Raw genomic sequence first — 72,089 nt, 5'->3', positions numbered from 1 at the left:
CCTCTGTATAGTGAAAGAAGAGGGGAAGACACCTGCAAAGGGTAGTTGAGAACAGGAGTGGGATTGGCTAGTCCTTTATTTAGCATTTGGCATTTGCTTTATATAGCATTTGTTGAAAGAGTTTGAAATAAACAACAGCGATGACAAATGGTGGTTATTTTAACATCTTTTATGAAGCTAATGATTAAGAGGTCATTTGATATAGGTTATATTATTAGCTAATATCTTATTCTATCCTGGATATGTCATTGGCATCAGCTTCTAAAATTTTAAGTGGTTACATGGAATTGAAATAACCCAGAAAAACTGACTTGCTTTTTGCCTTAAAAAGAATGTTGATGTGGCCGGCTTTGGGAGAAGAGTAGGTTCTTCCATCTTCACCAAACAAATTGATTGAAATGATCATTAATGTAGAACACTAAATAATCTGCAAACTGTACTTGTGTGATCTCTGCAAAGGAAATTCACCAAGCTTTTAAAGTGATCTGAATGTAAAAAAATCAGGTAAAGGAGAACTTGTTGAAAAATCTTAGACCAGGTCATTAGCAAAAGACTTCTGAATGAAAGTGAACTCCTCATGTCTCAGAAAATTTAGCATTTCTAGACCTTCTTTTATTCTGGGTTTAAAGAAAATGGAAGGAGGTAATTTGCCATAGAATAGCCATTTCTGGAAAGCATTCTTGAAAGTATGAGAGAACTGATTTTTTTAAAATAATGCCAGATAGGGAATTGAACTAGTGCAACAGCAGGGAGCCACAAACCTGAGGAGCTGAGAAGCCTTCTGAGCAGCACACTGGTTGAATGGCCAGTGTGATGACTCTCTGCCAAATAAGCAAGTGAGCCCTTTCCATCAGGAAAGATTTCAGTCAGTTCTGCTACTGAAGAGTGGTTCAGGTGAAGCGTCAGTGTTATTATGGACCAAAAACTGTCTAGGAAACAGAAAAGAGCAAGAGAAGTGGTGAATTTTCAAACCTCAAACAAAGGTAGCTCAAAGATCTCTGGCTGTGGAACTCACTTAGCCTGGTGTAAATATGGCCACAGGAGTGGCCACTCAAGTGGAAGTTGTTTTAGGACTAAGGTACTACTCAGTGTTGTATCAAAGAGATAGAATTTGGCTGTCAGTATTTTTTCTTACCTATAATGCTGTGGTTCTTCCAAATTTGCCTGTAGTTTTATATATTTTTATGCACACTATTCATTGTCCTTAGCCAAAATGTGGCAGAAAAAGAATAGAGTGAACTTCACATCATGGTCCTGTAGGCTGCAGAATAAGATCACTGCAGGGCAGGCGCACATTGTAACATACATCTATTAGGGCTTTCCAGGTTTTTCTCAACACCATCTTAAACAATTTCAAGGTCTCGGAGAAACGTGAGAATGACTTTGGAAAAAAAAAGTTTGATTGTAACGGTACCAAGCTGATTATATGGCTCATTGAGTAACTTGGCCCTATTAGGAAACATTGATTTCCCTCCCCCCCTTCCTACACACTTCAATCTGCGACATGCAATTGCAAGACAATTTAGCAGGAGCAGTTCAGCTATTTCAATGCAGTACAGCAACTGTTTCGTTTCATACATTTTATGACTCTAGATTAAGGAGAGCCATTTCAAAGCAGTATTTAACTTAGAGGCACTGTAAATACAGTGTATGTTGTGTCTGGAGCTGAGACTGACATCAAGCCAGATCATTCTTTTCAGCTGTCGCTAGTACGTTCTTCTAGCGTGGACCTGATTCTGCAAGGTCTTTTCAAGCTGAATTACATAGTTCCCATTCAGGGTGTTTCCACTGAAGTCCCCATGGCACTCATTGTGATCAAATATTTCTCATGAGGAGCACAAATTGCAAAACATCGTCATCTGTAAGCAACAAGTTAGAATTGGTTTAATATTTGTCAGATAAGAAAAGATTGTCATTGCAGAGCCCTTGAGGAGTATAGCTCAATTGTCTGTCACAGACAGGCACACCAAGGTCTCTGCGAACAATGAAAGGGCTGATTTACTCTGCTGAAAAGACATACTGATGCAGTTATACTGCTTCCTCTGCTGTTTTCCAAACACATTCCTGTCAATATCTCAGCTAGAGCTTCACCTTGCAATGCAAATAGTTCCAGAGTGAGCATCTGAATCTGACTCCAAGGAAAAGAAACACCAGCTGGTTTCTGAGGAGCTCTCTCCTTTGCCCCCAGCTCTCTCCTTTGCCCCTCTCACTCTTCTCAGCACATAAATTTCAGACATCCCCCCAGCTCGTCTCACACACCCTCCAAGCAAGAGGTAGTTCGCACAGTGACAGGCTTGAACTTATACAAATGCAGGTTGTCCAACCAAAACTATATGGGTGTGTGGCTGGTGACCATGGGGATGCTTACTGCGCTGCATGCCAGAAATGCAACGACTGCAAAATTTTGCCCTCCTTTCCCACACCGACATCACTAATTTGAATCTCTCTTCTCAAGCCAGATGACAGCTTTCATGAAATTTGTAAGAATCTACCACACTAGAGACTTCTCTGTCTTGGTCAAGTGTGGCTGAAATCAGTCTCTGAGTTCAAAAGACTTTATACAGGCAGGCTCTCAGGTGAACAACAGACAGACAGGCAATATAATTCTCTGCTAAACCTTGTTTCCTTTAGAAATCAAGTGGAAAAACAGACTGTCTTGGGGGGCAGGCATATTTTGTTTTGGTTTTGTTTTGAATAAATTGAGGGATTTGGTTTAGAAGAAAGATATGGAACAGATTCTAGACAAGAACAATTGAGAAGGGCATGACTTTTCAGCCAGAAAAAGAGATGACTTTAAGAAGGATGTAGTAAAGACCTACCCATTCATACAGTTGTTACCCTGTTATTGTTGCTTGAGCCTGTGTTTGCTCATAGTACAATGACTTTTAATTTACTGGTCAATCAATTACAAATTTCCAGGGAATGTTTGAAGGTGCTAATGAGCTGAACCCTTCTAGCCCAGGGAAAATTGAAAACAAAAACAAAAGGAACACTCCCAGCCATAGAGTTAACCACTTAGTAGTTATCCACATCCCCCCTCCCTGTTTTTCTTCTGCCATCTAAGTGCTGCCAAATCTCACTCTTCAATTTTCATAGACCAGTGCCCTGCCAAATAGAGAAGAGAAAAAGAATGAGGGAGAATAAAGGAAATGGTATAACATCTAGGCTGTACAAAATAGGGATGAAAAGAACTCCATTGCACAGAGAAGGAGGTAAAAAAGTTCCTGGTTCCTTGCAGGACAGTCAGTGGTATGAGGGCTTACAGAAAACAGGGAAATGGGGAGAACAATATGGAAAAAACATGGAGAACCCGCAATGGAAGAAAAGAGAAGAAAGAAAAGCAGAGAAAAAATGGCTCAGGTGTGTAGGATTAGAATAGGTTTTGCAAGAAATCCCTAAATACCTCAGGACTGTACAGCAGCACTAAGGAAAAATGAACCTGGAAGAAGCCCGTGATGTACACTGAACCTAGGAAAGCAACAAAGTGTTTATTTATCACAAAATTTATTCAGCTTGTAAAGCCCAGACCAAACAAGCTATCTGCATGCTACCTGCACACTCTCTGCCTGCCGTATGCACACACTGACAGCCCTGGCAGAAAGTCAGATGTGTCTCAGAGGAATTTGGTTCTTCCTGGAAACTCCTCCTGGGGCTCCGGGTGAGAGTGATTTGTGATTCTCTGAGCGGGAATATATTGATCTTCTCTCTGATTACTGAGAACTGTTATAATTTGAAAGTGAATTCTTTAGGAGTGATTCGACCTTTCCCACAATGCCACATCCACACGCTCCTTGAATACCTCCAGGGAGGGTGACTCCACCACCTCCCTGGGCAGCCTGTTCCAGTGTTTCACCACTCTCTCAGTAAAGAAATTTTTCCTAATATCCAGTCTGAACCTCCCCTGGCACAATTTGAGGCCATTTCCTCTTGTCCTGTCACTCATCACTTGGGAGAAGAGGCCAACACCCACCTCTCTGCAACCCCCTTTCAGGTAATCATAGAGAGCGATGAGGTCTCCCCTCAGCCTCCTCTTCTCCAGACTGAACAACCCCAGTTCCCTCAGCCGCTCCTCATAAGACTTGTGCTCCAGACCCCTCACCAGCTTCGTCGCCCTTCTCTGGACACGCTCCAGCACCTCAATGTCCTTCTTGTAGTGAGGGGCCCAAAACTGAACACAGTATTCGAGGTGCGGCCTCACCAGCGTCGAGTACAGGGGCACGATCACTTCCCTAGTCGTGCTGACCACACTATTTCTGATACAGGCCAGGATGCTGTTGGCCTTCTTGGCCACCTGGGCACACTGCTGCTTAATACTCAGCTGACTGTTGACCAAAGCCCCCAGGTCCTTCTCTGCCGGGCAGCTTTCCAGACACTTGTCCCCAAGCCTGTAGCATTGCATGGAGTTGTTGTGGCCAAAGTGCAGGACCCGGCACTTGGCCTTGTTGAACCTCATACAATTGGCCTCGGCCCATGGATCCAGCCTGTCCCGATCCCTCTGCAGAGCCTTCCTACCCTCAAGCAGATCAACACTCCTGCCCAACTTGGTGTCATCTGCAAACTTACTGATCCCCTCATCCAGATCATTGATAAAGATATTAAACAAGACCGGTCCCAGTACTGAGCCCTGGGGAACACCACTTGTGACCGGCCGCCAACTGGTTTTAATTTCATTCACCACGACTCTCTGGGCTCGGCCGTCCAGCCAGTTTTTTACGTCGTGGAGAGTATACAATCGTAGAATAGTTTGGGTTGGAAGGGACCTTTAAAGGTCATGCAATCCAACCCCTCCTGCAACAAGCAGGGACATCTTCAACTAGATCAGGTTGCTCAGAGCCCCATCCAACCTGACCCTGAAAGTTTCAAGGGATGGGGCACCTACCACCTCTTTGGGCAACCTGTTCCAGTGTTTCACCACCCTCATTGTAAAAATTTTTTTCCTTATATCTAGTCTAAATCTACCCTCTTTTAGTTTAAAACAATTACCCTTGTCTTATTGCAACAGGCCCTGCTAAAAAGTCTGTCCCCATGTTTCTTATAAGCCCCCTTTAAGTATTGAAAGGCCACAATAAGGTCTCCCTGGAGCCTTCTCTTCTTCAGGCTGAACAATCCCAATTCTCTCAGCCTTTCTTCATAGGAGAGGTGTTCCAGCCCTCTGATCATTTTTGTGACCCTTCTCTGGACCCATTCCAATAGGTCCATGTCTTTCCTGAGGACTCCAGAGCTGACTGCAGTACTCCAGGTGGGGTCTCGCCAGAGCAGAACAGAGGGGGGGAATCACTTCCGTTGACCTGCTGGCCATGCTTCTCTATATGTAGCCCAGGATATGGTTGGCTTTCTGGGCTGGAAGCTTACATTGTTGGCTCATGTCTAGTTTTTCATCCACCAGTACCGCCAAGTCCTTCTCCTCAGGGCTGCTCTCAATCCCTTCATCCCCCAGTCTGTATTGGTACCAGGGGTTGCCCTGACCAAGGTGCAGGACCTTGCAAAGAGACCTTATGAGAGACTTATTTCATTCACAGCATGATTTACTCCAAATTTCAGCAAGCAAGGGGGACTGAGCAACCAATCACACAGAGTTGCTTCAGTCATACCACCTCTGACTGGGAGATGCTTACTTTTTTGAGGTAACTTAAGACAAATCCAGTAAATAATTAGACATGAGACCTCCAAGGGACACTTGGATATGACGGGAAGAGGTACTGGTAACTCAAACAAGCAGTGTTTTTTCCTAGTGTGAGAGTGCTCAAGCTCAAAATTACATTGCACAATGCCTTCTTTTTGGAGACAGAAAACAGTAACCTTACACTTTGCCATCATTGTAACTGTGGGAAAGGAAGGTGTTGGGGCTGGTACACCAGTCCTTTGTTGTGTTTCTGGCTTGCTGGGGCCATTTGTGACTGGCAGGAGATGGAGCAGCCTTGGGGCTGCTCTCCACCAGCACACGTGGAGAGGGCTGTCTGGTGGCCACAGTGGGAAGCTGTGACTTAGCTTCTGCAATCTGCACCATTCAGAAGGCACAGAGCCATACAATCAACCTCTACAAGACTGTCTGAAGAAATTATGCTTTAAAAGTCGCCTTTCATGTTATCTGAACAGTTGAAGGACTAACCAAACTTCTCTGAAGCTTTAATCACTTGAACTCAGTCAACTAAAACAATGACATTGCCCAGTAGCACAGCCATCTTTGGTTTACAGTCTGCAAACTTCCAAGGGTCCATGGGCTACTTCTGAGGGGTCGGTGGAAGGTTACAAAGAAAAGGCATCTTTTGCGTTACAAGCATATTTACTTCCACTGGGAAATTTTTAGGTGACCACAAGTGGAAAAAGGGTTGTAAAACAATTTTGTATCACATTCTTTAAGACCTCAAAACCATTGTATGTTATCAGCATTTCTTCACTGCAGGCACTGCTTGAATCCTAAGTCTTCCCCACCATTACAACAAAAGAGAAGCTGTATCTCAGAGATTTAATGCTGAGTCATTATAATCCCGATAAGAATATCAATGAAGGTATTCGTAATTTTTCAGATGTTTGTCACCACATTGTCTGATTTTTCAACAAATATTTTCATTTCTAGAAGAAATACAAGGCGTTAGCTTAACAGAACAGCTTATTTCATACCATGACAAATCCTTTTCTCTAAGTGAAGACTTAAAACAAAACTAATGTTTGGGTTTTTTGGTTTTTTTTTTAATGGACTGTATGAAATGAGACTAGAAAAGACCACATCATAGGACCTATTAAAATGAAACTATTTGACTGTTTCCCCATGCAGATTTGAATCTCCTTCATGTGCAGAGTGCGTGTGTGTGTGTGTGTGTGTGTACGTACACGAACATGTGGGGAGCAGCTAGCATAGATGAGCTCTAGCTGTGACGATTTTAGTCTCCAACCTCTTGGGGCTACAGTAGTAGAAGTGATAAGTCAAAACCCAAACAATAGACCAAAGGTGAGAGAGACATAAAAAACATATGATCCTTTTCTTTTTTTCATAGGTACCACCTGAAGCCACTCATCACTTAGCCATATTAGCTAGCTGATGTTTTTCAGATACCTTGGTTCAAGCAGGGCTTGAAAGACTGGAGTGAAGACAGGGCAGTGGTCAGGGACATCAGTTTTCAGGAGGCTGTTCGTCAACTAGGAAACACCATGGGCATGAGGCAGGGACAACATATGTTTATTATTATACATAATACTTCAATTTATTCAGGCTGCAACGGTGCTGAAAACAAACCTGATATTTTCCATATGCAGACAAAGACATGGTCTCTTTTCCTGAGAGCTTATGGTCTAGGAGAAGATTTAGTGGATGGAAAGCAGCAAGTCCTGGCTAACTGAACTGGAAACTGCAGTCAGCACCTCTCCACAACAGACCTCCATGTTCCTCCTGGAGCAGAGGTGCCATTGCACCCATACCCCTGCTTCCCCCAGCTACTGGACGCTGTGTGCCAAAGCTTGGCCTTGCCAGCCAGCGATGGCTGAAACATGGGCCTCCAAATGTCATGTGGCAGCTTTCATGTGTGTCTCCGGGGAGGACCAGACATCAGGAGCCCCGCTGGAAGGCTCTCCTCTCCTCCTTTGTGGCGCTGCATGCCTTCTCCCTTCTGCATGAGCTGGTGCTTAAGGTGCACCCAATGCCGGGACCAATGGCTGCTTCTCATGTCTGGGCAGAGGAGTTTTCCAAGGTGTGCTAACTAGAGTTTTACCTTGCATTTTTCCTAAATGAAAAAGCTCTGGCAGTATCAACTAATAATTGTGAAGTCAATAATTCATGGTATTTTTTCCCCTATGCTCGGTTGTTGAAATATTTTTTCAGAAATAGATTTTTTTTTAATGTGACCAGCTCTGATTAGAAAAACCTTTTCCTAGTTCTTCAGCTGCTCAGCTCACAGCCTCTTACAGATTTTCCTTTCTGAAGCCCATTCCTTCCCCCCGTAGTCTAGCAATTTCTTACTGTTATTTTGCATGCATCAATTAGACCTGACGCTGTGATGAAAAGAACAAGAAGAAACAGATACCTTTAATTTAGTATTTCAGAACCAAAGACATGGGAGAGGCAGCTCCATTTTTCCATATGAGGACACCAAGTCCCACTGCTCTGACTCAGAAACCCTTTGAGCAGGGGAAGTTTGAAGAGCCTTTAGGATAGGAGCCCTCCCACACTGCTTGCACAGATACACATCTGATCTTACCTTTCATCTGAAAAGATCTCCAAGGCAAAAGGAAACAGAAATATGATTTCATAGTTAAATCAGTAACACATTACAAGTTGAATTGCAGTCTCATCCCACTAGAGGGTGGTCTGGTCACCTTCATGTTACAGCTGAGGTGTGTAGGCAAAGAAAGCCTGTGTCCCCTTTATTTAGACTGAGCAACATCAAAGTATTCCTGTTCTGAGTTTTTCCAAGTGCCTCATGTCCCATCATCAACATTGAACCTACCCTCTCATTTAAAAAAACAAACATATTGCACCTTTCACTGAAGATCCGATACTCTACAAATATTAGCATGCTCTGAAGTCTTCTACCAATGCTACAACTGTATATATATGAAACAGAAAAGTGAGGCTCACTGTTAAAGAGCAACATGCTTCGTTTGATGCCGCTTTGAAATCTTTAAAATCTGTTTATGTGGTTGATATTTTCTTCACATCATTTTCCAGGAAGCTGGATTATTACAAGTAAAACAAGGCAAATTCTTTTTTACGAGCTAGCCTGTGCTTTGACTGCCTGTTACAGTGAACCAGAAAGGGCTGTACCACAAGAGGTGAACTGGAGGCTCTTCCATCAGGTTTGGGAGAGCTGTCAGTTAATCTCGCAGACAGATCGTGCACCAGCTGCATGAGATTCACCAAAAACACCTTCCTCTGCCAAGCTGTCCCTCTCCCTGGAGAGCCATGTCACCTCTGCTCCCCTTCCCAGGACAGACTGCTCATCTCCCTCTTTCTCCTCCTTCATCCACTCAGACTCAAGCACACACTTCCCCACCTCCATGCTTTGTGGCCCAACCTTCAAAATTCATTGTCTTTTTCCTCCTTCTGAGGTGCACATTATGATCATGAAGAAAAGGTAATTTCAACCTGCTTTCTGGTTCACATCACTTCTGATGATCAGAAATCTTTCAGGACGCTTTCAAGGAAAATAAAGGTACAGCCTTACATCATGGAACAGAGCTGCAGCAAGTGTCAACCCAAATGCCATAGGGTTCAATCTGAATTTCAGAGACATTTCAGAGAATATCATCCAACATCTTAGCTCCTGCTTCAATGTCTACCCACATGGGAATCCTCCCTTTTAGTCTCATGAGAGTTAGAGCAAAGACACAACACCACAAGGGATAAACTGTGTTTGTGCACCTATGCAAAACTTTCTCTGTTAGGGGTTTTTGTCCAAAAATGAATTAGGCTTTGGATCATCTTGCTCTGATCAGGTTTCTTTATTGCCTTATATTCCTAAGTGTTGTTTTCAGACCTAGTAGTGGATAAATTAAAGACTTTATCTCAAATATATGTGGTTGCAGGTATTTTCAGCCACAAAAAACTGGCCATGTCTAAGGATGTTCCAATACGGATGCAAGCTCACTGGAAAAATGTGAAGGACCTGTAAGCAAAGCAGGGCACCACTTGCCATTACATTAAATATATATATACACACTCATATTTTGGACGATACAGAAACAAATGTAAATAGATTGGGTAAAAAAATGTTTAATTTGCATGAGTTCACTTTCTCATCCCTTTTAGGAGATGTTATTTGCCTATTTGGTTTTGTCTGTTTCACATAGTCCAGACAGCAAAAATGTTAAAAGATTAAAGAATTCATTATTAACCTCATGGCATTTGAATCATGTCAACAGATATGACCCAGCTGCCAATGATAATCAAGAGTACCTTCAGCTGTGAGTTTGGATGCAAATCACAACAAAACAGGACGATCTGTTCTGATGCAATAAAATGAATTATTACATCATTCATCTGGTCTGTATAAACACAACATGGCAAAGAAATAAACTCCTTTCTCTTCATAAATTCTTTACACTTCAGTATCTTGAAAGTTATATAGGATGTGGCATATTGTTTGGCTCCTGTAGTAGGGAAGGCAGTGATATGGATGGGAAACGTGACACTCAGGTCTTACAAAAAGCTTTTGCGTACCTGTGTTCCTTTTTGGTGGCAGCAAAGTTTTGGATGGGTGGTGTTGTCTCTAATAAGTAAGTGTTATATACTTAACTATTAGGATACATACATAGAGCTGTCTTCCATAATTGATTCCAACATCTGGATCCCACTGTTAAATAGGTTTGGGGAGGAACATGTGGTCCTCATTTAAAACACTGCAAACACTATCATGATGTAGCCTGTGAAATTTTAAGTAAGACTACTGCTCTTTTGATTATACCCTGAGATAAAAAAGAAAAGTGAACAGCACTCTAAATGATGTAAAACTACAAGAACACCAGCATCCTTTAACAGGCATCTCTACAGCGGATAAGGCAGCATCTTTTCTTTTATAACAGAACTTATCAAAGCATGGAATTGATGTCTTTGTTTTCTGTTTCCCATGTGAACTTATAACAGGAGGAAAGGAGAAGGGGAAGGGGAAGGGGAAGGGAAGGGAAGGGAAGGGAAGGGAAGGGAAGGGAAGGGAAGGGAAGGGAAGGGAAGGGAAGGGAAGGGAAGGGAAGGGAAGGGGAAGGGAAGGGAAGGGGAAGGGAAAGGGGAAAAAAAATCACAAATAAATTCCAAACGTAGCTAAAATTAGCAAGGCTCTCCTTTGAATGCTGTGTTTCAGAATCCAGGGCTCTGCATTGCCATTCTTCTGTAACCCCAATTAATTAGGTATTGACTTGTTTTTTCATTCAATTAAAGTATAATTAAATGGCAGTGGTCTGTCTCTGAAAAACAGATGAAAAGGTTCTGGTAAGAATCTCTAGGTTAATCCAGCTGCTTAAAATGTGTGTTGTATTTGACCATTTGCCAAGAGAGTCTGTGAATACATGAGCCAGCTGGCATGGGGAGGGCTGGTGGGAACCTGTCAGCTGTTTAGGACAATGGCTGAAGCTTTTTTAACCATATCAGTTTTAAAAATACCTAAAAATGAGACACCCTACCTTGGCAGCTCAGGAATTATGGCAGCAATGAAATCTTAAGTATTTTTTTCCTCTTAAAATATGAGTTTTGACTCACATCCTGAGAACCTCTGAACCAAGCTGTTTATTTAGATTACTGTTAAATGTCTGGCAAAGAGGCACAATGCATCAAAGCCTTATTTTTACAATGATGGAGCCCAAGTTTGCTATTTTGACAAATATGGCTATTCAGAAGGAAATAACTATGTTAATGTGCTGAATGGAGTTGCATCACCAGTTGCTCTTTGGACCAGGCAGGACTCCAGCCTTGGGTCCAGCTTTCAGGGCATCACCCCTCACTCCACAGGACCTCAGGAGGATGCACAGGTGCTCGTTTTGCCAAACTATGAGCCACAAGCACACCCGGGTGAGCAGTTGCTCCTACACACCCTGCCTTTGGCTCCAGCTGTGCTTTTCATGGGAATAACTGCTTATCAGCCTAAGTGAGAGCTTCACGAGCAAACCTTTAATGCTCTGTTTCCACTACGTATTTTAGACAGAAAAATTAGCCAATGACCCTGGCATTTAAAAAAACCTCTTTTGCTCCCTGTGTTTTTGCTGTTGAATGAAACAAAATAATTACAGACAGGAGTGGTTTCTGGAGCGCGGAGGCGATGGTGAATAGCCGAATAGCTCTTTAAAAGCTGGGCTGGATGCGTGCGTGTGGAGGCTGGGGTGTCTGCACGCCAGGTGTCGATATGAAACTTGCCATGCTAACAAGAGCCTTGCAACAGGCTGTTACTTTGATTTTTTCCACCTGGTGCTTGCTGCAGCAACATGTCTGCCTCACCATGTGAGTTATCTGAGAAGCTGTCAAAAGGCAGGGAAGATATGGGAAGTTTTGAAAAACCTGGCTGAGCCTGCCTTCTCAACGGTAACACTTTATGACACTTTTATTTTCAATCCCAAACTTCAGATGCTTCATTTTCTTTCCACCGAGGGAGACAAGCTAACAACGAAAGCCTTCCAGCCCCCAGAGATGCTCCGGCTGTGTGCTCCATGGGGTGTCCTGGTGCTTTCTCCAGGGCTTCTCCTTAGCTTCCAGGCTCCTGTCCACAAGTACAGAGTACAGAGTGACCTTTCTGTTTGTGCAGAAAAAGAAAAATGTAAAATGTAAATATCTCCATAAGCATTTGGAAGATGAGAAAAAGCAGATCTCCTTAATCCATTTCTGAAAGTTTCAGGTGCGTATTTGAATCATTCCATACCCACCGCTTTTGCTGAGCTGTGGCCTGTGGTCTTCCCAGAAAACAGGAAAACCTGAAGTGCAAATACTAGGTAGGGAATAAACAATCCTGACAATCCTGAAGCCACAAAGGCAATGAAGGAAAGCCGGGAAAAGCCAGAATTTGCATTTCAGCATCTTTTGCACTTGCAGAAGGACTCGCATGCCTGAAATCCTGGCTGCTCATCCAAACTGAACCAGCAAGTGTGTGTAAGAAAAGGTTATTTCCCTACTGTACCAGCCTCACTTTCTTTATTTCCATTGACCAGCAGAACTGTACAGCGTTACTATTGTGTATGTCAGAGCCTGTTCCTGATGACGCAGACACTGGGTTGCTCTCCTTTTCTTAATACGCAGGATTTTTTTTTTTCTATCAGAGGATTCCATTTCTAAAATACAATTTCCTTATTCAGGACAGAGGCTGGAAGATATTCTGGGAAGGAGGAAGCAGTTTAATATTTCTTTTTCTCCCCATTATCCAAATCTGCATTATTGGCTGTATGTTGTATTCTAATTGCAGAACTACTTGCTGGTTTCAATGATCCTTAGCAAAAGTTATGTGGGAGTCCCAGAAACGCTGAGGACATTTATTTTTTTCTTCCTAGCAGCACTGTCAGCTGTCAGTGAGAGCACTTCTTTTGGACGCACTTTCGAGCAGCCAGGCTTGACCAGAGATGTGTGGGCACCCGGTCGCCTCTGAAGTTGCCTACAGCTCAGTTCAGCTCCTTTAGCATCGTCATGTCTCCCTGCTCCTGCAGCCAGGAGCACGGGACTGTGCAGCTCCTGGCCCCTCTCACCACCCCACGCTGCTCACAGTGCAGGACTTGTGGACAGGATGGGAACGTGAGGGTACCCCATCCATTTGGCAAATGTCTTCAAGCCAATAAGCAATAACATGATGACAGGGCAGGGGTCCCACACCCAGATCCATCTGGGAGGCTTTGGGACTCCAGAAATTCAGGACCCTTTTTTGTGGACTTGGGAACCTGCATTTAGGTCACCAGGTCTCATCTCCTGCTTCTACAGCAGGAACCATAAACCCAGAGCTTTCGCTGGAGTTATGGTCCAGAGAGCTCTGTCTCAGGAGAGCTGTGAGAGAATGCAACAGAGAGAGAGAGAGAGAAAGAGGAAAGAAAAAGTGGTTTTTGTTCCAGTTTGGACAAACCTTTTTTTTTTTAAATTAAATTTCCCATGAGTCAGAAACCTGTTTTTTTTGCAGCACAACTTTCTGCAAAACAAATTTATTAGTTCAGCTGATGCGATGATACCTTATAACAAACAACTTAAAATACATTAATACTTGAAAAAACATAATGCTGTCAGATAAAGATATTCCCCAAATTAGCATTTATTTTAAATGGTTTATCATTCTTGTAAGACACCAGATCAATTGCATTCCATTTGTATTATTTTTTAAAATATTTTTATGACAGCAGTATCAAGCCCAAATGAAAAGCAAGGAAAAAAGCAAGGAGCAAAAACCATCCCTGCTCCAAAGAGTTTAAAAAGTAATCTAGGACAGAGGAAAGAGGAGTAGCTGAAATACCTGATGAAGGAGTTGGAGGATGTAGAAAGGTTAATGGCAATAGTAGTATGGGATGGTATAGATGAGGTGGGAGTAAAGTCGTAACAGATTTATTCCCCCTGTATCTCTGGTGCTGTGCTTGTTACAGTGTTCTGTGAGGTCAGTCCCTTTTCTCAGTGCCCATGCTCCTGGGGACTGGGGCTTTGCTGCTGAGCTCGATATCGAGGTGATTCAGGGGCTGGTTTAAGGGCATGTTTCTTACTGAGACCTCCTTCCCAAGACCAGTGATTCACTTCAGACTGGCCACCACCATGAAAGTTATTTACAATGTGGTTACAGGAGGACATTCCTTTTACCTCTGAGTCTCAGAAGTTGAGTGAAACCCACCAAACTTGAACAATAGTCAGGGCCTGACCTTACAGAGAACCAGCAGAGGAAAATATTTGGAGTCACTGCAGTAATGAATGGACAGCCATTAATTTAAAACAAACCACATTGTTTCTTTTACTCAGGATAGGTAATGAAATAATGAAAGGAACCCACAAGCTTTCAAAACGGCAGCATTAGCCAGTTTTCCACTGCCATAAGATCAAAGCAAGGGGATTTGTTAGTTATAGTCAGACAGTATCAGACATGGAAAGTCTCTGCCAGCCTAGCAGAACTGAGTCAGTCCCTCACCCCAGCTCCACCTCCACACACCTTCCCTCCAGCACGCTCAGGCACACACACACTCACACACAGGGTCTGTATTTACATCATCTTCCTCTCTTGCTCCATCATCTGATCCGTCAGGCAGAGTAAACTCTGTGGCACCCCTTTTTATTTCCAGGAATCAGCACTTTTCCCTCCTTATTTGATCAACGCATAAAGAAGCAGCGGTGAATTTTCTGGCAATATCTGCACGCCCCACTTCCACAGTTCATTCAGGTGCCATCTGAATCTGTGTTTCTGGAAGCACCTATAGCTTGTGCTGCACTGTTTCTATCTTCAGCTAGAATTTATGTCTGATGGCCAATATTCTTCCATAGCAGGTCACGAAAAGAGATGATTTGGAAAAATTCAGAGCTTGCTTTCTTACAGTCAAGGTCCTTTGGGAATTTACATCTGAAACACACATAAAATAGATGACACCCAATTGATTATTTTCAATTTTGACAGTCAGGCCCTGTCACACTATTGATTTCCATGTACAAGTGACCCTCAGCCACAGCTCTCAAAGTGTTTCTTGCTTTCAGGTTTCAAGCAGAAAAACGAAAGTGCCGGTTTTGGACTATTATGGAAACAGATGATTTACATTGGACTTGGGTCTGCCCATGGCTCCTTTTAGTTTCAGTCTTACATAGCCGCTTCGATTTTCTTCTTCCCACCTTCCACCTTCTCTTCAGATTAGCTTCCTTTCTGATGTTTTCTGCTTTGTTATTTTGTCTCTGAAGTGCCATCCCACTTATCTGCCCATATTCCATGAACAAACCTATGGCATATGGCCTTGTGTATTGGGGTAGAGGATACACACAGTGAGTGTGTCAGAAAGTTTGTATGTCACAGTTTCCCCATAATGGAGACACAGGATGGTGGAATTCAGTCACTATTTCATAATTAGCTTTTGAAATATAAAATTAAGCCTGAGTGACATCACCTTCAGAAGGCCACAAGAGACAATCCTTCACTTCCCAGGAACCTGAAGCGCAATATCAGAAAAAAGGAAGGGAACACTTTCAGTTTTGCAACTATTATGAACATTACATGTTGTCCTCAAAAGAGCAGCAAAACCTCAAAGCACCATACATTTTAAGTAAATTTTAAGCCAGGAAGATGAATGCATGCTTTTATCATCATTTTACAGAACAATTCACACTGAAGCCATTAGGTTCATGCCACCTTAATTTTTCCCACTGTAGGCAAACACAAACTGCAGATTCTGAGTCAGTGCTAGTCTGAGCCCCACCGGGCCAGAGCCCAGCAGGGTCAAAGTACCTGTGAGAAAGGCGAAACGGAACAACACCTTCCTTGTCAAGCGCTCACTAGGAATCCTTCTAGGGTATCACCTGGTAAATGCAGTAAAAGCTAAACCAGGCAGCCAAAAAAAGATGCACATTTACAGTCAAAATATCTCACCGCTGAGGTGGAACTTACAAAGGCAAGAAGAAATGGAAGATTTACGATTCATTTCATAGGGTCATGGAAGACAGTATGAAAAGTGCTAGTTTTGAGACTCCAAAGACCGAGCAAATATTTATGTGGCAAATAAGATACAGAGAGAGGAGAGGGAAGTACAGGTGTCCAGAAACTGTCCATATTGCTGCAGCATTGTAGTTGATTATGAAATTTTGGTATGAAAACCTTAAAAGACAGTGTAAAAAGTAGAGAGAACTGTGTTATACCACAACACATAGCCAACTTAAGCAAAGAGAAACTATAAACCTTAAGTTTTTATTGAAAATACATGTTAGTCTGCCCAGTGTTTTAGTTCCCTGAAAACCTACATTGGAGAATAATGTATTTATTTGCAACTAATTAGTGAACTACTGCTACACTTGGTTTTGACCCTGGGAACTGAAGAATATTGAGTGGGAACCATAGACCAGTGGAAGGCAAGTTTGTTGTTGCGTGTTACAGCGAGGAGCCGTTGCTGGTTTGTTTCTTTGGTTATTTTTGCAGTTGTGTTCCTTTTCTTTAACAGGGGTCTCTGTAAAAAGGGATTGCACACTCACACGCATTGTCTGGGAAGGTGCTGCAAATTCCCAGAATGAATTTACAGTTACTGTAACAAATGTAACATCTGCCACGCGTGGATCCATTAAACCAGTTCCTTCAAAACCAGTGCTGCCAGATGAATGCATTTTATGATTACAAAGCGGAAGAGCAAACTATTTTACATGGCCACTAATTGTCAGTGGTTTCCTTATGTTTCCCAGACATTCTTAAAGATAGTGGGAAATGGTTTCTTCACATATGGATGTCTTTGAGTTTTTCATTCATGGTTCCTTTCACTGTGGGAAGAATAACCATGATCTCAAAAAACTTCACGAACAGGAACTTTGCAAAGACTACTCAAAGAAACTTTATAAACTGTTTCTAGGTTTGGTATTTTCTTCAGTAATTTCACAATATTTCAATTTTTTTGTTGAGACCATTTAACAAGCAGTACGCATAGCTATCACTATAGGTAACACTTTGAAATAAAAGGTTGTTTCAAATACAAGAATGGTCTTTTTTGCTTTAAAATGTCAAAATGAAACATTTAGAGCATTTTTAAAAAAAACAACGTAAAATTCATTCTGCTATAAAACATCACAGCCATTTCCCATGTATTGTTTTAGTTTTGATTAATTGGCATTTTCAGATAAAGAATGCTTAGTTTCAGAATTCCCAGTCATCCTTAAACTAAATTTATCATATCATTGCACCACTGCCAGGAGAACAGTACAAGGTGCACAGCTGTCAGCATCCTTCGGTCCCAGGGTGCCATATAAGTACATTCATTTTCTCTTATTCTCCATCTTGCAAATCTTTTTATAATCACATTGCTATTTCTGTGCAGAAGAGATCTCTTGGGACTTCCAAGAACCATGCAGATGGCTTTAAGGTAAAGGCAGAAAAATCAAACAACAAGCACTGAATCAGATTTGCTTGTATCTGCAAATCATTTGTTTTAAAGGACATCATGCCTTTGCATCACAGATGCAGGGGCTGTGAATAAGTGTAGAGGTCAAGCATGGTCATTGACGCAATCTTCTGCTACGCCTCCAACATCAGCATGAAGCGGGTGAGCTGTTGTACCATTATATCACTAGAGAAATACCCAAACCCTGCCTTATGAAATCTGTGCCAAAATACTATACCTGCAAAAAACCCTTTTCAGACAGCACCAGTTCCCAGTGGTCTCTCATGATCTCTCCTCTTTGCTTCCTTCCCTCTCCCTTTCTTCTAAAACCACAGCATCCCCAGCTGCTGAGCCAGAGGGGCTGCGTTGCTGCTGCAGCGGGGCGAGCCAGAGCCATGACCCAGGAAGCCAGGAAAGGCCTGATGGGCTGAAGTTTGAATGCTGAACCAAAGTCTCTCACTATGATCTCCTGCCCTGCTCTGCTTTAGCCTTGTGGTTGAGTGTGTCGCTGCACCACAGGTGTGAGGCTGCTGTGTCAGTCTCGCTGCTGCAAGTCGTCCTTTGCAGGTTCCGTAAAACGTGGCTGAGGCCGTGGCATTCACTGAAAACAGTCATGAGACCCCGATGAGCTTTGATTTTAAATTCTGTGAGAAGGAGGAGGGCTGAGCTGACATGCTGGTGCCAGCCAGGGTTGCCCAGAGGAGGTGTGCCTGGACTTCGCTAAGCATCAATATCTTCCTGACTGTTGTTGCAGCCCATCGAAGAAGGTACAAATATCTGAAATCTCAGCACTCAGCAAGTTGGGATGAGGTCTTCCAGCAAAGCAGAGATTTAAGCTGTATTAGTGCTGCATTGAAAGAGCTTAACACCTGAGAGGAAACGCAAATTATTCCAGTTTTATAGACGGGAAGGGAAATGTGTTTTCACCAGGCCTGCTGTGTGGTTTTCGTTCCCCTTCAGCTTCATTTTTGTGCTGCTTCAGTCTCAGGCAGTTGTAGTCCATTTGTCACTAGTTGATTTCCCCCATACTCACTGGCAAGGTCTGCATCATCTTGGTGGTAACAGTGATGGGGAGGAGTGACCGGTGGGTCTTCAGCTCACTGTTTCAGTCCACATTGTCTGACCAGCTCATCTCACGACTTCCTGCAGGTGTTGAGCAGGTTATGAGGGGTAGAAGCGGTGGTGCTCCCTGTCACTACATGCTGTACGTGCTCCACTCTTACACACTCAAATAGCTGTACTGAAACAGCAGTATTTTGTGCCGAGCCTTTTTCTCACCTTCCTCCCTGCCTGTGGCCAGGCAGCCTTCCTGCCACCTTCCTCCACCACTTCCCAGCTCATCCTCCCACAGCCTTATGCACTTCCCAGGTCAGTAGCTTGTTGTATTTCTTTCTCCTACCTGCAAAACCATGTTCTTCTACCTCTTATTCAGCTAAGTCATTGATGCACCGAAGCCTGGAGTCAGCAAAAGGTCAGTTTATTTTTATGAATGTTTACATTAAATACAACCTGCCCAAACACAGCCTCTTCTTAGTGAGGCTAACAAAACAAATCATATTCAGCGCTTGTGGGCCAAGTAATTTTGAAGGTATGACAAGACAAAAAAAGTTAGGAAAGCGTTCCAGAAGTGAATGGTGGAATGTTTTGACACACCGTGCATTCAGCTCCAATCGATCAGGCGTCCGGGGGAAAAGCTCTGCCATAGCATAAGACAAAGCAGACAAAACTTCAGAAGATAGGGCTTATTTGGGGCGATTGTTTGAGGCATAGAGGTGAAACCGGGGATCCTGCCTGGAAGCCTGGTTCAAGTCCAACTATGGACCAGCTACTGCTGTTTCATAAAACCGTAGGTTTTGGCATCAAAAGCTATCAGAGGAGAGGGACTAAATGGATCTCCACATGGAGTAACTAAGAAAACATGTGTTTTTATTTTCAAAGAACAGCTGAGATTGCGTCAGCTGGTTGTGATAAAGAAGGCTTCAGTGTTTCTGAACTGATATATAGGGAAGGATTATGGGGTGCTCCAAAAGTCAATGGAAAAGCAATTCCAAAATAACTTAGCAATTCTAAGTTCCTTTGGTATTTGTTGTAATAATATTTGTTACTGGAAATTTATTTGGTACAAAACATAAATGTTATCTAGCATGCTTCCTTTGGTATTAAGCATTGTAAAATTAATGTGCTGGGGGTTTTTTGCACTGTAAACTGCAATGCTTTTGAGCAGTGAGAACACCGTGAAACAGAAGGATTAAGAGCTCACTGGGGACACATCAAGTGTTGTGCTGTCACAGTTATATCTCCAGGCTATCATGACTATATTAATATATTATAGCACAGGAGGGCTGTCAGAGTGAGCTCAGAAGGAACCAAGCCCACTCTTACCAGCCTGTTCAGATGCTAATTTACAGCCCAAACCTAGGGAGTGTGTAGTTCTGTGTGATAACGTGTAGGTTATGTTCTAGTGTGATAGTCACTCTCAGGGGGGGAAAAATTTCTTTCTTGACCTGGGGTAAATCTATTTCATTACCCCATAGTTACCCATTTAAATTGTATCCTGCATTCTCTCTTTCCTGCTTTCTTCCTAAATTCCCTCACTCTTCTGCTTCTTTTCCCTCCACTGTTGTCCTCTTTTGCACACTAAATTCCTGAACAATAACCCACTTTTCAGAGTAGTAGCCTAGAAATCAGAGATGTGTACTGGGATGTGAAATGAATGCATTGCAGGTACCTCCACTTAAAAATTTCAGGAATTTTTGCTCTGGTGCAGCTTTCCAAAAACACTGCCTGGTTGTGCTTTCTAGTGCACAGGGGAAACCTCCCTTGTGACAAGGTCCTGGCACCACATAGGACTGTGCAGCTTGATTTCATGCCACATCTTCCAAGAATCACTTTTTTTTTTTTTTTTAAGCAAAGAATAGGGCAATCCTTTTCAGAGGCAACCTTTTTCTTTGCCTCTGACTCTGCCTTCCACCGGCTCTGAGGTAGAATCTGTCCCTGCTCAACAGGTAAATCAGCAGACTGAAAGTGTTTCTCTGTAATACAGGATCTTTCTTTCCTTTTTTTTGCTGTTTTGAACACCCAATCCATAAAGAGGGCAGCTCTCAGGCATTCCTTCAGGACTCATCTTTAGACATGGCCACGGATCTTACCAGCTCTTTGCTTCTCAGGACCCCTGTATCGCTGTGTCCCCTCTGTATGTGCTTTCCTGAGCCTGCAGGTTTCAGTGGGTCTCCACCAATGTGCAAAGGGCACAGAGCAATCCAAAGGCTCTGACTAGAAAGACCAGCCTCTGAAAAAGGCCCAGCAAAATCCCAAAGTAAACAAAAAAAAGAACAAACAGCCACACACTTCTGTATTACTTTCAGAGACAGAGGCTTTGCCCATTTTATTCTAATGCTCTTATAATGCAAAATGATTTAATTATGTGTTATATCACCCTAGCAAAATTCTTTTTACTTTATCCTTTTCTATGATGCTGGGCTTCACCATGGAGTTTATAAGAGCCAGCTGCCAGTGCCACCTGTTTTGTTGTAGGTGATTTGTGCTGTATTTCTACTAAGATTAAATGCCTCATTTACTTCTTATTCATCCCAATCTATCTTTTCTCAACTAGTATAGAAGTCAGGAAGGTGATATCAAAGCACAAAAGACAATCTTAAAGCAGGGCAAGAGAATAAGTAAATAAGCTGTGTTGATGGAGCCTTTTTGTCAGTGGGATTCTGACTGACCTTGAGAAAACACCCCAAAGTTTGAAATTATTGGAGTCTGATCCTGCACAAAGCATTCTCCATCCCCATGATTAGGTCAGTGTAAGACCAAGTAGTCTAATGCTCTCTGTGCTTCATACCCAATGGATGAGAACCAAAAATCTGAGAGTACCAGGGAAAATGGAAGGTGAAGATGAATTTTTAAACCACATGCAAACGCAACTAAAAACCTCAGAAAATGTAATTATCTTAATTTTATATACATGTAATATATCTATATCAATTATATATATATTAATAAAGTGCCCTATTGTGACATTAGAAATGAGGCTCTATTCACCCAGAGGCATTAATTTTCAAACTGCAGAAAAGAAAAAAAAAAAAAAAGAGAAAAAAATTTAGAAGTAATAATCTTTGTTGCTTTATCAGTGAAACCCAGGTGAAGAACACACTGTTTGTAGTAGCTAAATATTTGGATTTTACATGAGCTACAGGAAATGAAACAAGTCACCTGAAAAGATTAACTATCCATTTTCTAGGCTTGATGAGTTGACAGCTCCACAGTGTTTCCCAGATCAGGTTAGAGGCAGCACAATAGTACCTTATTGAGGAGGAAGTACCACCAGCTAATGAGAGAAAATTGAAAAGTTGCTATAGTCTGTCACAAAGGAGGATTCTTTTAGACGTTCCTCTTAATACAAACAAATGCACCTGCAACCTGCCCAGGAATTTAAGCAGAATTCCCCCTCCTCCTCCATTTTCTTAACAGCAACTGGAATGGGTTGAAAAGGTGCATTTACAGGAATCAGAAAATGAGGATTGTTTGTAATTTAATAACAGTTCAATTTTTAAAGGAAGAAATATGAGTTAGGCTATGAGACAAGTAAAATGTATCTTAAAGCAGTTCCTTAAAATGCTATCCTAAAAAGGTATGTTTTTTAGAAATAAAAACAAACTTGAGAACAACAGCCGTATCCAGGCATGTAAATTGATCTACTGCTGTTTGTTTTGAGCCACCCTTTAAGTTATGGTGTGGTGCAGAGTGGGAATCAGCTTACAACACCAAGACTTTAGTGGATAGAAAGGTAAAATAAAGGTTCCCAGAAATGCCATTCTGAATTCCCAGAAAGGTGACAACCATTCTGTAAGAATGAGTGTTTGAAAAGCTTAAGCATATGAAATTATATTTAAAAACTTATTTCTATCTCTAAGCATTTATTTGCCAGCAGATAAGGAAAATCCGTGGTTTCCAAGATCATTGTTGTTGTATCTGTAATTTGTGCATTTGTGTTTTCCTTGCTTAGGATGCTGACTCTGTAGCTGATGGTCAGCAAGCAGCCCCAGAGGTCAGGCAGTGATTTAATGCACAAACATGGGCTTTTGTGGAATTAGTTCTAAGGCTGCAGCCTTTCCTAAGGCTTTTTTCTTCCCTGTTTGCCAACAGAGAAACAGCAAGAACCAACAAAACCGTGCTTGTTTTTTTAAGTGTTCATAGCTCTGAACCTGGAAGGTGTAAAAAAATCTCAAGTGTTTCATCTCAAGAGAAGAAATCAGCAAGAGGGAGAAAACCAGAGTCTCCCTCTCTCCAGAAGATTTCTACCAGCAGCTAATTCTCAATCCAATATGGTGTTTGTGAGGAAATTTGCCTAAACCTAGACTAATTCATGGTGCCACTAACTTTCCAAATGTTTGTCATTTTTCAAATAGCTTCTCATTTTGGGTCCCAGCCCAGCTGTGAACAGCAGGTGAGCAGGTCTTCAGTGTGACGCAGACTTTCTGCAACAAGGAGGGCTTCACAACAGAAACCGGGCCATGAATGAAAGCTGCGAGGGGGTTAAAACAGTGACCACAGCAGCACTTGTGTGCAGAACATCTTCCTGTGGGCCACGTCGCTGCTAAAATTTGGCTACACAAATACAAGTGGAAGGCAACAGTAAAAGAGCACAGTGATGTACCACTGATAGTTGTTAATCCCCTTGGTCAGCATTTGCTGTTGGTTGTGTAGGAAATGTGACATGTAAACAGCTTTGAACCAAACAGGACATTCAGATTCAAGTGTGTGAGTCTCTTCCCGGTCTTTTTCCAGTCACAGTGAAAAACCACTGCTGCAAACTGCAAGTGTGGCACCACTTCCCACCACCCAGCAATGACTGGCCACAATGTGTGAGAAATCACTCTGATGTTTATGCAGGGAAGAAAAGTATGAACACAGCATCTTCAGCCACAGGGATACAGTTGAACGCAAACCTCTGAAATTATTCCTCTGTTGTCCATTCACCTTCACTGACATCTGTCTCCCATAGCAGGTGGGAAATCCAGTGAATGTTGGCATGACATCCTCAGTGCACAGCTACAGTGTAATGATAGCTGGCCATTTTAATGATTTATCTCTGAATGTGTTTCTGAGACATGTGTGACATGTCACAGCAAATTACTTTGGTGTGAAGGAGGCTTCAAAATACAGTTCCTTAAATGTCATGGCACTGGTCCAATTTTACTTCATTAAGTTACTGCAGTGTAAAACAGAAGTAAAGTAGTTCTTCTGAGGACTATAATTGCTCCACAGTTTAGCAATGACCTTCCAGCTACAGTGCAGTGACTGTCAAAAAGACCCTTTAAAATTATCCAGGCTCAATTTTCATGTGCAATGCACCATTTCTTTTTTGTTTCAAATTCACCATTGCTAACCATGAAAGATAGTTTCTTTTTAGAGCTGAGGAAGTATGTACAAACTTGTTCCAAGAAATGTAAGGATTAAAACCAAATATTGTCATTTCAAGAGCAAGTTCTCCTGTAGTACATATTAACACACCTTTTTTAACGGAGAAGAAAAGGTTTTAAATTGCAGTAAATGACATAACAGATTAAAAATGCAATTTTTGAATGCAAGTGGTAATAGACTTACTACTAAAGTTAAGGTCTGCTAGATGTCTTTACTATAGAAACTTGAATATATATTTTTCTTCGCCCTCTGGCTATGAAGTCAAATTCAGCTGCCAAAATCCAGGGACATATTTCACAATGGCCTCAACGTGCCCTGCAGATTTGTGCCTCTAACTCTTTGCATGCTCCCTTTCTGGTGCCAAAGTATTTGTACTTTTAAAATTCAGAGTCAGAAATGTCATTTTTATGCAGTATGGCACCAATTCAGCAAAACGTGTACATGCATGTTTAAACCTCAGTGGCCTAATTGTGGTTTAATGCACCAAAGCTAGACTAGCTATTCCCCATGACTATGGCCACTGGAGCATCTACCATAGGTCATTGCCATGCTTTTCTATTTTTCAGATTATGATGCAGATATTTTCTGTGAAGACTCTTGGATAGCTCATGGATGTTGTCCAGTGGCTGCAAAGTGGAATATTAACAGGAGAGGGATCTGGTCCATCAGCAGGCACCTAGATTTTCTACGCTTAATGAAGCAGCCTTCCTGATTTTGGAGCTTTCACCTATTTCAATTGTAATGCACCCAAAAGCTCAAGGGCTGAAAGAGATGAAAACATTTGGAAGCTGCCTCTGAAAATTTGGCTCTAAACCTATCTCCCTGTGATTTCTCCACCAGGGAAGCAGGAGAACATTTAGGCTCAGTACTTTAGGGCAGAACTGCTGTGGTGATAAATCAGATACTGATCTGATGGTATGAGGTAAGCCCAATTACAACAGCAACGGAGCTGCCTCCCACTGGAGGCTTTAGGTCAACATTTTGGGCTAATCACCTTAGCTGGGTAAGTGCTCGTAAATCAAGAGCTGCTTGGAAACTGTCTGTTTTTCTCTTGCGTGGCTGAGATGCTCAGGGCAGCCCAGCTGCTCTTCAGCGGAGCCTCCCACTGCAGGGTGGAAAGTGCTGTGGGGAGGACGGGAGGGTGGAAAGTGCTGTGGGGAGGACGGGAACTAGGGACTCCGCACAGGGAAAAAGCACAAGTTAGCAGCTGTAACAATACTTTGAAACGGAGGCCACGGGAAACAGTATTGCATGTAACTGCAGCCGGACTCCGAAGCCAGGACTTCTCCCTCACCCTTCCCTCGCAGGGCAGTGAAAGGTCTTTACGCAGACAGAGGAAAGAAGTGGGGGAAGAGCTTGTCCTGTTGGAAAACGCTTCACACCCTTCTGCTGTGATGGCTTGTCACAGGCAGATTAGTGCAGTCCAATCAACTTTCGAGAGACATCTATGCTCTTCTCTGGTTTCCCCACCACAATGATCACCGTGGTGGTGGCCCCAAAACTGCAGTGGGGAGAGGGGAAGACCAGCTGGAGGTGGTCCCTGCAGTCCTGCAGAGATGCTGGGGACAGCTGGTGGAGAAGCCCTGAAACAAGAATCATTTCACTCGTCCCTTTGTCACCATCCACTGCGCTGGGGACCCACCATAACAGCTCTTCTAAGAGGAACAAGAAACAGAATTGACAGTTGTACTGTTTTTTACAAGGATTTGTTTTCTTTTTAAGCATATGTGAACACAGTCTACTATAGAGAAGTTATAAAGAGGCAGAAGATATGGGAAGTAGTATATGCATATACACATGTATATGTATATACATATGTATATGTATGTATAGTAGTATATACATACACAGCACATATATGAATATATACATCCTGTAGGGTGACCCTATTTGAAGCAGTGTATAACAGAGATGGCAACAGAGGTACAGAGCTGTTTTCAGAGAGTATTTTCTGCTTGGTTAGGGGAAACTGCAGATCTCTAAAATGAGCCAGCCCTAAGACTCTGACCAAGGGACAGTCATTCACTATTTTTAACTGTGCAGGAACTGGGACACCCAGTGAAATTACTGAGAACTAGGTTCAAAACAGACACAAGGGAGTTCTTTCTAACATACAGCATAATTCAGTCCAAGGGTTCGTTGCCATAGGATACTGCAGAGGCCGAAAGTATACATGGGTTCAAAAAAGGATTAGTCAAATTTATGGAAGATAGGTCCATTGGTGGCTATTAAAAACAATGGTCCAGATGCAATGTCTGGCATTAGGGAGTCCCTAAACAGTTGACTGCCAGGATCTGGGGGATTATAGGAGGGGAGGGAATGCTCCATACATGCCGTATTTCTTTTCTTTTCCAAAGCATCTGCCGCTGGCCATTGCTGAAGATAGGATAGTGGGCTAAACAGACGTGTGTTCACAGCTCACAGCAGTTCCCATGTTCCTCCCAGAACCTGGAACCGGTGCTGCCTCATTTCAAGCTTCTATTTGCTTTCAAGTTAGCTCTTAAGCCACACTTAATTCACAAGTACCTGACTACCGGCCAGTCAGGCATTAAGCAACATCATTAACATCTGTCACTAACACTTGGACTTTCTTTGGTGAAAAGTTTTGGAATGCTTTCATACTTTTTTTCTTGTTAACCCCAGAGATTTTTTCCTGCTCTAGATATCAGCTGTCCCTTTGTCTCTGGCAGAAAGCTGTTTCTACCATATTTTCACACTCTACTGCAAACTGCAGCTTCCTCACTCAACACTTTGTCCATTATCAGAGCTGCACTGATTTTCAGTTACGACATTTTAAAAACTGCTTCAAACTTCAAGTGCTCTGAATTCACTTTAAAGTTAAGATTGTTTTAAACTACTCTTAGCTTGACTTCTTCAAAGCTTAAAATAAAGCATACTGTATCTGAGCTGGAGCAACTTGGAAATGCAAAAGGACCTTTGAGCGGATAGGAAGACTTCCCAAGAGTTACCTCCTTTGATGCATGAAGTAGAACTGTTCTGGGTGATGGCCAAAAATGCTTATGTGCATGGGAGGGGAGCACATAGCTGGGGACATGCTGTCAAGCTAGGCAGCAACTGGGATTTGTGACTTCTGGCTGTGCTTTATGTGTGTGGGATGTGGCCACAGCAGCAAGGGCAGCAGGAAGCAGCGCCTGAGCCTCGCGCTGGGTGCGTGAGACCCAATGGCTCTCAATGTAGGCTGAGTGTAACCTCTGTCAAAGTCATTTTATAGCAAATGAGAATAATTGCTTGGGATTCAGCTCCAAGCCCTACTTATCCGCTGTGCTCCTTGCATTCCAGTCCATGAAAATCTGGCTTAGATCTGCCACATTACTGTAGGTGTCTCAGAGTATGTCCAACAGACAGATCTGCTAAGGGGATCAGTACAAGAGCCTGGTGTTTATACAGGGTTGAAGGCATCAAGATCCGTTCTACCTCTGCTCAAGCCCGATAACCCAGCTCTTATTAGTTCAGACAGACAAGTGCTGATTTCCAGTGCATCTATTCTCAGTTTTGATCTTTCCAGAAATGCACAGGTGGCAAATAGTCTCAGACTTCCTCAAAAGCATTGAATATATTTAATTCTGTGATGGCACACCAACTCTACTTTTAACAGTGATAGGACACAGAAGGCACATAACAATAATCTCTGATATGTCAGAATTTCTCCTAGTTGGCAGAGAAACCCAACAAAAAACGTATCCTCAGCGTATGCCAGGGGAAGCTCTGCCCTTCCAAAGATGCCATCCATTCACCTCAGCACTGAAGCCATGGTGAACATCATTTAGTAAATCCTGCAAATGAAAAGTAATGTGCCAGTGAAAGACTCCACCATTCAGGCGCAGCATATGAAGCTGATTTTGCAGTCATTACGGATGGAAAATGAAGTGAGTGACGTCTGCATGAAGCCTTCAGCCATGGAGGAAAAGCTGCCTGAAAACAATAGTCCTCGAGCCTGAGAGCAATATTGATGCTCAGGGAAATGGAGATAAGGACTGGCTATTTCAAGGATAATTAAGTAAGGCACAATGTGCACTAAAGCCAGCTCCTGCTCCAGAGTTAAATCATCCACCCGGTGCTCAGGTATTGCTCCCTGGTGCTCCTCTGCATGAGCAAGGCCAGTGTTACTCCAGCTGTGGGCTTTGAAAATGCTGCCCAAGCTTTAGCAGAAACTCACCGTGTTCAAAACACCACTGTGGGATATTCATAGCTCAAGATACTCCAGTAAAAAAAGTTGTAACGTTAACAATTTGGAAAGCAGAATGACGCAATCAGCAAAGGAAGGCCAATTCATCACACGTTTCTCGGGCACCTTAGGTTGGACCGACTGCCTCTCAGGAGGTTACGGATTCTCTCCACTGATGCGGAGATACTGCGGGTGAGGTTAGAAATCTAACATATGGATGACTACAGCTGGGGAAATAGATGTAATCCTAAAAGCTTAACCCCATTCCCAGTGATGTTAACTGGAGTTACTCTGTTGCTCTCAGTAAAATCCAAATTGGGCATGTGCCTGTTATTTAGTTCATCTCCTACTAAATCCACCAATCTTTCTTTTCTCCCCCAAGAAATGAAACCAAATTAATATAACAATAACACCCATTGTTCGCAGAGTACTAACAACGTGCCCTGCTTGGCTACCGTACAGATGACAGAATGAGGCTAAGCCTAGCACTTTTCCAAGAAGTTGTGCTGGCAGCACTTATGCTGTTTATAAAAAAATAAATAAATAATTTGAATGCCCCCGATGGTAAGCTGAAAAAATAACAATCTCTGCCAAGCAAATGAAAGATGAAGTTGGTGTAGGAAAATAAGTTAGGGACATTTAAGAGAACATTGCAAGTAGAAGAAAATACATAAATTAAAAAATATCTAAAACCACATGATAGCAGAAATACATAATCATGTGTGTAACCACTGGGGTGTTTAATTATAATTTATTATGTACATATCACAGATATGCATAAATTCTAATTCTTCATCACTTGCTGTTGTACAAGGTCTGCAGTAATTGCATCTATTCATGTTTGACAAACTACAAATGACAGAGACAGAAGCTTTGAATAATCTGTTTTCACACTTCAGACATTTCTTCTAGTTTTCCCTGTTAGTATTTTTCTATTTCTGCAGAAGGAGCAGTCTCTCATAACGCACAGTAGTACTTCTGTGTAGTAGTACATCGTTGAATCACTCATGCAATGACCCACAAATACCTTTCAAGACTCTCATGAATATTCACATGGGGACACATAATTACCAAATGAAGTGTATTGCAGTTGCTGTTAGATGAATATTCGTTCTTCTGAAGAGCTGTGTTAGACCTGGTGTACTCTGGTCGGAGGCAAAGGCTGTCCAGGAAGGGAACGTAGGAGACTCGGGGTACACCTACACAAACACCACAGGGCATTTGAATTCTAATTCACATCAGAAATGTGCTTTCGAAGCAAATCTCCCATTCATCCCCATTTACTGCATTTTGGCCTGCTTGATGCAGTCCAGCTGCTCTTGGGTATTTGGTTTGTGGAATGAGATTAGCACTAGTCCAGAGTAAATGACTTTAAAATATGTATATAGTAGCCTCAATACCAACTGTTTAGCTCTGTGGAGCTGGTCCCATTGCCCTGCACTGGTTGCTAACAAAAACACAGCCTTTCTACACTGAAAACTGGAAAAAAAAATGGATTTGCACTGTATTACTGTTTAGCTTCAGGGAAATGAGACCTAATCTCTGTCCTAAGATATAAAACCTGTGGATAAACATATACCTGTTCCAGGAAGAAATCCTGGACAGGTAAGCGTGGCTTGATCTTACCTGAACACAATTAGGTGTGTTGCAAGAGAGTCATTACACAACTATTGTAATCTGGAGCTTTTCTGAGTACTACCTCTCAATCTTATTTTTCACTTATGGTGGTATTTAATCCAACTGCACTTTATGGTGTACCATCTTCCATTTTCATTTACTGGAAAATACACGTGTGCTTCAGACCTAGACTGCTGTAATGCCACGAGACCTGTGCCCACCATGCAATATTGTGATTATATCAGCATCTCCCCTTTCTGAACAACATCTGGAAAAGGGCAACCTCTGCCAGCATCTGCAAGCAGGTAGGGGCAGTGAGGTTAGCTCTCACCTGTGCATCTCAGGTAATCCCAAGGCATCACAGCATGGAGTGTTGCAAGGTGCTCTGGGCACAGCCAGTTTTAGCCTGGCCTCACATACTTCTAAACCCATGGAAACAAGCAGATCCTGGGGCAATGCAGGCTTTTCTCATCGTTTAGAGTGGGCATGGTTTACATGTTCAAATCACTGCCTGCCACATCCTGTCGTGCTTTAATTTTCCCTGGCAGAGGACAGTGCAGCACGGGTGTGCTCGGCACAGCAGCGCAGCCTCCCCAGCTGGCTGGAGAAGTGCCCCCACGCTGCCTTGGCAGAGCACGCCCATCTCTGCACCAGGGTATGGCTGCGGTTCCGGTGTCTTGGCTCCCACAAAAGCATGTCTGATGCTTTCCTTCTGCAAAACAAACAATAACTCTTGAACCTTTTCTGGAAGGAATTAAAAGAGCAGATAAATGGGAGCTGATGGCATTAATTTAGCTGGTCTTGTGAATGTCTTGATTACACTACAAGTCAAGGCATAGCCCAGAGTGGAAGACCTGCACATGTGTATGGTAAAGTTTCTGGGAAATAACTGGAGGAGCTACTGACATAGAACTAGCAGATTTGGCTCTACCCTGACCAGAATGAAATGTCCCTTTTTGCTAGTGCTTTGCCATGGTTTGGAGGATCAGCCCATCGTTCTCAGCTCTGGCAGCAACACCGCATAATGGCTGCCCTTCCATTCAAGGAGTAGGATATTATGTTTCTGCAGCTTGGAAATTCTTGTATTTGTTTTGCCAACATGTGAAGAAAGAAACTAAAAGATGTTTTGATTCACAGGTCAATTTATTTTAACCAAACAAGAACATTTAACTTCTTATGTCAGTGTCTTATCAAACAAGTTCCTGTCATTGCAGGTATGTACTAAAGGAAAAAAATGTGTTCAGACAAATCTGCATCGAAAGGTTAAAAAGATATAAATGATCTTAGGAGAGGTATTCTTCCCCACTGCTACAGAGGTTGGCATGAAGTAAAGCAGTTGCTTCCTTTGAAGCGCTGCCAGCATAAATAGCTCAGAGTAAGAATTTTGGTTTTCATAACAAATACTGAAATGCAAGAGAACTATGCATTGATGAATACACTGTATGGTTCAGTGAGACTAGAAAACTCTGGCAGAGTTTAGCTACAGTATAAACAAAACATATTCCAAACTGCTTTTTTTTTGTGAAAGGTGTCAATTATGTAAAACGATTCCACGATAATAACAATAGAATTCAAAGGCAGATGGGTGTCTTTCAGATCCATACAGTCTTTAGACTTCCTCAGCTTTAGAAGGCAAAGACCTCACCTGCAAAAACAATGGTGGAGCGCAGGAGCCCAGCTTCTCTCAGCAACCATCTGCACAGTTCATACATTCTCCTGTTTGCTCTGATCTATCCCTGATTTCCACCTGAGTACCTTTCAGACATTTTATTCTCATTTTTACTTGGAGAGAATGAATAGAGCTTAAACAGGTAACTGTTTGACTTCGCTAGCTTACCAAAGCTTTCCAAGCCTCCCAGAAGGTACCAAACAGTAACATGAAAGAAGTTACAGAAATGCCCAAACAGAAAGAGTATCCTTAACTCTGGGGTAGCTGTGAGTTGGAATTCACTGGGGACAATCCTTTGGGTTTTAATCTTGTTGCTTAGGTAAAAGGTGTCTTACAGGTGTCGTGAGAGGGATCTGGGTGCAAATTTGTCCCACCTAACTTAATCTGTCCAAATTGCAGACATTTTGTCTCAATTTGTACATTTTTTTTCCTGAAGTTAATGGAAAACAATGGGCACCTCCAAAGGAGGATTCACCTTATGTATCCCCTAGACACCTTTCTTAAGACGAATTACACCCTGAAGGTGTACATCTGTGTTCGCTGACTGCAGGAGGGACTCCAAATTGTATGACCAGAGAACTGACTAGTAGATGACTAACTTTTTGATGGTGTAAGGAATCCAGCTCAGTGATCTGGACACCCTGAAATACTCCCACAGTGCCCTGTAGTCTTCCCTTATCCTCACCTCCTATCTCAATCCAGCACAACAGTGGAGAGCTGAAATGGTGTCTGTGTCAGATCTGCTCCCACGCATGCAGTGTAGCAGAGAGTAGCTCCTTCTGCTATGAGTGTGGTTACTGTCCGTCACACTAGTCAGAGCACATCAGCAGAAGCAGCTTTGTGCTACTGTGGTCATATGATTAACATAAATATTTGCTCACTTATAGGCAGATACAGAGGCATGCAGGTCTGAATCACCTTCAAGGGCCTGGTCCACATGACAGTGAGTGCAACGCACCTGACTCCAGCAGACCTGGGCTGTAGGGATGCTAAGGGCTGTGTTATAGTTGCAACCTTTGTGGGTACTTATGAAACGGGGAAATGCCCAAAGACTTTTCATTCCTTTCCTCCACACAATGATCAGTCAAAAGGTAGACAACTTTGTTCATGCTCTTCAGAGATCCCTACCTCTGCAAAGGGTGTAGGAGACCATGACGCTATGTGGAGAGAGGTACACCCCTATGACAGTGTACAGCACAAGCTCCTGGTACATGTGAGCAAGGCTCTGCCCGGCTCCGGAGAACAGGGCAGTTGTACTTGGATTTTCTCCAGTGCACGTCTCCTAGACATCACGATGATTTAGCAAGAACATCCCATATCCAAAGATTACAGACCAAACTAAATAAAGGCCCTGCGTGGGTGTGCAAAGTTCAAAACACTGCAGAAGCAAGAGGTTTCTGTCGCATTTGTCTGTATGGGTGTATGTGTCGTATGAGTCTGTGAGGCTCGGAGCTACAGGAGAGGGCAGATATATATAGAACCAAGCTTCAGAAAGCCCACATAAGGAATTGCACTGTATATCACATCCCCACGAGCTGTGTCTGGAGAGAGATGGATACGTGTGTGTGTTGGCTTGCAGGCAGAGAGAGGCAATGGTGGGGCCCAGCGAAAGAGGTTATGGACAGCACACACTCCTGAGCCCAAGCTCAGCACCAGTTGTGTAACCTCCTCCCTGCTGTTGCCTGTTGTCCTGGCTCTGGGTCAGGCTCTCCACAGTGCTCAGAATGAAGCAAACAGTTCCCGCTCCATGGAGTACGTCCACATATTCTAACTGCAATGCAATACCCCCACCAATGCCCCTTTACGCTTTAGGTCCCCTAAAAGAGACTCCTTTCTTTTTTCAGACAGGGGTTTAGTCTCATGTCTGGGAAGATGTCCATTGGAACCAGTAGCACTAGGCTAGCAATGAAAAGACACCAATAGCATAGAGTGTGTAGGAAAATAACACAGGAGACTGTTTAAATGGTATAGTAGGATTCTTTTTGTTTATACATGTAGCACATCTAAACTGAATGCATCATGGTCCCCCAGTCATTCACTTGCTTGACTTTCCTGACCTATGTACTTGTACAACTGCAGCCAAACAGGTGAGTAAAATGTTTGCAGGTTCAGACCCATCTAGTTACAGCAGGCGACTAAACGTCTATTAAAAGGCTACACTAGAACTGAAAAAGAAAGTCTGCTGCCAAACTCAAATAACAGAGGGAAAAAAAAACCTCTTGAAAATAGAAGGAACAAGTTTCTACATGTACTTGTTTTCCTAGGAGTGCACCATTTGTGAACTCATATTTCATGATGACCACTCTGCTGACAGCTCCTTCGGAAAGGTAAACAGATTGCCCTGCTCCAGAACAGGGGGAAAAAAATCTGTCTTTACATCTACTCATGCTTGTTTGCAAAATTTTCAGCTGCTTACTCAGGTCTGAATTATTTGAAGAGCCAGATGAAAAGGAGATTGATGGAACACATTTGCACTACACAAAGTTCCTGCTCTATATTTTAATCACTGCTTTGATGGGCATATCAGAGGAGGTCAGCAGAAGTGAAATGAGCTATGACTTGGGTGGTCTCTCTCAGCTGAACCTCTAGCATACAATCCCTCTTATCTCCATTGAAGTGGGGCAAGAAAGATTTACAAGGCGGCCAGGATCTGAATAAGCTGAAGCCTGGAGATCCTGACTGTTGCAAAATGCCCCTTATACTTCAGTGTTGAAGTTTAACAGCCGGGCCTGCAATGTGCTTTGCATTCTCCTTGGGGGGAAACACATGGACAGGTGATGTGCTGCCCAAACAACCTCAGCACCTCTGCAAGAGTTAACTACCCACAGAAAGGGGCCAGGGAGACAGCTGGTGTGAATCAGGAGAGCTCCTCTGATCTCAGTAGAGCTATGCAGATTAGCACTACTGAAGATGTTGCCTAATGCAACTCTTTCTAGAATGTACTTATTTTGAAATTAATTTCTAAAAGTAAAGTGGACAACAAAACCCAGACAACTCACATCCAAGCTGTCTTGTTTGTCAGAAGAAACAATAACTTACAAGAATGAAATCATGACCTTTAATGAGGTTTAGCAGATCTGCTTAGGATTTGGATCACAGTAGGAGAACCTAGCACACAGACCACTTTCCTAAGCCTGTTTCTCTGTAGGCTGCTCTCATTGTAAACGCACCGAGTTGAATCGCTCCCACATTGCTGCGCTGTTATTGTGGTACCGGGGCAAAAATATTTGGCAGGCATTTCAAAGTAAATGCTTCAGATGGAATGACGGCAGCTGAGCAACAAAATGCCAAGATTAAGGAAAGTGTATGCTCTGCTATGCAGGGAAGCTTTTCTGGAAGACATACTAAAAAAAAGTTTAGTTAAATTTTAACATAATTGCTAGTAACTTTTACTGGAAATAGGACAGCAGAGTAGTCAATACTTGATGTGCAGTATCTAAAGAGTTGTTCAGAACATTAAAATATGTAAACAAGAAAAATTCCCCATCTGAATGAAACAGGGGCTTTAATTCATCAGTATTACAAAGAATATGCATTCCACTGGAGAATTCTACTCTAGTAATATAAATTCCTCACAAAAAGATTGCGGTGAGGCTCAGCGTATAGAAAAAACAGATATTTTGTGTTATTATAGTGGCACATTTGCCTCACCAAAGCTTGGGCAACTTCAGCTTTTCCATTAGAAGCTGCTGCTTTCAGGGATTTTTTGTAACTTGGACATCAGAATTGGCTTCCAGCTATGACTTGGTAAATAAAAGCTCAGACTGAGACCCGCTTATAATGCCGAAGTTTTAAAAAAATATTAGTTTGGACACCTTTAGTTATAGAAGAGCAAGAAAATAAAACTTTTCTGGTCTCATACTATTTAAAAATGCCTTTGGTTTACAAAGGCAATTTGTTAAGCAATTAGTCCAATTGCTCTAATCCTCTTTGGGGTACTAAAAAGCAAGTGGTTGAGACACTAGACGTGAAAATGACTTTGCCATATGCAGTGACTACTTTTCATAAAAATTATTAATCTGATCTTTTAATCTGCTTTGCACATATATACAGTGGAACTGTACACCTGCTTATGCCAGCAAGAACGAGTTTGACTTGTGGTGCAGACTGAAATGAGCTCTCTGCACCTCCAGGAGTCTGCAAAGTGGTTGGAGACTCTCCAGTGGGCACTCCGCAGTCTCACATGCAAACATGTATATTTTCCATGGCTCCCAGCACATCTCTCAGCAGCGCCCCGGGGAGCCTGCTGCTTCAATGCACACCACGGGGATAACAATTCTATTTCTGTTTTCTAAATGCAAGGTTTGTCTTTCGATTTGTTCATGCATTTAAATAAATAAATTAAAAAAACCCCACCACACAAAAAAAAGACCAAAATACCAGTGTGCTAAAATGTTCCACACTGTAATCCATCAGTGTGGTGAGCTAAGTGCAATTTCTCCTATAGTTTTCATTTTCCTGCTGGCTTCTGTGTTCCCCTGAACTTCTGATAGATCTGTCTTTCCTGCAGAATACCACTGAAGCCTGTCTTTTTCTCCTCCATGGCACTAGAAGCAGTGAGTACTTCCCCGGGGCCCTGGGCAGCAAGGGGAGTGGTGGGCAGCGAGCCCCCATGCTCCGGAGTGGGTGGGAGCCCTGCAGCGCTCCCCAGCCCAGCCCAGCCCACTGCTGGAGCCCCCATCCCACCGCTGAGCATTGCCATAGCAAACTGTCCCACACCCGCCAAATTGCCATTTGTCACAACCTTTTTCTTCTGATTCACCTAGCACGTTATTCCTCCGTTCATTTGCTTCTGCCTTGAACACTTGTTTATTGCTCCCATAGTTCTGCCCGGGTGTTCCCACACAAAAATATGGACACGTGCACCATATTATGTATGCACAGTAAATCCAATGCTTCTGGGAAGCAGCAAATGCTTCCTTTATGGTCTGCAGATACTCAGTAAGTTCAACACCTCTGGACAAGTCCAATTGGCTGTAGATGTGCAAATCTATATTGCAGAGTATGTGCTGTAGACCTAGTGCTTTTTGGAAGCACTGCAAATAGTATGCAAGTGCTGTATCATTGACACATGCAGGTACCGTAAGTGCATCCAGCTTTTTCTGGAAACTGCACAGCTCTAAGGAATGTCTCATAACCGCGTGGTAGAATTTCTCTGTGCGTGCGCACCAGAAGGATCTGAGGTTTCTGGGTATGCAGAAATAGCTATGTGTTCCGTGTAATACATGGTGAAACCTCTGAAAAACAGAATATTCTCAAAATCTGGCTGCACACAATAGCTGAGTGGAAAAGAAGCATTGGAGACCCAGCATACAGAGTAACTCTCAATCTGCAAAGCTCTGCATAGCTCCAGCCTTCAGATCCAATTACTTTTCATCTTCCAGGTGCTGCTAATAGTTCTGCCATGCCATCCTCCTCAAACCTCTGCTTTTATCTGCAGCAGGGCCCCAAGTTGGCTGGGACTTGGAGGCAGAATTGCCCCACTGTTTCTGAGAAGTGAGTGCACCAAGAAGTACTGAAAGGCTTCCAATTTCTAAAGCAAGATTTTATTAGAATACAAATGCGTACACTCAAACAAGGCATCTCTTTAAATTGAGTTAGCTCAGACTACTGGGTGAAGTAGACTGCATGAAATGGTTTGAATACGAATCTCCTCCTTGCCCATCGCACCCTTTCCTACACTCCTGTTCTCTAGTCCTGCAATTCTTATTGGCTTCCTGGGTTTGAACAATGACTGTCATCTCCTCTGTCTCTCAGACAAAGCTTACATCTTTCCAGCACCTTTCAGACTTGGCTTGGAAGCAACTCCCCTGCTCCCTGCAGGAGCTTCCTGCTTCATGCAGCAGGATCCCAGCTTGCTTCACCCACTTCCCACCACTTCTCCACCCCACCCACAGTTAGCAAGGTTTTCCTCCCACACACAATTACTTTTGAGGTGGGAAAAATTTCCCGGTTCATCAGCAGGGTGATGGCTGGTGCAGCAAATAGGACAACATAAACTCTTGCCCCTCCATTGCTGTGCTCCCATAAAAAACAGACAAGCTCTGAGCAGACAAATCACACTGCTCTGCACCAGCCCCAGCATCTTCCCCACTCTCATCTTCTGCTGTGCCACCCTCCCAAAACATACCTTCCTGTTCCTGTGAATCATATGAAAACCCTCCTCAGTAAAAACCTCCTTGAAAATGCTCTTTCTCAAGAAAACCCATCAGAGAGATTAGTGGTGAAAAAAATTTGCATGTTAGGTAGGGATTAGGCTGGTGGGTGGAATCAGGACTGCTTCAGGATCCCATCCAATTCTGCCATTCTGGGAAGAGCCACAGATACGCAGTACGGCCTCAGATGAACAGCAATCTTTAGGAAGTTGTCAAGTATCATTGCATATGCCAAAAACACAGGTCAGGGCAAGTGAAAGTTGGTAGCACAGGAAAAAATGAACCCTTGGAGCCAAGTGAGAGTAGAGGTTTATGTTCTCACTTCCTTGAAACGTCAAAAGATATGAGAGCTAAACGAGTAGCAGTGCCATCCATGCTGAACCACAGCACCTGGGAGCGCAGGTAGGACACTGTGGTGTGTTCTGGCTGTTCAGCACAATCAGAGCAGGAAAAAAAAATATTTCTGGCACTTATTGTAGCCACTGCAGTTGGGATACACCTCACTTGTTTGTAGCCATTGGAAAACTGGATGAATGATGTGGGCTGGTTCATGATTCTTCTACATCCAAAGGGTCATGGTCAAGCGCATTGGTCACAGAGAATGATCCTTAGACTGGGCACCCTCTGACTGCAATTTTGTGAGCTGGCTTCCATCCTGAACGCTCAATGTGTGTTCCCTGCAACTCATCCTCTCTTTGTAGTCCAGAAGAGCTCACACTTCCTGGGATTCAGCTGACAGGTAGCAAGTAAATAATCCGAGAAGAAGAGGAGCATAAGGTGAGGAAAAGAATAGCAGAGAAGTATGTCTGCTCAAAGGACTTTTTTTTAGTGTTGCTGTAATTTCAACACAGGCACCACAGTGCTGAGGATGAAATAGGTATAGGATTTAGCAGCTGGGTTACAAGCTCTGGGAAATTACAAACTCCTGTAAATCCAGGTTTCTAATACAAAGAGAATTATTTCAAGGTCTTCAACTCCATCATTTCTGCCTTAGACCCACTCAAACAGGAGAGAAGTGAGAGGCATCTGTTTGAGTGATACTGAAGTCAGTTCAGGCCAGTAAAGTTACTTCGCATGCAACATGTTATTCTATAAATATCATTTATGCTGGCAAATGATTACATAACATCTAATCTGTGCAACTGGTCAATTTTTTTTGCATATTGAGTGTCCTGTGAATAGATTGGAGGTAGACACCTTCACTACTTCCCTATGTTATTTTTACATTTCTTTATAAATTAATGCATGCATCTGTAAATCCCAGGATTTATTTTGATTCCAGAGAGGAATCCAGAGTCTGAACTTCCTTTTGTTCTCCAAAATGCATTGCATTACTCAGTCCTCTGCTCCCCAGTTATCCTGAAGAAATGTCCATTTCTTTCCTGTGTGAGGTAGGTGATGCATTGCAGCCAGAGGAAGGCAAAATATGAATCTAGAGAATGTTGAAATACAGCCACAAAATTAGGCAAGTAATGTATGTTTTCCAGTCTGAAAAAGACTCACTTCAAGGGTGATAGCTGAGATGCCCTGATACCAGTTTTTCTCTCAGCCAAAAAGTATGTTAAATCTATTGGGCAGCTGATAAAAAGTGAGTTTTATGGGTGTCTGTTAAAATTGTTCATCTGGTAAAGCTAGTACAGTCTTAAGTATTGGCCTTTGCTTTGATAAAATAACTACTCAATTAAGGTTAATCACGTTTGAAGGGCTTGAAAATCCTTGCAGCTTTTCTGTATGCAACGCCACTGCCAATCTTTTTCTGGATCTGCAAAGAAAGGTAGAATGGAAGCAGGAGACAAACAGGAAAACCATCAGGCTGCAAGATAAGACAGAAAAGTCTCAAGTTGTTTTGAAGGCAAATGATCTGTTGGCCTGTGGAAAAGCCTAGGTGGTAGAACAGCTGGGTGCATTTCCTCACGGTGGTTTAGTGTGTGTATCTGGAGGAATGCTCTTACCTAAGCAAACCACTGGAGGAATGAAATGCTGCACAGTGTGCAGTTACCTGCATTGCACCTCTCTGCACTTATCTTTGTGGCTCAGAGGGAACTTCTTCTACATTTTCATTGTGGACTATTCTAAGATCCCCTCACCAGGAAAAAATCCTACATGCTTACTGGCCCCTGCCCAAAGCTGTGAGTCCTCCTTGGTGCCAGATGTGCCATTTTCTGCTGCCTGCCTATCTGTCTTTTTCTCCTTACTCAAGAATGTGCCAACACACAGTTTAGGAGCAGCTTGTCAGTCTGGGGAAATGACCTCAGGGGCTATGAGCACCACCAGCAAAGTCCTGTTCTGGGATCAGGCCAGTGCTTGAATCAGTGCCCTCATTTATCCTCCTTACTTAAAGCCACTGTCAAAGTTTCCCTCTCTTTTCACAGAGATGTGGCCAGCTCTTTGGAAAGGGATGGGCAGAGGCACTGCAAGTTGCTGGTAGCTCTTTGCTGCTTCATGCTCCAAAAAAGATCTCCAGCAATGTTAAAACTTTATAAACCCAGAGGAGAAAAGGACTAGGAGGAGAGCCAAGAGGACGACTTGGTCCCACTCCAAAGGATGGTTTGGTAACGTGGATAGGACCTGCCAGAGGGCTGCCAGCAGGGTCTTGTGTTATCACAAACCATTTTGTTACATAGCGTGCAAAGGAGCCAAATACAGAGAAATGCCAAACACCTGAAATCACATTTGATGTCGCAGGGAGCTGGAGATGCTCTGAAGCTCACATGATCTGGCCCAAGCAAATCTGGCCCTCAGAAGTTGAGGGTTTCCTCTAAACACTTATTTTCAGGAGAATCAGAAGCAACCGTTTCCTTTTCATTTTCCCCTGAGCTTTTTCTTTATTTTTAGGTTCTTCCCCTCTTTTGAGAGCATGGCTATGTCACATGACCACTGACTGTTTCTTCAAATCTCCAGTTTCCTAAATTCTCCATTTTGTGTATAGTCTGCAAATTCAGAGACTGTTTCTGCCTTGAGTGCCTTGAGGCACCCTGCATTATCCAAAGTACCTCACAGCTGCAAACGTTTAGGTTACCAACATCTACCCACTGAAAAAGCAGAAATTTTATTTCAAGGTTAAAGCATAATATTCCACCCTGGCAGAAATCTAAAGACTTTGCAAAATATGAAAATGCCATAAGAAAAAAGAGTGGATGGGCTCCCAGCCCTCCTGCAGTCAGCACTGGAAGTCCCAGGCACGTGGCTGGGGCCACAAGCACTTCTTTCGGAGAGACTTTCATCCCCAGACACCTGCTGCCAGAGGTATGCTAGAGAAAATGCCAGTCGACCAGAGGTGTTTGGGACAGGACTCTTCTCGCCTCATTTACCCACGTAACAGCTAGGCAGTTAGTTTAAGCTAAATAATCAATGGCTCCTGAGAAAAGAGAAGATGAATCCAGAGCTTTAAGTCCCCCTCTGCTGATGGACCCGACACAAGGAGCTCCGTTCAATTGCCTAACAGTAAATGGCCAAAGTTATGTGAGATGAATCCTACCCTAAGCATTTTCTCCCAGAGTCCCAATGTGTGTTAATTCTTTCTACTTAAATTCATCAGAGCAAATTAAGATCATAATCCTACTGTAAGCTCAATGAATTCTTTTGCCCACAAACCCCACCTGGCTTCCCTAGGGTTCTGGATTGGTTTCTGAAGGTTTTTGCCATGTTGGGCCTTCTGTCCCTGTCTTAAGGCCTTTTGATAGAGGGATCCTCTTTATTTATAAGCTTCCTGGCTTTCTTGTCATATCCTTAGCACCATCTCCTTGAGAGTGTTGGGTTTAATATTATTACTATAAAAGGAAACAGTATAAAACGCTGTATCTGTCATTTACTAGAGTGAGTAAAGCTGAAATTTGTTGGACTGACCTGGAATTTTTCCCTTCTTGCAAGGCAACATTTTCATTAAAAAAGTGATAGAGCTCAACTAATCCCAGCAATAAAACAGTTGCTATTGAATGTCATGGTAGCTTTTGAAACAAGAAAACCTCTTTCTGTGTTCACTGCAAAAGATTAAAAGACTGTCAAGTTTAAAAACTTGTTGGCTTTGCTTAACACTTGCTAAGCACAGTATAGACTGTTTTATCCATTTATATTCCCTCACTTGTCTCATTCATGTGTCTTATATAATAATTTCCAAAGTCAGAAACCAAAAAAAAAAAAAAAAAGAAGGCATCAGCTAAGATAAAATGGCACACGATTAAAAACTCTTAACAGCCGTAGAGCCTGGCAAGAAAGAACAAAGATGTTTAAAAATCATCATATTTTATAGCATTAGAATGCCACACATTAAATATAGATTTTGCTGCTGATTATATTGTTATGCATTCCATTGTTCCCATGCCATTGGCCTTCAGGACTTTATTACTTATGTAATTCCAAGATCTGACACAGCTAGAGTGAAATGCATCTGATCTCAATGAATGGCATCAGATGAAAAAAAGTTGATTTTAGGAGAAAAAATATCATTTTAATTTTACTGCAAGTCCATTGATTGGTGACAGATGTTACCATTCCCATTTAATTATTCTTGATTCATTTTCCAAATAAAAATATAGATAGATGTCAAAGTATTTGAAGTCATCCAGATAAAGAGTTCATTTAAACAAGTTGTCTTTTTTCTTTTTCTTCTTTTCTTTTTTTTGCATATTTTCCATTTTAAGGGAGAACTCATTCAGAATGGTACATACGATCTCACCTGTATACATTAAAGGTCTCAAACAATACAGCGTATGATTTTTAGTCAAGGGCTAGGAAACCACAGGGCTGTGGGAAGAGGAGGGGGTAATTCACTCTTTAGTGAGTGCTGGCACAGAACTCCAGCATGGTATTGTGTCAAAAGCACTTCAGACTGAAGTTTCATGACCACCATGTATTCAGAGCTACAGATACGAGCATACTTGATAGGCATTATTTAAAAGAAAAACATATCTAAATCCCAAGGAACTGGTATTTTAAACTAAATGAGTAAAACCTGACTGATTTTTTTCCTCACCCTGGAATATGAGCACATACCTTATGTCTTTTGGATAAAGCATTGATAAAGAACAAGAATATGTCTCTCACTTTCTCAGCCTACCTGTTCCAGTAGAGAGAAACTTCTGTACTACAAGTATCCAGGTAATAAGCTGCAACACTTTTGAGAAGGAAATATAAAAAATATTTATTATCATCTTTATCCTTTTTATTTTAAAGTATTAGCATTATTTTTTAATTAAAAAATCTAGCACTTCATTTTCACACTTTTCCTACATGTTATTTTTACAGGAAATATATTTTACCATAATCTTCATTATAAAGGAGTGCAGTTGTGATAAAAAGTAAGGTTTCTTTTGTTTACTCTCTAAAAGTGTAGCAACATATGTACCCCAATACTGGAGATTCAGTGTTTTAGAAGCATGAGACATAGATACGAAAAATCTCATTGCAATGAGACTATATGTAGGTGATTTTTTTATATGATTCAGAAGATGTTTAATTACCTTAAAATAAGAAAATGCTTTAAATAAGCAAGTTAATTCCTCCTGATCCTTGGAAACCTAGCAACAATTTGCTGAGGTCCACAGGCAGACGCCTGGTGTATCTCAGGCATCTGAGGCACTCTGAAAGAGACTGATCAGTCTTGAGGAAGATGATAACCAAATTTACGCACCCAACACAGGTGTGCAAACTGTCAGCCTGAAAATGGTTATCCCTCACCATTAACTTTGCTGACAACTTTATACGGCCCATGGTATATCCAATTTCTAGTCTATTCTCTCCTTTATTTGTGCTTGCCATTGAAATGAAACTTTCACTGACATGTGAGGTTTGGATTTAAGAATGAAACTGCTCATATGGCAGAGCCCAGCCTCAGAGAGCCAGTGGCTGCAGCAGAGCCCCTATGGCCCTCTAGCTATGTGGGGCCACCTCCACCCGGCTCCAAGGCTGCTGATTTGGAGCTTGACTCATGCAGAGGATGAAGAGGTGCTGTACAGTCGGGCACACCTCAGCCACTGCTGCAGGTACCCAGGGCACAGCAACCTAAATGGGAGATAGGAGCCTTCAAAGTAAATTGCACAAGTAGACGAATGCTAAATGAAGTGAACTACTACTCCATTTCAAGACATCCTGATAGCTATTCACAATTTGTTGGTGAGCCCTGGTAGCTCTGAGCTCTTCTATCCATTTCTCATCGGAGCAACTTGTGCAAGTAGTCAGTGGCCTGGCAGTGCTTCAAGGGATGCCAGCTTTGGACCCATAAAGGCTGCAGTGAAACTGTGTGACTCCATGACTGGTGCTTATCAAGTGTAATATTTTACTCTGTATAGTCTTGCTGTTCACCTGAAAAACATCTAGTAGCATACACTGAGATTTCTCAAAATGCTGCCTCAGATCCTGGTTATGCTCCTGTTCTAAATAACTTATCCAAGCTGTCCAGTGGGTTTTGTGTTCCTGGGTTTCCTTTGATGTGGTACACTGTAATTTGTACTACACTGCCTGTCTTTTTTTAAATACGATGCTTAATCTTGTTTCATTCTCAGAGTCTTGACTTAGTTATGGATCAAAAAATTGGGTGCAGATTTTATTTCTTTTTTTTTTATTTGCTTCTAAAACTGTGTCCATATAATGCAGCAGGTGAACTTTGTATTGTTACATAAAATATTACTACGTACAAATAAAACTGCATTTGGAAAAGACTCTTTGCAACAATTTCTACAGAAATGTATTTTGCCTTTCTGCTAAAACATCAACAGCGGAGGACCATGACAGATCACCTGGCATTCTTAGAGTTGCCTTTGCCCTGCACAACATTTTTCTATCACTGAAAGAGAGATGCAGTGTTACATCTTCAAAACCCCTATTATTGTAATTAAGAAAGTCAGCCTTTTCGACGTGTCCCCATGTTGTTGTGCTGACGGGAATGCAAATAAATTAACCATTGCAGGCTTCAGTCTTAATGCAAACAAAACATGGAAGGGAAGATAGAGGAAAAAAAAAGTGAGGAAAAGAAACTGCACATCTGTGGACTCCTGGGAAAGCTGGGTTGAAACACATAGCATGAAAAAAATGTGTCTGCACTATCTGACTATAGCACATGCCAGCTGGAGCCCAGAACTGCTCTGGGGAGGTGGCCCTTGGGTACAAGCTAAGCTTATTCCTAAGCTCTCCTCAGGGAATTCCTCCCACAGCTCTTCAGGGAAAAGTGCCCATTTCTACCCATGACAGGGCACAGCCTCTCTCCTGTGCAGATGATTGGCATGGAAGAGAGGGAGTCCTGGTTCTGCCTCCCACCACCCACTCCAGGCCCCTGCAGTCCAGGAGTGCAAGAAAGTGATACAATGCCCCTGTGTAAGCATGTTAACACCTGAGCATACTTCTAGCCTGGTAAATAGCTCCATTCCTCAGTTCTTGTTGCACTTTTCCTGGTGCACATGCTCTGCACGAGAAATAGTGTGCTCCTGCACTGTCTTGCAGAGTGAACCAACTATTTCCCTCCAAAACAAAACCTGTGCCCAGCTCTGGGGACAGTTCAGTCCAGCAGCTGCTCCCAGAAGCAGCATGGGTGGCACTGTCCTAGCTTCAGCCCTCTGCCTTTTACAGTTCTTCAGCACTATGCCAGCAGGCTTTCTATCTTCAAACACCTTCTCATACCCTCCTGTCACGTCCCAGAACATGAAACACCTGCTTTTAGGTTTCTGGTATAAAAGAACTACTGAGCTGCAACACAACCTTCATATTATTGCAGGCATGTTGAACTAAATTATTATATTTCTGGACCACGGGAACATCATATTGGCCACAAAGGAAACCTAAAGGAATGGCCTATGTAGTAGGGATGTAGCATGAGACTGGTTTTCAGGAAATAATTTCCATGCTATTTGCATTGCGCCTGCCGAGCTGAACCTCTAAATACCTATCTCCTTGAGGTCACCTGGAATGTACACACTGTCCAAAGTGCCCAGGTCCTCTGAGCAGCCTTACCCAGCAGGCTTGCTCAGAGCATGCCTACCATCACTCCAAAGCAATGAATTCAGTGCAAGACACAGCAGCCACACCCAGATGATCATTGCATTGTTGTGGTCTTTGTATCATGGCTAATGGCTTAGAGCGATCATGCAGGAAGGCAGATTGAGATCAAAATTCCTCCTTGGCTTGGGGGTTCAAAGCTAGTCTTCCAAAAAGAGTGACATAAATTACAGAATAGGGTACCTTCCACCTCTCCTTCCCTTTATTAAGTAGTAATTGGATGAAAAAGAAAAGAATAATCCTGAACGCAGACTCTAGGATTGCCTGTCTGCCTGAATGCCTGTTACATTACAGTGTCATGCTCCCTCATAATTGTTCTTCCTCTAGCTTCATGAATATTGAGAGTGCTTAGGCATCAAATCTTAAGAAGAGGACGTCTCATTTGGCAAACTCACATGAACTTGCAGGGGATGAAGGGGAGTGAGGTCTGGACTGATGTTTTAGACTCAGGTACCTGACAGCCAGCAATCTTGAATTTCAGGCTCTTAAAAGCTTTTTGAAATCTCACCTTTTATAACCTTAGGGAAGTAAGGAGGGCACAGTCCCTGTTATTTCCTTCCCAAATGTAAAGATTGCATTTATGCATGGCTCTGGTGTGAAACACAGCAGGCAGGAGGAGGGAGACGAGAGCATCTGTGACCCTGGCTGCTATTTCAGTATAACCTGGAGCCAAAGCACAGCTTGGCCCCAAATTAATCCATGGGTTACTTTTTTTTCTTAAGAGAATAATTGCATTCAAGTATGGCTTTTCCTGTAGATGCAAAAGAATTCAGCTGTGGTGTTTGGTTGCACATTTTTCCTGGTGTCATTCTAAGAAAAGCAAAGATAGTCTGTGAGATGAATAGAGATTCAGTTAATAAAGACGTGCATAAGTTGGTCACTAATGGATAGAACACTGAATTCACAGGCATCCTCAGTTGCTAATGGAACCTGAAAGTTGTCAGGAAGATGTTGCAGTTCCATTTGGCGTGACGCACACCCTCCTCGTGCTGACAGCTCTGCAAAGTTACATTTTTAAAAACATATTTTCTTAATGCGTTTTTTGGCTAACCCAGTTGTCCCCATTACCTCTGAAATGCTTTAGTCTAATTCACATTAACCGGCTTACTGAGATACCAACAACATTCTTTTTATCCAGGATCAATTGACCAGACTTACAGAACTGCTGGTATTTAAAGAAAGTTCAAGCCCTTTCCTGACTGCTGTAGGGCTCTGAATTTCTCATTTATCTGGCTTATTAAGAATATTCCGTTGTCTGTAGTAGGCAAATAGCTTTACTATTTCCCAAAATGAGGTCTTCTCCTTTCTCCTGTTAAAGCTGATGGTACTGATAGAGAGCAAGGAGCTCCTAAGCTGGAAACCAAGGGCACACAGGCAGTCCTCAGCCTTTCTCAAAAATATTTTCTATGGTGTGAACATTTCAAATGAATAGACCATGAAAGTTTAAGTTAAATATACTTGAAGCTGAAGTGCTGACTACCTCATGGCAGATCACTAGTTGTTCACCTCATTTTAGCAGTCATTGCTACAGACTCAACCAAAAGAGACCTTCTGGGGACTCACAAACCTTGTGGCAGATTTAAGGAGAGGTCTTGCAAGCAGATACATCCACAAAGCCACAGATGAATGTATAGTTGCAAGGATATAACAGAAGATGCATATAGGTTGCACAGGGATGGAGTCCTGAAATGAGGTGTGTGAGAGATGGTTTACACACACAGTCCCTTTATGACCTGGAAAAGGTTTCTGTTAAAGCTTTCCAGAGAAATTTTGACAGAACTATCAGAATGTTCCATCACAATATCCAGCACTGCCAGAACCAAATATCTTTGTGATTGATTTTCCTGGAATTTAATTTAAGATCTTCTATTTCTCTAAGAATTTCTGATAGAAAAGTTCTAATGAAGTTGAAACTGCATTTCAACTTTGATGGTTTATTTCATTGTTTTTAGCTGCTTTATGTCACAATCAAACCACTTTATTAAAAAAAATCCCAGATTATCATTAATTATGTGGAGAATGATCTTTTTTCTCCACAAAATCAAAATTAAATCAAAATTTGATCTTTCAAAATCCTCTGTAAAAAGGCATCCCTGGCCCTGTATACCCCTCCTTTCTGTGTGGGTTCTACATTTTCCATCATGCAGGGTAGCAAGGTAAGCAATCTAGCAGTGAAAAGACATTACAAAATCAATCTGCTGGTGATGACATTCAACCAATATCTCCAACATAGCATAGCATTATTATTTGGTGATAACCTGGTCACCACAAAATTAATTTAAGTCATGCATGTGTCATGGTAGTGGATTTTGCCATTAAATTAACTAAATTAATTGGTCTACTTTTTCTCAGGGAACTTTTGTCATGCTTCTCTAAAAGACCCTAGCACAAGGCTCTAAATGTATCTTTTTCTGGCCTCATGTATGATATTTTTGTGCTAATGTAGATCTATAGACTGCAGTGGAGATATCCCTCATGTATAGCATCTTGAAATTAAAGCAAATCATGTTTCTTATTTCCAGTGATCTAGTATACATGTCTATAACCCAATTAGATTCCTATGCACTTGATGCTTATCAGACTGACACAGATGACAGCTAAATTCTTTCAGACTGATGCCAAATGCCAACAAAGTGCAAGTTTAAAGGATGTAAAAAAAAAGGCATTTTTTAAGATAAACCACCTATAAATCTTTTAATTCAACTCCCTTATTTCAGCTAGTCACCACTATAGGCTTACTGCATAAGAATAATCAAGTGAATGTACAAAAATTTCTCTGATTTGGGAATTCAAGTTTCTAGTAAAGACATTAAAATTGAAACATTAAGATATGCAGTGCCTTCCTACCCATAAATGAATTCAGCAAACCTTACAGATTCAAAACATAAAGGATTCATCCCTCCAGTAATTTTGGAGAGGAATTTGCAGTAAAAGCCAAACAATGACTGTTCTGTGTTATCCAGCTCTGCTTCAAATGGGCTTCCCTGTCCTCTGACAGGCTTACACCACAGCTGCCAGCATGCCACTGTGTCCAATTCCCTCATATGCATGGGGAAGTAAGGACTAGCACCATATACCAATAAGATTGTGGCCACGAATTTGCCTCCATAAACGCAAACACTTTCTCTATTGAATTTCTAAGTCTTCCAGAAAAAAACCTACACTGTGGTGGGGTATGGCACAGAAAGATTTGGGTGGATTTTTGTGCTTTGGCAGAAGCTGGGGCAGGCTATTGAATATTAGCTTTACTCTGGGAACTTGAGCATAGCTATTGGGCTGTAATCACAGCCCACAGTCACTTCTCTTCTGCCAAAATGTGTATACTCGTTTACTGGATCCCACATTTTCTTCCAGCATTGGACATGAATTTAGTAAGGATTGAATGCACCAAGCTGACAGGTCTGGAAAATTGCTAATAAAACAAGAACTATACCCAAAAGGATGTTTATAACCTCAGTCTTTTGCACTCAAGAGGTTTTGATGTTGGGATTTCTTTTATTGGGGTGGTGGGCTTTGGGTAGTCATCATTGTTTCAAACTGTATGAAGCTTTGAACCACTAGGCAGGCAGGCAAGGTCTCTTCCACAGGACTCTGTGTGTGTGTGTGTGTGTGCACGTGTGATGGTGAGGGTCAGACGGGACCCTCCTCAGGAGAGAAATGAGACTTTCAGATGTAATTTCTGAACAGGTGGGGGAAAAAACCACCCTTAAATGAAAAATTGTGCTTTGTTGCAAAGTTATACAGTGCCGCGGAGATCTTAACAACTGTGGAAATCCTTCATCCCTCATCACACCATCTCAGCAATGTAAGGAAGCAGGAGCCCCTCTCCACAGCTGGCTTCATTATTTGGCTCTGTGCTGCCAGTTTTGACTGGCATTACAGCTACATGGCCTTAAACCAAGGAACAGTGTCCCCGACCTCTTACCTCTTAGGCTGGGTTTTGCTCTACTGTTCAAGCACAGATCTTATCATTTTGCACTTGTTTTTCATGGAATGTCAACTGTTGTTGCCCACCTCTAAATTAGTCCTTGTTCATACCAGGAAAGAACAATTGCCCTGATGGTGGCACCAATGCAAGTCCCAGCACAGCCATGCTTGCCCCTGTGGACTTTGTCCCAGCGGGAATGATAAGAGAGGACACTTTTACTGCCAGCCTGGTAGCACAGCATGGCTGCTCCAGTAGCAGGTCCCGAGCAGACCTGCCCTCTCTTCCTCTGGTTCAGCAGCACCTACTGATCCACACAGACCACAAATAGCACAGGAGGAAGTTCAGTACGTGGCCCACAGAGCTGTCTCCTGCAGCAAAGGGTGGTGACCATGAAAGTTTTAAAAAAAAAATCAAACATAGAAAACATCTGTGCCTCTCTTCTGTCCAGGTTTATTTTTCCAATACTTCGCATACCACAAATAGTTCAGTATGACTCCTTCATCAGAACAGAAGAAAAGAAAAATAAAACATGCAATAATTCATTAAAAATAATATTTTTGTTGATGTGACAAATTTCATCAAATAGTCTGTATCCCCCCCACCTCCTATCCCTTCTCCATCTCATCTTTCTGTTTCCCTCTCTGTTTAAAAAGCATTTTGCTGTTCTGTTGGGCTGCTCAGCCTGTCAGCCTCTTGCTGCTTCTGGGATGTTTGGCTGCCCTCAGAGCATCATATGACTTCAGTTAGCTTGGGGGGCTCCAGCTGTGCTCTTAAATGTCATGGACAGAGGTAACAAAAGGGGAGAGGGTTAAGAGAATCAAATATGTTATTAGACATTTATTTTAAATCCTCTTGCAAAAGATGTAAATCACATGCTTGGCAGGCAGATTTGGGGATGTCACATGGGGGTTTGTTTGGTTTTTCGTTGATTATATCCCCAAGCATTTGCTATTTCTTACATTTTTTTCCTTTGTTTGTCTTACTCATTCCTCATTTATTTCTATTTAAGTCCAAGGGGTCAGAACCTAGGATAAAATTTTGACAGTTCCTGCAGCTGATACAAGATCTTTCTCATCCAAGCTATTTGGGAACGTATTTAGGATTGCTCACCATTGAAATATATCCTGGCCCTTTTCTCTGTTGGCCCATAAAGTGCAGCTCCCTGCCTCTGATTGACAGAAACCACCGCTCAGGGCAAATTGCCAGTCTGCAAAGCACCACAGCACACAATTATCTCGAAATACATTCAGATATCCAACAGAATGTGAGGTCAAGAGTGCCTAAGTTAACCTGAACTCAAGTAAATTAATTAACCTATGAGCAAGGAGATCAAGGCACCATCTCCCGGTGATGTTCCTTGCTGTTTTACCTGGGGCAGTGAAATGGGGATCCACCATCTAGTAAGTTGAAGAGTACTTACAAACTACTTGATATATATCTTCCTATTTGCTCTTGGAGGGTTGGTTCCCTCTAACTAGGGGGAGAATGGGTTGAAAATTCCCCCAATTTTCGGAAGATAACAGTCAGGAGAAGTTCCTGAGATGTTGGGAAGTGAGAAGGACTGATGAGCAAGTTAATTTTACCAAGATTAAACACCCAAAGGAAAAATGGAAGGTCTTGTACCTCCCTCCTCCCAGGGCTTCTCCAGAATTGACACTGCCACCTGGGAAGAAATTACAACCATGTGACCCCTGTCCTGCACAAGTCCCCCATCTCAATCGAAAGCCAAGTAACAGGAAAAGGAAGGGGCATTTTCTGCACATCTTTCCCTCAAGCTGGAAGAGATGCTGCAGGTGCTTTGTAGGGAGAAGGTCACCGCCCTTTGAGACATCAGCTGTCCAACTTTCATCTTCCTTTGTTCTGCGTGTCCTTCAATGACCCCAAGCAGTGCTGTCATCACAGCAGGGAGGACAAGATGACCTCTAGGTCATCTGTTCATCTAGGACTAGATGACCTCCAGAGGTCTATTCCAGCCTCAGACACTCTATGACCATTGGCCATGGGTCTGAAGCCTCTCCCTTTGCCTGGGACCCTGCAGCAGGCTGGCGGCCACTGTGGCTGCGAGGGTTTGCTATGCTGATGCCCCACAGATAACCCAGACCTCCTACACTGTGTCATGGAAAACATTGGTTTTTCATACACTAGTCACCCTTGAGGAAAAAAAAATCAACTTTGGTGAGCAGAAGTTGAAACTTTTTCAACAAAAGCTCAATTTCTCTCTTTTTGAAACTTAAGTTCTTCAAAAATTAAAAGCTAAGTTGAAGCTGAAGAATAAAATTTCATGAGGATTTACTTTGACAAGTTTGCTATAAAAAGATTTGGCATTTGCCATCTGGCTCCAATTATGCTTTGATCAGGTTGTCCTGGAATGGTAAAGAAAGGTATGGGGAAAAATTGCTTAAGTATCTTTTTGCAAGTTTATGGATAGATGAAAAAAACATTTGGGTTTTAATCAAGAAAGTAATACATAGCAGTGGTGATGGAAAATTTCACACCATCTGTGTGTGCGATTGCTGAAATGTTGGCTTATAATTTTGTTATTCTTCAAATACAAGTCAGTTTCAATGGTCCAGGCTGTAGCTTGTTTGGGACTACATCATAGGACATTCAACTGCAGTCACTAGCTATGCATGGTTTATCTCAGCTTCAAGGATTAAGTTCCTGGGTGATTGATAAACTCTGCTGCTTCTTTGGGCTTTTCTGGGCATGCTTTTGCTATAGTAACTATGTAAAGTGGACATTCATATTTGATTTAACATCATGCTTATATTTAATTTGGTATCTGTGGGCCTGTAAGTGTGGTTTGGAGGGTGAGAGTGGAAGGATGGAGGATTATGTATGCACATACACAATCCTGAGATCATCCAACCCATATTTATTTGAATACAAACAATCAGGTTCTGATCCCACTGCAGCCATAGAGACATTTACCATTGACTTCAGACAAGTAGAAAAGGAAACTTCACATACAGCATTTCCCAAATCACTGCAGCCATTTTCCTGCTGTGGTGACCACTCAAAGAGCACTGCTGAAAAACCTTTTAATTTTTGCAAGTAGATTCTCCAGTTTTCAGCAAACTCAGAAAGCAATTCCACACCATGAAAGGGAACATGTTAGCTGTCACTATTGTATTATCTTTATTCTTAACTGTTGTTTTATATATATGTAATGAAATTAGAAAGACAGCACATGTGTTCACCACCTGAGCAGATGAAAACATCATTGTGAAAGGGTAAGATGTTAAAATATGTTCCTCCATAGTTCTAAGGTGCAGTCCTGCATCTGTTAACTATTTGCTTTTATAAAACTAACTTATGAGACATTTGAATTTCTGAGACCAAGAAAGGGTCCCTGTGAATAGAAGACTGCAAAATGGATGAGTTTTTCAAGGAAAATAAGATTTGAAGTCTTGGGGAAAGAAACCACACTCCTTTTAGCAATTGTTTTAAAATTTGATCTGATTTCCTAAGCTCAAGGGAGCTTTGCTAAAGTGCATAAAGAGAAACCTGAAAAATAAGGGAGAATTAAATGTAACATCTGAAATGTTCAATGCTATGTTGCATAAACAATTGCTGCCTCTTTCTCCCCCTGCATTTCTGTGTCTCTTTCCATACCACTTTTCTGTCTTAAGAAGAACCAAAGGGGAGAGAGCAACAAAACATAGAAACAAAAGTATGTGAACTTATTAGTTTCCTTCTCGTGTGACCTCAAAAAGGAATTTGCTCTCCCCTACCTCTCCAGCATCAGAGAGAACAAAACAAAACTTGCATCTACAAATGCCTGATGGCTTTGGATGAAAGACTTGCTGGGGTATGTTCCCAGGCTCAGCAACGCAGCTACACCAGCCAGGGACGATTGTCATTGCTTCTTTGATGCCAGTAGAGTTATGACAGTTCACACCAGCAAAGGATCTGGCCGAACATATTTAACTCTGTTAATACAACTGTTTTAGAGCCATCCCACTAGCATTGGTGCAAACAGGTGATTTATACTAGTGGAGTTTGTTCACTTACATGATAAAAATCTCATCTCTACAGACACAAATAAGCACAGGGAAGTCAGGGTAACCCCAATAGCCCTTTCAGAGACATGAGCACTAACCCAGCTGCTCCCAGGGCTGTCCTGGGGGATCCTCAGTCCCACTGACCAGGGGACACTCCAGAGTTGTTCTCTGGATCATCTTTTGGACTGAGGGGGTCACTGCCTGTGGAGCTATGAGATTTATTACGGGATGCAGGCAAAGGTATTTGGGGACTGTGGAAGATTTATTATGGGATGTTTAGGGGACAAAACAAAGGCAGGGGAAGGGGATATCAAGGTAGGTTTGGGGATGATCAAGCTTGAGAAAATAGAGTGATAAATGTATAAAAAAGGTTGCTTGTGTGTAAGTAGTTTGCTGATCAGTACACTTGTCTTGCCATGCCCTGTGCCTGATCAGCACAGGCTGTGCTATCTTCTTATTTACAGAATCACATAGAATCACAGAATTACTATGGTTGGAAATGACCTGTAAGATTATCAAGTCCAACCATCAACCAACACCATCATGCCCATTAAACCATCTCCCACAATGTATCGTCCACACGTTCCTTGAACACCTCCAGTGGTAGTGACTCCACCACCTCCCTGGGCAGTGTATTACAGTGTTTCACCACACTCCCAGTAAAGAAATTTTTCCTAATATCCAGTCTGAACCTCCCCTGGTGCAACTTGAGGCCATTTCCTCTTGTCCTATCAGTTGTCACTTGGGAGAAGAGACCAACACCCACCTCTCTGCAACCCCCTTTCAGGTAGTTGTAGAGACCGATGAGGTCTCCCCTCAGCCTCCTCTTCTCCAGACTGAACAACCCCAGTTCCCTCAGCCGCTCCTCATAAGACTTGTGCTCCAGACCCCTCACCAGCTTCGTCGCCCTTCTCTGGACACACCCAGCACCTCAGTGTCCTTCTTGTAGTGAGGGGCCCAAAACTGAACACAGGATTCGAGGTGCGGCCTCACCAGCGCCGAGTACAGGGGCACGATCACCTCCCTGCTCCTGCTGGCCACACTGTTTCTGATACAGGCCAGGATGCCATTGGCCTTCTTGGCCACCTGGGCACACTGCTGGCTCATATTCAGCCGGCTGTCAATCAACACCCCCAGGTCCTTTTCTGCTGGGCAGCTTTTCCAGGCACTCATCCCCAAGCCTGTATCGTTGCATGGGGTTGTTGTGACCCAAGTGCAGGACCCGGCACTTGGCCTTGTTGAACCTCACACAATTGGCCTCGGCCCATTGATACGGCCTGTCCAGATCCCTCTGTAGAGCCTTCCTACCCTCAAGCAGATCAACACTCCTGCCCAACTTGGTGTCGTCTGCAAATTTACTGAGGAAGCACTCCATCCCCTCATCTAGATCTTCGATAAATATATTAAACAAGACCGGCCCCAAAACTGAGCCCTGGGGGACTGCACTTGTGACCGGACAGCAACTGGATTTCACTCCATTCACCACGACTCTCTGGGCTTGGCCATCCAGCCAGTTTTTCACTCAGCGAAGAGTGCACCTGTCTGAGCCACGATTCGCCAGCTTCTCCAGGAGAATACTGTGGGAGACAGTGTTGAAGGCTTTACTAAAGTCCAGGTAGACAAAATCCACAGCCTTTCCCTCATCCGCTCAGCGGGTCACCTGGTCATAGAAGGAGATCAGGTTGGTCAAGCAGGACCTGCCTTTCATGAACCCGTTGCTGGCTGGACCTCATCCCTTGATTGTCCTGCACATGCCCTGTGAGCGCCCTCAAGGTGAACCTCTCCATAATCTTCCCCGGCACCGAGGTCAGGCTGACAGGCCTGTAGTTCCCCAGATCCTCTTTCCAGCCCTTCTTGTAGATGGGCGTCACATTGGCAAGCCTCCAGTCACCCAGGACCTCCCCCGTTAACCAGGACTGTTGATAAATGATGGAGAGTGCCTTGGCAAGCTCCTCCACAAGCTCCCTCAGTACTCTTGGGTGGATGCCATCAGGCCCCATAGACTTGTGAGTGTCCAGGTGGCATAGCAGGTCGTTAACTGCTTCCTCCCGGATCATGGGGAGTTTATTTTGCTCTCCATCCTTGTCTTCCAGCTCAGGGAGCTGAATACCCTGAGGATACCTGGTGTGGCTATTAAAGACTGAGGCAAAGAAGGCATTAAGTACCTCAGCCTTTTCCGCCTCCTTGGTGACGATGTTCCCTCCCGCATCCACTAAAGGATGGAGATTCTCCTTGGCTCTCTTTTTGTTGTTAATATATTTGTAAAAACATTTGTTGTTATCCCTTACGACCGTGGCCAGATTGAGCTCTAGCTGGGCTTTTGCCTTTCTAATTCCCTCTCTGCATGACCTAACGAGGTCCTTGTATTCTTCTTCAGTTGCCTGCCCCTTCTTCCAAAGGTGATAAACTCTCCTTTTTTTCCTGAGTCCCAGCAAAAGCTCCTTGTTCAGCCAGGCCGGTCGTCTTCCCTGCCAGCTCTTCCTACAGCACATGGGGACAGCCTGCTCCTGCGCCTTTAAGAGTTCCTTCTTGAAGAAGGTCCAGCCTTCCTGGACCCCTTTGCTCTTCAGTTTCTTTCTACCTCTTTCCTGGGTGAGGGACTGTCTTTTCTGTGTGCGTGTGTGCGCGTATATGGGAGTCTGAGTACGGCCACAGGGCTGGGACCAGGTGTCAGAGACCTGTGCGCCCATGGTGCAGCACCTGGCGTGACTGCAGGTGTGCCATTGAGCATGCAGGTGTTAGTGAAGATCAACTGGGATGAGCTGTCAAGTAGGTGAGGTGGCCTAGGAGCCTGAGGGATGAGTGTCCAGGAGTGAGGAACATGGAGGAGGTGGCTACTGGGAGGACTAGAAGGTCCCAGATATCTGCCCAAGAGGCCATGGGGTCTGATGGTTGATTGAAGGGTGTGTATGTGGGTGTGTGTTGGTATGTACAAGGGGGTCTGTAACAGCAGCTGGAGTGGGACTGTGCCCCCAGGGTTTCATATATCCAGTTGCCAGCTACTGGGAAGACTGGGGTCCAGGGGCAGCTACTGGGCAGACTGAGTGAGCCCAGCTGCTGGAGGGATCCACACTGTACATACATATGGAAAGCTTCCTGGCAGAAAAGGACCTCGGGGTGTTGATTGACACCTGTCCAAATATGAGCCAGCAGTGTGCCCAGGTGGCCAAGAAGGCCAACGGCATCCTGGCCTGTATCAGAAACACTGTGGCCAGCAGAAGCAGGGAGGTGATCGTGTCCCTGTACTCGGCGCTGGTGAGGCTGCACCTCAAATCCTGTGTTCAGTTTTGGGCCCCTCACTACAAGAAGGACATTGAGGTGCTGGAGCGTGTCCAGAGAAGGGCGACGAAGCTGGTGAGGCATCTGGAGCACAAGTCTTATGAGGAGCGGTTGAGGGAGCTGGGGTTGTTTAGCCTGGAGAAGAGGAGGCTCGGGGGAGACCTTATCGCTCTCTACAACTACCTGAAAGGGGGTTGCAGAGAGGTGGGTGTTGGTCTCTTCTCCCAAGTGACAACTGATAGGACAAGAGGAAATGGCCTCAAGTTGCGCCAGGGGAGGTTTACATTGGATATTAGGAAAACCTTCTTCCTTGAAAGGGTTTTCAGATGCTAGAACCAGTGCCAAGTATAGGGGACAATCACTTCTCTAGTCCTGCTGGCCACACTGTTTCTCATACAAGCCAGGCTGCTATTGTCCTTCTTGGCCATCTGGGCACACTGCTGGCTCATATTCAGCTGGCTGTTGATCAACACCTCGAGGTCCTTTTCCACCGGTCAGCTTTCCGGCCACTTGTCCCCAAGCCTGTAGCGTTGCATGGGGTTGTTGTGACCCAAGTGCAGGACTCGGCACTTGGCCTTGTTGAACCACATACAACTGGCCTCGGCCCATCGATCCAGCCTGTCCAGATCCCTCTGCAGAGCCTTCCTACCCTCAAGCAGATCAACACACCCGCTCAGCTTGGTGTCTGCAAACTTACTGAGGGTGCACTAGATCACCTCGATCATGAAGTCCCTTACATTACCCATGTCCAGGAAAACAAAACTGAGAAAATCCTGTATCAGAAGAACGACCTCAGACATAGTTAATGTGTTCAGAGTGATTTAAAGTCTTCAGCTGAAAGGGGATAAATAAATGCAAAGTTGATCTGTTTCCAATGCGCTTTGGCTGCATTGGAAAGCAAGGCTTTCCCTGTGAGATACAGGTACTTGCAGGAGGAAGGATCAATTAATTTTATGCATACTGGACAAAACACTATCTGGTGTGAAAATGTCAAGTATGTTTGGCAAACATCTGTACAGAATTTCCAAGTGGGACCTAAATGTTCCTACTTGTAGATGAGTTGTAGGTGAGAGTTGAAAGAAAAACAGCCGAAAGTGGAGTTATTTACTTTAGGAATCCATTATCTTATTTAATGGTTATAATATTAACATTTAAATTCATTCCTCCCTTGTCCAAAAGTGATGTGGAAGTGTGAGGATTTTGCTTTTCCTTTGCCTGAAATTAGTTTCATGTGTGACTGTAAAGAAGCCCACTCAAAATAATTTTAGAGGTTGCCTGTGTGGTCTCTCGAATCTTCTCTGTGCATCAGCAGTTATAGAAGAAAGCAATACTGCAATGGCCCTGCAGTACCAAACCCAGGCGTCAGCCTCCCTGCCTCTCTGTGCTACTGAGAGCCATGGCTCATCTCACACACACACTGCCACGTTAAAAAGAAGTATAACTTCATGGTCCCAGCACCACTGATTGCAGCACTCTGTGGGTATCTTCTGTTGTTTCTGTGGACAATTTCTGGAGGACCAGTGTAAGCCTTTGTTGGATGGGGAGCAATATGAATTCTGGCATTTGCAGGAAGCTACATTTCGTAAAATTAATGACCAGTGAGCGTTACTTTCTCTTTGTCAGCACAAGACTTTGATGAATCCAGAATGCAGAAATAGTACCTTTTAAACATGTACCCATGTTCTGTGGTGTGTTAAGAAACAGACAGGTAGATAAGACCAACTTTAAAGATATTGGAGTCCAAAGGGTAGAGTAGGAACTTCACACACGTTTTGAAGATCAGCTGGCCTGGACTATTTCCTACCAGGAGGAACACTCTCCCAGTCAGTCCCTGAGAGGTAAGGCACTGCTGCCATTAGTCAGACATGTTAAGAGCCATCCATATCCTGTGCCTTTCTGCAGCCGCCAAGAATGGCTTTGTGAAATGCCAGCAGGCCTTCACCTCCCCCATCCCAGGCTCTGTCTGTCAAACTCTCTTTAGACTGGGACAAATGAAAAATCACACTTCTGAAGTGAGTGGGGATGAGGTGAGCATCAGACTCTTCATACAGAAACCATCAGGGCTAGGGAATTAAACAGGACAAAGAGGCAGACGCGTAAGAAGTCACGTTCCTAAGATCTTACAAGGCTCAAGAGAGTCAGGACATCAAGATCACCTGCAGGAGAGGAAGGCACGGGAATGTATAATCTGCAAATGCCATTATGTCTTCTGCACTGAACTAGACTTCAAGAGCTGCCTGGCAGTATCATGACCATCAGAAGAAACAGACACCTGCAGGACTGCGCATGAGTTTTTGAGAATGCCTGCATTGAGTATAGACATCTCCAGTGGTGGTGTGTTACAGGTTTAGCTCTCATTCCATCCATTTTGTTGAGTTTATGAAGACAAAGAAATATCTTCACTTTTCCCCAGTCATATTATCAATGATCATAGCATTTTGCTGAATGAATGTTAAAAAAAAGCTGGATTAAAGCATTCACTGATAAATTCAACAGACTTTTTGTAAATACATTCCAAATAACTCCACAAAAACATTTATTTTTGAAAACTATAATATTTATTATTGTTTTTAAATTATTTTAACTTGCTGTGCCAAGTAACAGCACTTGGGATAGGAAGACAAGAGCTCTGTAGTCCTTGGGGGGCAATCTAATTTGCTATTTAAAACATAGTTTAAGTTTCTGCTGAAGAAAATTGGCAGCAGGCAAAGGTCACTTGGCTTGTCCAGAATCATATTTAACACATTTTTTTCCTTGAGAATAACCACACTTGTTGCTTCTTCAGTGACCCTCTTCCTGTCTTCCTTTTTTTTAGAAGATCTGTTAAGTAGATTATTTTCTAGGGAAAAGTTACGTTTTCAGAAGCACATATCTCCATGTTCTGTGCCTGAACTTCTCCAGGCTTTGTTTATGACAGTATGCTTGTTTGAATGAATAATCCTGATGAAAGCCAGTGTTATGAACCCAGCTAGGAGTTTATGACCTTCACCTTAATACCCTCATGCAAATCTCCTCCTTGCTCCATGCCTAGATTTGAATCCCCTTTTTTGCCTCTTTTTTGCTATTGCAGCCACATCTTGTCCGGTATTTCCTACATACCAGAGATCTCAACTGGGCTACACCATCCTAAATCCGTGACCCAACAGCAGGAATTTCCTCCAGCAGGGAACCCTGGGTCATTCCTTAGCCTCAGGGAGACTAAATTCTTCCTCAAATGCCATGAGATGCAGCAGAAGTGCACTTACCGCTCTTCCAAATTATAAAATTATACTGGTTTGTGGGTAAAAGCTTTGCCTGTGGCTGTTCTGTGATCCCAGGAACACCTGTAGGATGTATGTATAATGGAAAGATCAATGGCAATTTCTTCAAGAAGACAGCAGTAGAGGAGAGGTGCACAGATTAGTAGTTAACAAATCATTCATCAAAATGTATTGGATGGCCCTTATTTATGCATAGGTAAGAGCCACAGGTCATCCTGATAGAAATTCTGCCTGGCACACAGGGGAATCAGAGCATGCCTGTGATAAAGGGCCACCCAGATCCATCTAGCATGCGTGGGGCTCTGCCATAGAAATGCTCCATTCCTGTTGGGCTAACCTGGATTCATTCTTTAGAGAAAAGACGTCTCCTTCACAATAGCAGATGTTTTATCAGGTGAAGAAAGATGTAATAAATTCCTTGAAAGTCCGCTGAATCTCCAAGGAATTCAAGAAAGCAGAATATGCTTTTTTTCTTAACTGTGTGTGAAAGATGTGCTTAAATTGAGGCAAAGACATTTCCTCACATAGCAAACCCACATAGGCCATAACTGTTAGCCTTCATAAACAAAGTGAGATGCAAAGGGCTCAAAGCAGTATGACACACCACCATCCAAGCAGTAAGGGGAAAGGACCCTGCATTCAGCTGTTTCTCACTCTAAAAACTGTAGAAGAAATCAGTCCTGCAGCACGTCCCCAACTTCCCTGATCCTCAGATTCCCTTTACTAAAGGCAGTATTGTCTTTATTTAAAGCAGGAGCTGCCTATAGGCTACAGCCAGTTTCCTTCCGTCACGCGGTCCTGGAAGTCATTCCCCACTGTCCTGTTCATAGACTCACACCCCACTGAGATGAAGGCCAGAAGCAATCATTAAATCATACACTGTGGTATTTCAGATGCACTTGCAAGAAGTCCAACAGCTACCAAGGTTTCCAGCTCAGTTTGGAAACACAAGGAGATGGAGAATTCACCATTCCCCTTGATAATGTGACCCTATATTTAATCTTCTTCCCCCTCAAAAAATTGTGTGTTTCACTTCTGTTTTAATTCAGCTGACTTCAGCATCCCGCCTGTCCTTGTTATCCTCTCTCCAATGCATGAAGGAGCCCTGTAACGTTCTGCATTTTACTCCTCATGAAAAAAATTGCACCATTGGGTTATCATTGTTTTCGCCTGGGGAAGATCTGCTAGGCTGACACTGGAGTCAGCTGACAAGGTCAGTCCATCTAGGCAGAGCTTCCATGAGGTTATCTGCATGTCCATCACCTTCAAAATTTAAACCTTTAAATCGTATGTTATGCATTCCTTTACTGCTTTTTTTAAATCTCTTCAGCTGGTCTGAAACACAACAGGTCAGTATATGTATGTCATTTTATACCAGGTGAGGAACTGGCCCACTGATTCTCACCCTTCTCATTTCTCATGCTGTAGTACCTGTGTTCACAAGCTACTGAATGCACCTAAGAGGCCTTCAAGTATCACCTTGTATGATTCAGCTGATTAAAAATATTGCTTTTACACCATTTAACCCTTAAGCATTACCCCACATCCCTTCTTTAGAGGTGATCTGAACAGTGGTAGCAAGAAGACAAATGTGGTTTTGCTCTGCTGACCCAAAGGGAAATTGATTTACGGCTCAGAGGTACAGACGAGGCACCTCGAAACTCCCCTGATGGCTGCAGTGGACTAAGATCTTGATCTGACTTGAGTTGCTCATACTCAGCTGGAGGATTAGGCTGCAGAGCTCATTCAGATCCTCACACTGGACTCCCTCCAAACCCGGCTGACCTCTCTTTTTAAGGCTGGGCTGCAGCTGCAAACAGGATATGCATCTGCAGAGCCCTCTCTGAAAATAGTCATCTCTGTTGTGACTAAGATATTTAGATCTTTTTTCAGAAGCACCCTTATTTGATTGACTGATGTGCCTGCAAGTTATTTCTGAATCTGGGTTATTTCTATTTCTGATGTAAGATTCTAGATGCTGTGTAATTGCTAAGCACACTCTTTTATTTGATAATGCTTTTTAATCTAAAATTGGGAGCAAACTGTTTTGTTGTGTAAAGTCTGTATTTGGGTCAGAAATATTGATGGTCACAACCAGACTAAGGGCGTCTTCCTCGTGTATTAAATTACATTGCTTAGAAGCACAACAAGTCAACATCATGCCCTCCTGCACTGTCACTTAGAGATCTTTTTTAGGTCCCTTCTTCATTTCCTGTTAGAAAAACACAGGGCTGTTCAGTAACTCTTTCCATCTCAAGCTCACAAAAGGAAGAAGGGATGATGTGAATTTGCCTGAGTTGTTTCACATTGATTGCTTGATCAGCTCTGCTAAAATTGGTCAGACATTTTGCATTCTGATTAGAAATGGCTGACATGGAGGATTCAAGCGTGAAATATAAATTTAACTACAAAGGCATGTAAAAATCATTGTGTTATCAGTAAATATATGAAATTTCAAAAATAATTCATGAAATTTCCTGAGGAAACCTTGATAATTAAAGTTTGGCAATGTGGGAAGAGAAGTGATATTCACTATCAGAGAGCTCCTGACACCATGGAGGACTGTGTGTGGACCTGTGTGCATGTGCATGTGTGCACCCATTCATGAAACTTCAAAATGGTTATAAAGCCAGTTCAAATGGGCCTGCTTTAATTGGAAAAGAAAAGCTGGAAGGATCAGCCTAAAAAATTACCCTCAACCACATGAGCTGACTAATCAAAATAATATGCTATATGAGCCTGAAAGTTGGAAAAAATCAAAATAAACCTCTGGGTTTATACACAACTCTTTTTGGCACTCAAAACATCTCAGAGAAGATACCTTTCACTTAAACACAGGTGCTCTGTTAATAATTACTGTGCTTTCACACAGATCATTTGGAACCAAGAGCGATTCAATTTTTAAGGAGTAATTTGTGTTCTACATGTCAGAGCTTTACAGTATGCGATGGATTTTATATACTACCTTCTCTATAATCTTGTAAGGATTAGCAAACATCCTTCTAAAGCAAAGGTAAACATTTTGTTTTGTGTACACTGGGTTTATGTTGGAGTTTTGCTTTTAGCTGTTGCTATAGAAACAGATGCTAAGATTTGGCAAATCTACAACACTTTGAAAAATGAGTCTTCCTTCACACACATCCAGGGAGGAGTTTAGAGTTGGATATCTAAAGTTTCCAAAGCTGCGCTAAGCACACTCCCGCCACGTGGATTGAGTGAGGCACTTGCTGTAACTGTTTTTCACACTCCCAGTGGCTTTTGTGGCAACACGCGCTTGTCCCGAGACCCCAAAGGACAGGGACGGGAAGAGGGACAATTGCATAAGCTATATCAAGCAGAACCATCAGCATAAGTATTATTTCACATTAAATTTCACATTAACTTTCTTCATATTATTTTTTTTCACATTAAATCTTCACATTAACTTTCTTGATACTTCTTTTCAAATCATTTTTAAGAGGTTAATTCTGGAAGATGTATTAAAGCTAGTTTTGAACTGTAGTAGTTCTTTCTTTTTCTTTTAATTAATGACACTGGATGAACGTTCTTTGTATTGGACTTGCAGTAATGCCCAGCTGTTACCATGAGGCGCAGTGCCTTTGTGAGATGCACTGTTTGAATTAATCGTAATTTCCTGCTCCAAAAATCTTGCAGTATAATGAGATAAAAAAGGAGCAGAATATGGAAATCCGTTAGCATAACAATAGGCACATATACAGTTAGTTCCCTTTCTTACCCTCAAAACAAGTCACACAGAAAACAGCGCAAGAGAAAAAAAGACTTGAATACGTAGAAATTTCATTTTCTGTTGTAAACAAATAGAAAACCCTAGGCGAAATTAGAGGAGATACTATAGCTTTGTTTCATTTGCATCTGTTTCTCAAAACATAAAGATATATCCACTGTATCCAGCAACACCTCAAACAAACTATTATGAGTTTACTTATTTCTTTTGGGCAGGGCAATGGGATCTGAAGCATGCGGTAAACGAATATACAAGGTTTCATTCATGAAGCAGCAACTAACTCTTTAAGCCTAAGGTACTTCTCTTCAATTAAGGAAAGCTGTACTTCTTAATACTAACTACATCACAAGCTCTGGTACAATGCATAATAGATCAACATGGCACACAGTAATTAGAACCTTGTCTAAATGATGACAAGACGTTATAGGATCTATTTCAGTCTCCAGTCCCATGGAGGAAATCATTATAAGATATTCTTTTACTCATACTTTTTTGAAGGCATTTTTTTTCCAGCAGTATCAGATGTTTATGTTACCATTTTTTTGTGGTCTTACTTCACCAATTTTCATACCATTTAATGATCAAACAGAAAACTTGCTTTTATCAACTTATAAATTTAAACATATCCCAAATAAAATGCAGACAAGCAACACCAGCATAGTAATTATCTTAAAAAAAAAAAAAAAAAAAAAGAAATAGGACTTTTTAACATTCCTTGCACCCTGCTAGGAACAAAAATAGCTTTCATACAAATCTGTGAGTTAATAAAATCTGATGGGGTGGGGGTCGGGAGCTTGTTCTGAAGAGAGGCAGACTCTACTGAATTGGAACATGGTGAAAAACATACTCATCAAGAGCAAAGGAGATTAGAGGCATCTTTCACATTGACCAAGCCTGCCTACATCCAGCTGTAATAAATGTTTCAGTAGCAGAGGCTGACCATAATAAGTATTTTTGCAGGCTTAATGCCAAACCTGAAACAGGCTTCTGTAGGACTTTGTCCAATTTCTTAATTTAAAAATGCAGTATTCATTTAAAAATGTATTTTTAGCTGTAGCAGTACCGCTTTGTTGCACTGAACTGTTTTTTCTAACTTTCCTAAATGCTTGATAAACTTTCACGTTTATTAAAACAATTTTACAGAAGCATGAACTGACTGTAAATCTCCCTCCAGCTCCTTGCTAGATGTTGCTTTAGTGTAGGTCTTCTACTTTGTGAAGTTCTACTGCAGGAAGTTGTTTGTTGGTTAAAAATGTAAGGTCTGACCATGCCATTAACCTTTCAGCAGAGCTCACTCTCTTCTGCTTCAGGGCACAACATGGAGAGACCCTGAATAGCACAGTGGCCCCATAGTATGAGCCAACCATTGCCTTCCCACTCCATCTCCTTGCTTCCACCCTGAGCTCCTTGAGGACAGGGTAGGGGAGCTGAGCTTGTTCAGCATGGAGCAGAGGTGGCTTCAGGGGACCTAACAGCAGTCCCCAGTGCCTACAGGGAGGTCATCAGGGTGATGGAGACAGGCTCTTCACAGTGGCCCATGGTGGGAAGAAGAGGTGCAAATGGACATGAGTTGAAACATCAGAGTTTCAGCTGGGATATAAGGAGAATATTTTTCCCCCCTGAGGACAGTCAGGCAGAGGCGCAGATTGCCCAGAGGGGTGTTAGAGTCTCCATCCTTGGAGGTCTTCGAGCCCTGACTGGATGAAGCCCTGAGCAGCCTAGTCTGACCTCAGAGTTGACCTGCTTTAAGCAGGAGGTTGCAGCAGAGGCCTCCTGAGCTCCCTCCCAGCCTGAGGTATCCTGTGACCCTGTGAGAACCTCAGTGTAGTCTAGTAGAGAAAGCAGCTTCTCTTCCTGGGACTTTCCATCTTCTGTGTTGTCAGAAAGGGCCTCCACAGCTTTTGAAAGTCTCAGGGTTTCATAGATACTATGCGAACACTTAAAATTTATCTGCCCTTACGTAGGGCTTGTTAAGCTGAGTGCTATGCAGAAAATTGCAAACACTTTTGGACAAGGTGATTTAGCATAAAATGCAGTCAAGACTATGGCTTCTCCTGAAAGCTATCTCATAAAAAAAAAATGCATGAGAATGAAGAATGCTTAACAGTGAATGAATAAATACAACTATAAAGAGGAATTTCTGGGTTTCCCATTACAGGTGAATTTGCATGTGATACTGAGCTGGAGAAGCTGGCTGATTGCCACTTCTTCTCCAGCCTCTCTCTGGCTAGCGAAGCACCAGGCACAGGTCCAAATCAGTTTTTCTTCAGTCATGCTGCGACAAAAACTGAGGAGCAGGGCCATGGCGTGCAGAGTGCTTTGGAGCTCTCTGGATCTCCACTCTGACTAAATGGGAAGTACCTGCTTTCTGTTAAAACAAGGGACAGCTTGTCACCATCTGCATTATATTCACTCTCTCTGTTGGTTATTATCTCAGACTCTGCTTTGCACCACAGTACCTGAGCATCCTCACAAGCAAGAGGTATTTCACGAGTAAATCCCAGCAGTGACTTTGACAGATTTGTGATCTTTCCAAGTACTTACTTGCACTCTATTCTGCTCAGGAAACTTAAAGAAGCCATGTTTTGTTTTATTTTTTTAATGTTGATAATCTGTAGGCTTCTGACTAGCTGAGATACCATCTTTTCAGATAGGCATTAGATTTACTGCAAGTTTTTATGAATAGGTTTTCCTAACAGGTAAAAAGAGAAGTTACTGGATAGTAAAATGGGTGTTTTACCATAAGTACATTATTTTCAATCTTTTAAAGTAGTAATATTTTATTTTAAAGTGGAAATATGCATCCCTGAGAACTCTAAGGACAAATTTTGTCCAGTAACTAAAATGGGAATGGATATTACTGACTCATTCTGTGGAAAAATCTTCAGGAAATACTGAAAAATCTCTGTAGAGAAAGGCTCTGTGAGTTTTACTTGCAGAGCTGTTATAGCCGTTGGCTATACAGAGAACTTAGACTTTTAGTGAGTGCTTCATCAGGGATCTAAAATTTAAGGACTAGTTAAGCCATCAACATCCCCTCAACACACTTCCATTTCTACAGCAGTTACTGTGATATCATTATGTACTCTGGAGGGTATAGCTGCCTTGCATCACTCTGCTGATGCATCCTAGGCTGAAGATGAGGATGTGGTTGAGGTCCCTCAGCCAAACCTGGTCAGGAACTGCTAAGCACCATGACACTGAGTGAACTGGGCCGCACTGCTGGAGATGTGCTCATGTTAGAGGGAGCAGCCTCTGGCATCTGGGAGTCACAGCAGCACCAGCTAAGAAGAATTTAAGTTGCCATGCAACCACCATTTGGTACCATGGGCCTCAGGCAAAGCAGCGAGGACACACAGGTGAACCTGGACCTGCTGCCAAATGTAGGGAACAGCCTCTCTGAGGTTGCATTTTCCATGATCTTCCTCTATTTCTCTCCACTAGAGATGTCATTCATACCAAGGCTAATGGTTAATGCCTTACCCATCAACCCCAAAGTTCATATGCAAACCTGCTGAATCAATAGCCCATACAGCCTCTGTTTATGGGACTGCTCTATCCAGAGAAGACACCACTGGTGACACCCACCAGCACCTATACCTAGATACTTGGCTTTTTTGAGGACTCCCTGTTCTGGTGCTTTCTGGCTAGTGACACCATCATTTACAGCTGTACAATACAAATTGCTTTAAAAAGAGCAATGGTTAGGTAACACCTTAACATGAGTGTTGCTGTTTCTCTCTGTGGAGAGGAATGACTGCAAACATTGCCTTTCAGAAGATAAAAAGTACCCGGGTGCTCACTTTTCTAAGACACTGAACCTATTCATGGGAAACCTGGTAGATTTGGGGTAAGCAAACCAAGACAGGACGTGTAATAATGTATAAATAGCTTTCTGGGGGGTTAATGTAAGCTTTGTTATGAGACTGCACAGCAAAGACAGTAAGCGGCAGGAACAGATGAACACTTAAGAAACAAAGATCCTGCTCTCATCCTAATGTCCCTAATCATGAACGCCCAAAAGAAAACAAAAATACCTAAATGCTCCATGTAGGACAGTGCCATAGACCATGTAGTTTTTTGGAAATTGTCTTTAAGGAATCAGGGTGTCATCTTCAGTTTTTACTGTGATAAAAGATGACCTTTTACATAATACTGCAATAGCAGCTAAAACTAAGTTATTCCTTTACCTCAATGCTTGCAAGTCCTTACATTTATAAGGAGCTAAAATATTATTTGAACCTAGTGAAAAAGTATTAAAAAGGAGAAATTCTCATGACAGAAAAACTGATCCATTCATGTTATCCAGCCACACTGGTGTCATGCAATGGTACCTTTACAGTTAGGTGACTTCTGTGCCTATAATCTCTAAATAAAGGACCCTCCTTTTATAGCCTTCACTTGTCAAAGACCTGCTTTTGACTGTAGTTTTCAGTTCCTTGTGTGTGAACTGAAATGTCTCAAGAGATGTCCCCAAGCATTTCACCTGGTGTAACTTGAAGTATGCCAGAAACAATCAGGAAAACAACTGACCAGCCCCAGTAGTCAACAGATATTAGGTACTGCATTAGAACGGGCTCTGAAGAATAAGTCACCCCTAATTCCTGAGGACTGTGTTATCATCCGTCTTTCAACCAAATCTCAGAGATGCTGTCGTAAGAGTCTTTTGTAGTATTGGACTCTCCTTTGAGACCAACATTGTCTTCTGTTGTCCTAGAGTTTCCACCCTGTGTATTGCTGTGAAAGCACTAGTTATGGCGAGTGAAAATTAGCACCAACCTGGACACTTAAACCACACTTGTGTTCTGGGCTCCTGGTCCTACCCATGTAGAGAAAGACACAGTCCCTTGAAAACCTCCAGAGAGAAAACCTGTTTGCAGAATCAAGTCCTTAAACACAGGTTCATTAGGTAATTAAAATACAGATGCTAATGAAGCAATGACATTAATTGGCCTCAAATCCACCCCAGATTTCCTAATCAGTAATCTGGAAGTGTATTTGGTTTTCACACCCTCAAATTCTATGCTTTTGGTCAGAAGAACCCAACAATCAGTGTGAAGAGTGGCTTTTTCCACCCTCCTAAATAAGTTTGTGGCTTCGTTAACTTTACCAAGTTCAGCAAAATAAGCTTCCCAATGAAAATAGTGTTTCATGGTTCTAGCAAATCAGAATTACAACAATATGACAAATAAAACTAACTATACCTTGTGGCAAGACAAAAATTAGCCTATATCCTATCCACACATTAACATCTCAATGTACTGTTATCTTCATAAATGTTTTTAAGGTCTCTTAAGGGTTAAAATGGCACTTAATGTATCAGCGTTGAACTACTTAAATATGTTTATTTTATGTTTCACACAAATTTTGTGTTATCTAAATAAAGACTAAAAGATGCTGCATGCAACCACTGAAATAGTTCAAGCTCAGTTCTTTGTCTGCAAAATGAACATAAGTAGATTTGCCTTTCCTGAAGGTCTGTGAGAAAAAGATGCAGAATACGGGATGTTCTTTGCTGATACCAATGATCAGTTATTATTCCTGCTGGCATACTCAGGCTTTTCTCTACGGTGGAGCAATGCTGAAATGCTTCTGACTGAGGACACAAACACAGCCCAAGTGCCTAGCACATTGGTTCTGTAAATTGGCTTTCTCTATTGCAAATCCCTTTCCATTTACAGGGCTAGTCACAATGCAAGGGTGCAGATGCCCCTACTCCCTGCAGTGACACTCAGTGTGCAGGTCCCCGGGGTAAGGCTATTCATAGCTCTCCATGCTGTTCACTGCAGAGTCCTGATGATGATGCATTGATTGCTGTGAGGAAAACTGACAATTTAAAGCAAAACCACAGACAGACACAGACACATAGACACATGTGGGTGGCGGTAACACGGACAGAAACAGAATTCTCAGGATTCAAAGCTGGTGACAGACTTCAAAGGCTCAGTCTGTCACTGAATCATCAATAACTGCACATACTGAAGCCTTTATTTAGCTGTTTTGGTGAAAGAATTAGCTCTTGCTTGATAACCATCTAAGATGCTAAACCTGTCCTATGTAGTATTTTTATATTCTAAAGAAATTTAAGTATGTGTGTTTGCATGTGTTTCTCTCCAAAATATCTCTTTGGCTGCTGAAGGCTGTCTACTAGTTATTAACCGTGGGTTTGAAAGTGCTGTTAGGCACAGTCCTGAGCTGGCAACACTGATGAATTGTTCCCACTAAGAGACTATTCCCCAAAGGTGAATTCCTCAGGGATGTTCCCTGAGACCATAGCAAGCATGTGTGCATCTACAGCCCCTCGGGGGAACCATTGTAACTCCCCATGACCCCAGCCATCTCTGGCAGGAGCATGCAGGGAGCAACTAGCTCCATTTCATGCCACTTGCTGTGACCTGGAGTGCCTCAAAGAGCAAGGACATGATCTGCAGCCATGCCCTGCTGCTGCTTTCAGGGCCTGTCCCTTGGTATGCACACATGTGCTGTAAAGGACAGCAGTTCTGCCAAGGTCTTGAATATAGAATTTGAAAGATTTCATTTGTGGTACTGCCCCTTCCCATGCAAAAATCCTTTTTCCATCTGTGAAACCTTAATGATTTAGAGAAGTTTTCTTTATTTGCATGTTTCCTTTGAGAGGTTTTATACCTTTCTCTCATTAACTAATTAAGTGAAATGCCATGTTGCTATTGTGGAAACCTCTCTCTCTCTTTCTTTCCAAAAACAGCATCACAGCTTTTACAATTTCCAAAAATTGCAACCTCCACCACAGCCATCACTTGACTCTTTCATGATCCTGGAATCGAGATGAGTTTTCTTTTGAATGTGGAATAAGAAAAGACAAAAGATACTGTTCAGGACTTTCTTACAATAAGCTTATACTGTTTGGGTGCTGCGTTATGGCCAGTGCTGGGGTGCACAGCTAAATAGTGACCTGTGACATATGGGTGTGCAGTACAGCAGGTGTCCTCTGCATCCATGCCTGGCCTCTCTCAGCCTTAGGGTCAGATAAACAGGACCTAGATAGTGTGTCCTCGTGTGTAGGATCATGGTGTGACCAGACTGCAGTGAATGGGTGCAGCATTGCTACTTCTCACTGTACTGACCAGAAGCATTTACTGCTGGAGTGGGCTGACAGCACTTTATTTCCCTCCATGCCTTGAGAACAGCTAAAAGCAAGTGACAATTTTTTCTTAGAAATGTGTCACCACATGAATACAGAAAAATCTGCTCAGCTATTCAGGCAAAGTTCAGTAAAAGTGTTTTGAACATGATTGACTCAAACTGGCATCTCCTTGTACCTGGAATACTTTCTACCCAGTGTTCAAATTCCTCAGAAATAGTGGTATGGTAATGAAAATGAATAGGTAGGAAGAGAAGAAAAGAGGAAGGAAGGAAGGAAGGAAGGAAGGAAGGAAGGAAGGAAGGAAGGAAGGAAGAAAGGAAGGAAGGAGGAAGTCTGACTTTGTTTAGAGAACACGCATGAAGCAAATGAATCTGAAGGAATAATACTTAGAAAATTAAAAACAAATTATAGCAATGAAATGTAGTGAATTTCCTTTCCTTATTTTAATTATGCATAACCAAGTCCTAAAGTGCTAGAGTTTACATAGACTAGGATTAAGAAGCAAAATTATTGTGTGTTCAGTCAAGCACGTTCAAGGCAATTCTCCCTTCCTCTGGGTCACTCGTGGTTCCATGTATACACCCAATCTACAAGAGAGGACAGATCATAAACCATAGTTGTGTCATGACTTAGGAGACTAAAATTTGAAAGCAGAAGTTTGAAACACTGTGACTTTCACTATAAATAGGTCCAAGTTTTCCTAAAACAAATTTTCAACTACGGATATGTAATGTGCTCTGAGTGAGAAATGTCTGCTAGCTTTTCTTACTGCTCAGAGCAATCAGTCCTGTTAACAGCTGAATTTAGAGTAGACAATCCTGAGGAAATGAGATAAATAATCTTGAGATAGAACAACTAAAAATGAATGATAGCATAATCAGGGATCTACATCCTACAGCTCTAGATGTATCATATCTTCCTCTTCATTAATTAAGAGAAGTCAGAATTAAAATGCATTCCCTTTTGCCAAAGTTTTTACCTGCCCAGGGGTTACTGTCTGAAAAAAAAGGACCCTGTAAGCATGCAAAAATTCTTGTTTGGGCAATTTCATACCATTCTTACACATCTTTTCCCTGAGGCTGCTGCAGAGGTTGACTACAGGGGAAAAGCACAGACTCATTTTGTGTTACGGTGGTTTCCCCATTACTTCCTTTGCCTTTTGTACCCTTCAGTGCAGAACAGCAATCCCCAGAGGATGTGAGTAGGTCCTCTCAGCTAACTCCTTCC

Source organism: Gavia stellata, chromosome 1, assembly GCF_030936135.1.
Source record: "Gavia stellata isolate bGavSte3 chromosome 1, bGavSte3.hap2, whole genome shotgun sequence".
Lineage (NCBI taxonomy): Eukaryota > Metazoa > Chordata > Aves > Gaviiformes > Gaviidae > Gavia > Gavia stellata.
The sequence above is the reverse complement of the archived record's forward strand: the minus strand, read 5'-3'. Positions refer to the sequence as shown.